The sequence below is a fragment of the Athene noctua genome, chromosome 7, assembly GCF_965140245.1.
Source record: "Athene noctua chromosome 7, bAthNoc1.hap1.1, whole genome shotgun sequence".
Lineage (NCBI taxonomy): Eukaryota > Metazoa > Chordata > Aves > Strigiformes > Strigidae > Athene > Athene noctua.
In genome coordinates this window covers 23,124,064-23,196,152 of record NC_134043.1, presented here as the reverse complement: position 1 = coordinate 23,196,152, position 72,089 = coordinate 23,124,064, and the positions used below count along the sequence as shown (strand labels likewise).

The window sequence follows — 72,089 nt, the reverse complement described above, 5'->3', positions numbered from 1 at the left end:
TTTTAACAATAGTGCTCAATCACTTAACAAACATCAGTCTCTGATTGGTGACTTAGATCCCAGTTTGGAGGAAGTAACACCACAGTTCCATTGATGAGACAGGCAAGGCATTAAATGCCATTGATCATGTTTATAATAGCAAAATTAAAAGTAGAATTCACAATTCTTATCTTAGCCATTAGAAAAAATGCTGATACTCAGTATAGTGGCAGCACAGATTTCCCTCAAATAAAGTCGTTATTAAGACAAGGAAAATCTTAACATTGATCCTTCCTATTCATTAGCTGTGGTTCAGCTATAAAGAAAATATTCAACAATGCTGCAATATGCTTTCTTTTTTTCTAAGTGTTAAAACCACTATTTCAGTACTTCTTGTACTGTATTCAGTACTTCTTGTACAGTATTTCCTGTACCTCCTAGCCTGAGCAGGGAAGGACAAAAGTCCAGAACCGAAATCCCTCAGCTGGGGATTTTTTTTGCTTGATCACCAGATAATTAAATCCTATTTTTTCTTTTTAGTGTTTTGTGAAAAAAAAATAAATCACAATTTGAAGGAATAAAATAACACAATATAGGAAATTCAGAATCTATATGCAGAATCATCACATCTGTATGTGTATGCTAAATGTCAGGGCATGCCTACTCTTCTATGCCAAATGCAAAACATACTACATTAGTTAATTTTAGATTATGATAACTCTTAATTCACTACCAATAGGAGCAGTTAAAAGCATGCACACGAACATTTATGAAAGTTTTGCTGATTCAGGAAAGCTGGTTAGCCAGTAGTAGCTCATTCATATGACAGAGCCTTTAGATCTACACTGCTCCCTGCTGCTCTTCTGCTGATAAACAAGTCTTGAGGCAAAGAAGTGACTACTTAAAGTTTTGATAGCTGGAAAAAAAAGGGAAACAATTACTTCATTTGAGACTTACATAATAAAAGCTCTAACTGTATTTAAATATGCTGCCAACAAACCAAATCACTTACTTTAACTTCAGCAGCTTATAGAGCTTGGAAACACACTACTGTGTAACTTAGCTAAGTAGTAAATAAACTGCCATTATCCCAGCAAATAAGCAAAATATGCTTTAAAATACATTTTTCTTTGAAGTCAAGGATGCAGTGTTTGCACATTTACATGCTAATTACTCAAATCACAGAATGTAAAGTGGGTACCCCATTTTACATTGAGTAATTTACTAATTACTATTACATTTTACTAATAAGAGTATATTAGTGAGGCCTATTGTGCCTGAATTAATCAACACATTCTTCAAATTTACAATCTGTTTATAAATAAAGTTAGATTCTGACCTGGAGAGAATAAAATATAACAGCAGTCAGCCCAATCCAGCTGTGCAGACTGTACATGTTAGGAATGTTCCTGGCATTGTGGTATTCAAACACGGCTACCATAGAAACAATTGCAAGAATCATAGCTATGGTATTTAATCCAGCATGTATGAACTTCATTAGGAGTTTGCTGCACTTCCAGGTCCAGGGCAACCTGTACACAATAATAGCTAAAGAAAGAACAGAAACAAGATTTTATGACTTACAAGATAACTTCTCTCCAATTTTAATAATCACATATCATTCACATAAATCCATTGTAAATCCAGCCTTTAATCCTCTAAAAAAGTCTAATAAAAGGCTTTTTCTCCTACACATAGCATGGCATATTCCAGATACACAATTGAGGCTTAAATACAACTTTTAGGGATATTTCTTTCTAATTTTAAAAACCCCCATAAATTAATTTCAAAAAAACAACACTAAACAACTTGGCGTAATTTTTTCCTCATTCCTTAAATTGATCTAACAGAGATTCTGTACAGGATTTTGATTTTTCTCCTGATAGTCAGATTGGAAGAATAGGGCCCAATTTTTATATCCAGAAGACCACCTACTGAGAAAGTGTGTAAGATTATTTTTTAATATTTATTCTCTCTGTCAACTTTGGATAATGCTATTCTCTAATTACACAGATATTTATATTACTATCTATTGCATTGATATTAATAAGACTACTTTAAACGGGAGAATACTACTCATCGTAAGGGAATAATAATCTGACTCTTAAGAGAAAAAGGATTTGTCAACTACAACTCTTCCAGCACTGTTAGATGAATGTAAGGGGGTTTTGTCTATATTTGCATTAATAACTCTAGCAGACAGTGTTTTGTCCATTCTGAACAAACCAAAAATCATCAAAAGTGATCTAACTCCAGATGGTACATAAGCAGGCTAGAGCTGCTTCTTGCCAAACTCTTTCCTCAAAGTCATCCCTGCTCCTTCCCTGCCACAACTGTCCCCTGGCTGTCGTATGACCCAGGTGCTTTCAACAGGGGACACACAGAGACCAGATTAGATCACTGAAGCCCCAGGTTCATCTGATTACAAACTAGGTAGTAATTCTGGATGTGTGACAGCACATAAGTGTATTCAGATAACAGGGGACAAATGTTTATGAGAACACCTAAACACCTGACCAATAAAGACTAATGCTCACATCCATGTTTTGCCCGAGCAGAAAGACTGAACTTCATTCATCTGATTCATCACATCCTCATGTAAGGTTTCTGCTTATGAAATTACATTCAAATCTTTATATATAATCAGGTATACTAAAACAAAAGAATAAGAATATATACAGGTTTTTTTAAAAGTTCCTGTTCTAAACATTAAGAAATAGATGTGCACCAGAAAAAAAAAGTATTACCCGATAAATGGAAAGATTAAGAATTTACTGAAGTGATTCTCATGTGCCTTACTCATTACTTCTCCATAACCCTAGCTTTTTACACAAAAATCATAGGTTATGGAAAATAAATAGGATATTCATTCTGTATGTTGTGATGAATAATAATAAATGACAAAATAATTTCAAGGTTCTGTTTACATATTTTTGTTTACTTGGATTCATGCCATGAAACAGTACTGCATTAAGTAATTCACAAATAAAACACTGTTCACAAGTGAAATTTCCAGACTACCATCAAATGTTACATCAATTTATGCTTTTACAAACTGTGTGAAAACATAATGCAGGAATGAAAGTGTCCCTTAGAATATTTAAATATATACAGCACTTAGGTAGCTCTCAGCTCACTGCTTTTAAAAAGTAACAATAGTAAATCCTACAAAATGAGGAATATAGAACCCTTGTTTTTAAGGCAGTAATCAATCTACATGACAGAGGTATGATTTGGCACACAAAGCTTGTGATCATCTCCAACAGTTCCCCAAAAATTATATGATAGTCTTATATCTTGTTAATATTGAAATAATTGTCTGTATCAGACTATTATTAATTTAGTACTAATGATTATGATTTCTAATTTTGTAATGCAGATATGCCAAAAGGCCCCAAACAAGCTTCAACATCCTATGAGGATATTTCCAGTAAATCCTCCTTGTTCCGTCTTACAATATGGCCCATAGTTATTGTCAGTAATTTATTCCAAGTGCAGCAGAGTACTGGACTCTATATGTCTTGAAGTAAACTTGATGGCCATAGGTCCTGATCTCAGTTTTCAGTCTTTATATGCAGGGGATGAAGTCCAGGCTAAAATTTTTGTATAACATCTTGCTTTGGTGCATAAGATGTCATTATCTAGTTGATTTAACTTCCAAAATCACTATCAAACTCCCTAGTCAATCGTCCACATGGTCTCAGATCTCTGTCTGGGCCATGAATTTTCTGGGCCAATTCCCATAAACAGTATGATAGAAAAGCAAGGAATACAGACTAATGGCTTGGACACTTGTTAACACCACCATGTATTAGCATGTTACATGCCACAGCCCAGGACATATGCATGATAGTACAATCTGGTTTAATCCTCTTTCTGTGAGGGCTATGTCTGAAGTTACACATGGCAACTTGAGCGGATCTGACTGTTCATCACTGTAAAAAGACACAGTCCCATTTCCCCACCACCAGTCTTGTTCCACTTCTGTGTGCTTCCCCCTGCCTTTGTTGTAACTAGTGCTTTTCTGACCAGCAGGAGGAAGCAAGACAATCTGGGGAACAAAGGGGAGAGGAGGAAGATTCTGCTTTCAGTGGTACAAACTCCTAAAAACTGACTCAGACATATGTAACTTCATCTCTGAATTAAAATAGCCTGGGTTAAAAGCACATACGCAATTACAGCATTTTTAGTGGTGAGATGCTAAAGGAACTGCTCTATGAAGAACTTTCTCTAGGTATACCAACTCTACTGCTGTTAAGAGATTTGACAATCTCGGCATCCTTAGACACAGCTTCCTCACTCAGATCTCGTTCCTATTTTGAGCTCTGATTTTAAAGCATGTCACATAAGTCAGAGTGATCTTGCAATATCTTGTATGTGGCATGGGACACCTGTTCTTTGCCAAATGTACAAAGGAAATTTCGAGAGTTAGCTCTCTGGTATTTCTGGCTGGCACATGCTGCACGTGCTGCCGTGGATGCTTGTGAGATGCCTTCCACCTTAGAAGGCACAAAGCATGCTTCTGTGCGTGCACTGGGGGGGCACTGCACAGCACCTCACAGCTGCCAGAAAGCAATGTTCCTCTTCACTCCTCCTGTTTCCTCTCCTGCTCTTTTTTGACTGATCCTGTTGCTCACCCTCAGCAGGATCTGAATGCCCACTAGATTTTCTGGGAATCACTTTAACACAGAATGGACAGATGCCCATCTATGACTCCAAAGGGACACAAACTAAACTCATCAAGAGAGCTGCCTCTTCACAAGATGCCTGGGATGAGACCCTTACAGCTCAGCAGTCACTTGCCCTTCCAATTCTTGAGAATTCTGCAGCCTGTTGGATGTTAGAAACTCCAGGAATTAGCTACTTTTCCTTTGAATAGATGCTTTGTTATTTGAGGCAAAGGTAATCATGTTTGTCAGATAACTCAGAACAAGCATTATCTTTAGATGTGATTTCAAGATGAAAGACTATGCTTACTTTAAAATAGATTTGCACTCCTCCTTGCTCTTGCACATTATCCTCCATCTCCCTTCTCCCATCTATGACACTTCTGAGACCCTTTGTGCAGAAAATTCAAGTCTCTACTCCGGCAAAAACTGTACTTGGGTGGTTGTGGTGGTGTGTGTGTTAGTTTTTGGCTAGTTAGGTTAGTTCAGTTTATGGATCTGACAGAGCTCACAGAAATAAACCAGTAGGAAGATGAAGTTTGAGTAAAGGAGAAAGCTGAAAGGGAGAAGTGGAGGAAAAAAGTAGGAATATTTCAGTATTTCAGCCACAGTGAGCTGTTAAGATTGTCTCACCCACCCAGGTAATTCATCCATACAGATGAAATTTAATTAACTCTGTAACACCACATGGTAATGTGGCAGACCAGAATTTTTCCTTCTCTTTTCTCTGTAAGAACTCTGAATTGTATTCCTTTATTAGTATACTGCTAACGTTAGGCTACATCCTCACGTTTTAAGCCTGTTTAAAATACAAGTTATATGATACCTGTAAATGATACACAATGAGAAATATTAACTGTGTAATCTTCCAAGATTTGTAGAGTCAACCCACAACTTTATTGCATAGAGTTTACATGTGACTCATAAGCAGTAGAAGACTGATCTGAGATGGGAGACAGACTACCCTACTGTCCTTGTTCTGACTCACTCTTCATCCAATCTTCCACAAATCCAAAACCCACCATGCCGCCCCTCAGTCTGCAATAGAGAATGTTACATCTCTGTAGAAAAAATACATTCTTTTATTAGGCGAGTAATGGAAATCCTCAAAAATAATTTATTTCACATTATATTTTGATGGGTTTCTTAATTAGTCCTTTAGGAGAGAATCAAGCATTATCATTTGCAGGCCAAACATGAACTAACATGCAAATACTCCTTTGGAGCATGCCCTGTGTCTACAGTCATTGTTCAACCTTTCCATATGTAAAATAAGACAGAATTCCCTATTTACTTATTTAACCCATTCTATAACACTAATATTCCTTCAAGCCCTTCTTAAAACTCACTTTTTCATCATTTTTTTTCCCTATCTTATTATTTTAAAATTGTTGCTGTACTAATATGCACACAGACTTTTATTGCCTATGTTTTTCCCACTTTAGGTCTAGAAAATCATCTGGACAATTACTGCACACTGACTGTTTTGTCAGGTATCATTTACCTACAGGCACTGATCTACAAATAGTAAATATTAGTATGCCTACAGCTTTTTAATTTGATTGATAAGATATACACAATGCTTTATAAGGGCATATCTACTTCCCAATATGTACATTATTATAGTCATTCCTTTTACCTCCTATAGACCAACAATACAACATTTCTATCCTTTGTATAGACTTTAATGAACTCAAGAAACAGCTGATTTGGTTATTATTTCAAATTCTCTACAAAAATTTAACCAAGATTATTTATTAGCTATTCCTTTTTACTTTTTAACTATTTAAAGATTTCTTTTTCCTGTATGTGTGCAAAGAGGAATCCTAATCCCGTCTCATCTAAATTACTTTGAATTCAATGGCAGACTTTTGTCAACTGTATTTGATTCAGATTCACAGCGGTATCTTATCTGTTGATATTTCATCTAATTTACTACAATACTCCTTCAGTGTCCAACTTTGCTTTTCTTGTTATACAATAGAATTTCCTCCCCAAATAATGCTTTATTATCAATTCCCTGTATGTGTTCCCTCTGTTCTTTTTGAGCTATTTTGTCTAGACAAACTTAGAATTTAATTTTTAATAACCTTACTTACATATGCTTCACCACTGCATGATATGTTACATTCATCTAGCCAGAAAACTTGTCCAGCACATCTTTGTTATCTCCAACACATAACAAAAGTAAACTTCTGTTTACTTTGCATATATCCTTACCTACACAAGTCTTGAGGCAACATCCTTACTCTGTGACACAGGGATAAACTGAGTTTCAGAGGAAAAAAAAAGAAAATACCTAAGAAAAAGCTGCAGAAAACCTCCCCCATTTTTTTCAGAAGGTCTATGCTTACATTAAATGCAGTAGTTTGATCACAGTAAGTGGTATGGATCTTAGTGTAAGTCAACAGGTGTTTCTCGTTGCTTATTTATAGCCTGAAATTATACTTTCCATGACCTATTGAGCAATATGTAAAACAACTTCAAGATACTGTTTATTGCTCAATAGCAATTTGTAACTTGAAGCCACAAAGCTGAGAACATGCCCTATTCCCACTAAAAAAAAAAGAATTTGCAGGATATGTTCAAATCACAACATTCCCTTCAACCACCCACTCCTCCTGCATCTTCCAACCTCTGACCAGCTGGGCTCCTGCCAAAGAGTGAGCGAGCGAGCGAGCACACATGTGATGCAAACATGTTCCACTGGAATGAATGTCCGGATGTGCTGGACAAGTTTGCTGGCTGGATGAATGCAACATATCATGCAGTGGTGAAGCAAATGTAAATAAGGTTATTAAAAATTAAATTCTAATTTTGTCTAGACAAAATTTTAGTTTGTCTTCTATTACAAAGAAAAATACTCCTGCTTACATTTACACTGTAAGTCTCCAGAGGTTCTTCATCACTCAAGAACAGTAAAATCTTCCGTGTCCTCTCCCGCCAAAAGTCAGTGGTAAAACTGTGGGAGAATTTCCACTGTTCTCTGCAGTTATTTATTTGCCATTCTTGGAGATGTTACTAATGTTTCATTTAGTTCGTGTTGAAACTAGCAAACATTTTGTCAATGACTTTATAAAATATCACTGTTGGAAGCTGTTACCTGTCAAATTTCCCCATTCGTTTTAATACCATTAGCATAAATTGACACTCTCAGCTGTCAGGATTTTTAAGGCACAGTCCAGCGGTCTTATTTTTGCAATATTTAGCTCTAGTGTAAATGTATTCATAGGCTAGATAAGCCCCTCTGTGTGCTCTATCATTATCTACTTCTAAAACTTTACTGAGAGCATTCTTTCCTAAATCGATACCATTTATCAACTACAGTGTGTCTAATGTAGTCGTTTTCTTGGAATTAGCCAATCACAGTAACAGAAAACCAGAGTTCAAACTCCAGTTTTCCTCTCGGCCCGAAGGAACAACCCCTTACGCTTAAGACCTAACGTACTAATCCTGTGGGATGGAAAAAAGATACTGTTCTTGTTGCAAGTGTAATGGGAAACATCGAAAAGTCTGTCCAAGGCTGAACCCTATGCAATCAAAAGTTCATACACCTATAAAAGCTGAAAAACCACCACTGCATCATAATCATTCTGTGTTACTTAGGCAACAGAATTAAGAATTAATTTGAAAGATATATTTTACAAAATATTTTATATTAAGTCTGGGCTGACAAATTGTATTTTAACCATGCTTATGGTGCAACATTTTGTCTGGCATAAACGCCGTTCCTGGATCTAACTTCAGTGGTATTGAACTTTCCTTTCTCCTATGGGACATGGGAGAATGCCAAAAGAGAGGGAGCCAGAGGAGAGAAACTTTCCTAGGGCAGCACTTCTGGCATTTCGATTCTCAACTTGCATGAATTCAGGCTGACTGGGAAAACACACCTCGCAAGCATTGCTCGGAGCGCACGGCAGTCCCAGGCCAGGGTAAACAAGTGCTCGCAGAAAAAAACACATATAGCAGTTTCGGCTTATTACAAGGGTCTCTTTGTGCCTGCTCGGGGAGCGCTGGTTTCCCTCAGCCGCTCCGGCCGAGCACCGCGGGCTGCAGCGCTCCCGCTCTCACCCGCTGCCGGCCCCGCCGCCCCGGCCCCGCCGCCCCGGCCCCGCCGCCCCGCGCCCCGGCCCCGGCCCCAGGCAGCCCCGGCTCTCCCGCCGCTCCCCGCCGCTCCGCCCCGGCCCCCGCCGGGCCCGGGCCCCCGACGCACCGATGCCCTGGATGAAGACGAAGCCGGTGATGACGAGGACGGGGTGCCAGTTGAACTCCCGCGCGCTGCCGTCCCAGCTCAGCCCCTCGCGGTAGTGGAAGACCCAGACGAGGGAGAAGACGACCGACACGAAGCCGACCAGCAGCGCCGAGACCAGCAGCGCCAGGAATCGCCCGTAGTCCTCCATCTTCCGAGCCCCGTGCACGGCCGGCAGCGAGCGCCGCGAAGGAGGGGCCGGCCGGGCGGGGCCGGCCCCGGGCCGGCGGTGGCGGTGGCGGAGCGGCGGGCGGTGGCGGTGGCGGAGCGGCGGGCGGTGCCGCCCCGCAGCCGGTTGCCCGCCCCGCAGCAGGCTGCTTGCCGCGCCGCAGGGCCCCCCCGCCCCTGGCCGGCGTCGGGCCAGCGTCCCTCGGCGGTCCCGGCACTGCTTTTTGACGAGGAGGGTGTAGCTTTTCCTTTTTCTAAAGCACTTTTTACAGGCTTGACGGTAGTTTCTTTCCCTCGCGTTCAGAACTCCGCCTTAGAAAAGCCGTTTCTGGGTCAGCCCGGCCCCGGCCAGCGCCCCGGCCCCACAGCGCTCCCCGCTCCCCCCGGCCCTGCAGCAAGGGAGTGGGTGGCTGAGCGGAGGCTGGTGAGTGCGGTGGGTGCGGGCACCCATGGGCGACAGGAATTTACAGACCTGCCATAAAGGTAAGCCAGCACAGCCATAAGCACTAACAGATAAAGCAGGAATGCTGCGGTGAGGAAGAGGCAGGCAGAGCGTCCAGAAAATGCGGAGTACTTGGAGCACACCTCCCGACATGATCATCCCTTCCCATCGGATTCACTGAGTGCTGTAAATGCAAAACAGATACTAACCAGTTTCATATATGGACTCTGGCCTAAGTACGCAGGAATATTTGAGCATTGTTCTGTTGGATAGCATCAAATGTCCACTAGCTAAGAAAGGGAGCATACAGACCTTCAGACAATTCCAACAGGTATGGAAAGGCCCACTGCAGGGAAGTTGGAGAAGAAAACAGAAAAAAACAAAACAGATTTGCAAAAGAGACAGCAGGCAGTGCTAGCAAAAAATACCACTTGATAGATAGACCAGTTTTGTCAAATCATGTATTCAGTCCCTTTTTCCTTTGCTGTAGAACATTCAGTTGGCTCTGAAGCCTGTCAGATGTAGTAGGAGGATGTGCCCAAACATATATTCAACACTGCTTTTCTGGTATTTGATTAGCTTACTTTTGAAATATATATAGTGTCAAAATACATATGAATTAGAAATTCATTATTCATTAACTGATTGAGAGAAAAAATACTATTCACTCTGGCTAGTCGTTGAGCTGTCTGATATGCTCAAACTGAGGCTGAAAAAATGAAACAGTTTTGTGGAACTTAAAATAGTTTCAGTAGAGTATCTGCCAATTCAAACCCAGTACTTACTAAAGTGTTGGAAACATCTACATAGAGACGTGAAGACCAAGCCAGATTGGCGTGGGATGCAAATACATTTCTTCATTATTCTCTCTAATCTCCTAAAAATAGACGTTGGGCTCTGACATTTTAAAGAAAAACGTGACTTGAGCATCACTTGTATAATGATGTTTAGCTTGAATTTGCATGGACTTGGTGTGAACTGCTCTCAGGATTTAAGTGTTTGCTCCTTCTAGTCACAATGGTAACTGGACCATTGATATTGTTGTTTCACAAGTCACAGCAGCTAAGAGAAGGAAAGATCTAAGACCTGAATCTTCCAGTGAATGAACTCATGCATAAACTTCCAAGGATGCCAGATTGTCATTAGCTCATGAGGCAAGCAGGTAGTCTCTGTATTATGTTAATAAAAATTGTATTGAGTTTCCTGAGGATTGCTTGAATGAAGTGAATCTTCCTGTTCTTTACTTGCAAACCAGCATGTAATAAAACCATAAATCTGCCTCCTTATGCACAAAAAATGTCATGTGGCTTAAACAGCATAGTATTTATACGTGATCAGTTTTAAGGATTTTTACCTGTTAATATCTTTTTATCTCCTTTGCTGGAATCCTTTACTCATTGTCTTTTAAACAATCAAATAATCTCTGTTATATTTTCAAAACTTTAGTGTTTAGTTAAAGAGTATTAGAAAATCTTCAGATTTATGTTGAAATGCTACAGATTGCAAAGCATCAGTTTCATAGTGCTTGTCAGTTCCATACAGGGAGTTGCAAAATTATTACATATAATTAAAAAAAAAGAAAAAATATTCATAGGCCCCAACATGTATCCATTCTTTTCAGTTATATGAAGTAGTCTAATAAAATGTCTTTTGTCTCCATAAAGCGTACAAACTAACATAAAATAGATATTTTAATCTACCTTCTATGAACATAAATATCCAAATGGTAAAATACTTCCAGTTCCCAATGATTTCAACAAGTTTTATTAATCCAGTCACCCTGACAGTCCCATATAGGAACCTTCTACCCAAGTAGATTTTACTTATGCCTAAAACAACATCTCTCAGACATCCTTCATGAATTCCTATAGCTCAAACTGCTGTACCCTGTTAAAGCAGCCAAAAGTAAGAGCAAACACAAAATTCTATTGAACTGAAAGATGAAGCCCAGTTTTCCCAGCTAACCATGACGAACTGTTTTTGAAATAAAGACACATGAAAGCTTACAGAGTGTTAAATAAACCAAACCTGAACAAAGTGCAAAACAGTTTGACAAAGTGAAATGGGCTTTATGGAACATTTGTAACGCAGAAGAGATTTCAAGCAGCACAATTAGTAACTCCTGCCTGTATTTCTTCTTGTTTCCTGTTCTTCCACCTCTTCTTGCCTGCTTGATGCAAACGTCGGGTTGGTATAGAATCAGAAGCAATCTTTAGCACAGCTACTATGTCTGAGGGGATTGCGTGTTTAGATGGGGGTGGGAACTCAACATCATACAGCTGACTGGTGAGGGCTGAATGACGCATTTGATAATCTGTTTGAAACATAAACTCCCACTGGCATAAAAATGAAACCAACCTGTATGGGGCTTTCAAGTCTCTTGGATCAATGAACACCTGCTTTTGTTAACAATTACTGCAGATAGATGCCACAGCAGTTCATAATCTCTATTCATTCCCAGAGCCTCTGTCTTCTAGAGCATGTTGATGTTTTTCCAGTACGGCACCAACTCTGTCAGTGTGGTGCTCCCTCTTAGCAGTTGTCAGGACATCACCTAATACGCACTTTTTTCTTTGGGTTGCTGCACTGTCAGATGTAGGAGTAGGATGACTGTGACTTCAGACCTGGAAGAACCTACGAAGTAGAGAAAATAAGACTTACAAACCAGACAAAGATTCACAGATTATTTTGAAGAGGCAGCAATGGACTCCTGCCTGTATCGTGCCTGTGGTACATGGCTACTTGGCAACTTCTGTTGTTGCTACACTCTTCATACATTTTGAGAACAGCAGCTTAGACATAAATGTACATGAATGTTTATCTAAGTAACACACCAAGTCACCATAGATCGTTATTTTGTGCTTTTGATGTAACTTTTTGAATACAGCAAGTGTTTAGGAAGCATTTATTTACTGAGCAAGTGGTCAAACAGTGGAACAGGCTTCCTAGAGAGATGGTTGATGCCCCAAGCCTGTCAGTGTTTAAGAGGCATTTGGACAATGCCCTCAACAACATGCTTTAACTTTTTCAGCCCTGAATTGGTCAGGCAGTTGGACTAGATGATCATTGTATGTCTCTTCCAATTGAAATAATTCTATTCTATTCTATTCTATTCTATTCTATTCTATTCTATTCTATTCTATTCTATTCTATTCTATTCCATTCCATTCCATTCCATTCCATTCCATTCCATTCCATTCCAGCAACTAGTGACTGACTTTTCAGAGCTGTAGTTAGAATAAGGCTAGAGAGTCTTTATCAGCTACAACTGTATCTCTGTTTTTCATGCCAGACAACTAACTGAAAATCCAAGCCTTTGAACAGGACATTCCAAATGAGTTACAGTGTAGCATTTGGATGAGTTTTTCAGAAACCTCATGGTTGTTCATCTTGTAAACAAACAAAACTGCTGAGATAGACCAGCCATGTTCTGGCAGCTAATTTAACTGTCTCTTGTGGAAGCTTTAGAAATATCCCCTCAGAAGTTACCAGGAGTAAGACTGACCAATGAGTTTAAGTAATTCAGTGTTTCAATGGCACTAACAAACCCGAATGATCCTTTTACTCTTTTTGGCACCACGTTCCACATCTAAGAAGCAGAACTATTTGACCTTTGCTATTGAGGATATCACTAATTTATCTTTGCAAAAACTGTGACTATTGAATGGGACCTTTCCTAGAAATAATCTTTACTTACTCTCTATCGTGGAGAGAGCTTCCACTGAGATACAGTAAGGTAGACAGTGCAGATTTTGTCCAAAATTCTGTACTGATTATAGGTCAGTCATTATTACCTGTGCAATGAAACTCTTCATTGTGCTTCAAACCGTAACATTTTCTTTCCGTGAGTTGCAAAATATTTTTCTAATCAAGTCTTTTGTAACAATTTTTGAAAATTGTGGAACCATGGGGCAATAGTTGGAACTGCCAAAGGAAGATTATAGAATATTTCTGCTTGTACTGTTCTAGATATTTGGCTTGTGCTTTCTCATTTTCTTCCCCATTGCTCAGCAGCCTTGTCAATAAGTATATATTCAATGACAAGAGAAAGACAGGATGTGTGCTCTTTTTATGCTCAAAGCAAATCTTATCAAGAGAAGCCTGTCCTTCCTATCTTTTCAGTCCCAGGCGTGCTGCAGCCATGCTGCAAGTTGCATGTTAGAGGCAGACAACACATGTACATACACAAAGTTGAGGCTAACTGCAGATCCAGAAGATAATCAGGAAAACTGCCAATGTATGAGTCTAATGTGGATCGTCCAAGTAAACATGTTAACAAAATAATTTTCCCATCTGGCTTCTGGCAAGCAGCTATTACTGGGGACTGGCTGGTGTGCTTGCAATCCTATGGATCATGCGGAGTGCATTGCTTTTCCTGCAGCATCTGAAATAAGCCAGAGCTGCTGAGCCACTTCTGGAGTAATTCCAGTGAATTTTAGCTTCCCCTTCCATGCTTCCTTTATCTTTTCCTGAGAAGAATGTGCACTTCTCTTTCCTAAAAATATAATATTCCTAACAACACAATATTCCTTCCCCACTCAAACAGGAATAAAGACATCTGTACTCCCAGTTTACTAAATGAGTTGTTAAGCTATACCAACCAAAGCAGTTCTTAACAGTTCTACCATTGTAACTCTTCACTCTACTAGGATACTGAATTCCTTTTATTTTTTAAAAATATATATATTTTTGCAGTTAATTTTAATCTCTTATTATCCAAAGCAAGAAGTTAGACTACTTCAAATTTATTTAATCTATAAATGTTAGAATGTGTCACAGAAGATTGCTTTGAAACTCCTGAAGGTTATTTTGGTCATCATTTTGTAACTTCAGTAAAGCAGAAATAAATACTAAAGTCACAGATGCATAAATTCCAAGTCTAGCAACCAGAAACCTTCAAGTGGTCCTCAATGAAAATCTAATATTGTGAAACAGCTCCAAAACAAAGATGCTCCCTTAAATATCTCTGACATTGATTTTAAATACTGGAATACTTGTTTCCTTTTTTAACCTTCATTACCTATTCAGTGAGAGACACCTGGAATTCATGTTGATACATAGAATTTTCATGAGTATGAACAGGGCTAGTTGACAATTACTATACTATTCATCCATTCTTCAAAAGTAACGTTTTTGCAGGAAGTGTCTGAATTCTCTGTTTTAGCAGGGACTAATTAAATTTCTCCAGTTCATGGAGATAAATAAAAGATTCAGAATAGGTTCAGATATGCAACGCAATTATTATTAATGAGGCATTGATACATACATATCAGATCAATTCACACACTTTCAAGAAAAAAAGCTCTTTAAAGGTTTTGTACTGGTGTCTGTGGCAATACTTGGCAGTTATGAAAGAACTCAGTTGCTGTTCTATAAATTCTTTTGTGGTTCAGCCTTAGAAAACCACATTTGGACTAATTCTTCCCCTTTTTCGCTCATATCATTTAGGTTTTGTATATTCTGGCAACAGCAGAAAGGTTGTATCAAACAGCCTTAAGTGAAACCCAGTGTGAATTCAGTAGTCCATGACCTTTTTACTTACTAGATCAACATTTTCCTTTCTGCAGGCAGAGTGCCCAGACTTTGCTTAAAGCAGCTAACAGTAGGTCCTCACAACTATTCTTTAAGAAGACAGCCAGTTTAGGTGCCACCCTATATGGGTGTTCTTTATAGCAGGTATTCCCAATAGCAATCTTTATCATAATTTGCTGGGAAGCAAATTAATTTGTTCATTAGCTGTTCCACTGTGTGGAATAGCTGTCAGTTCCATAAGGAAAAAAGCTTCTTGCTGGTGAGTTTTTGTCAGTCTTCAGTTACTGCTAAGTAATATAAATGGCATTTTTCTCAAAAACAAGACGGAAATAAAAGACAAAATGAGATTAAAATGAGCAAGAAACTCTGCTGTTAAAGTAACAGGACATATCCAGAAAAAAAGAATAAAGAAACATTTCTCTGCACTGAAAAGGCAGAAAGTTTGGTTGAAGCTACCTAACTGGGAATGTTGGCAAAAGTGGCTAAGATCCCTTCAATTCTGTGTTTGAAATACACATTCAAGAACCTTTACTCATGTTAACAGTTCATATATATAAATTTACATTTTTATATAGATATAAGTATATACATATATTCCTCTTTTCCTTGGGCATCTAGTGCTAGTGAAAATAACAGAAGCATGAACTTTTCAGCTTCATACTTTTAAAGTATGCACTTCTCAACTTGCAGTTGAGACTGCATTTGATCTAGTTACTTTGAGGCTTTATCTGCAGACTCCGGAGGCCATGGTGTGAGCAGTAAGCACCCCCCGAAATACACAGGAAGTGAGGGAACTCAGAATTTCACATTAATAGTTCCTTAGTCCAATTTTTGTAAAACAGAAAACTATTAGTGAATGGGTTTCCTGATCATAAAGCAGTTGGCTACTGCCTATGAAAACTGAAGAGTATTTTTGTCTTCTGTATTTCATTCATCCTAATTTTTGAATTTATAAATGGAAAATAAACTACATTTGAAGAAGTTACTTCTGTTTTTTCAAAGCAGTTTTGTTTCTCTTTTCTTGTACTAATGTCACACTTCGGTGCTTGCAGAGATAATTATGCTGGTCATGTGCACAACATATAATGGAAGCCACATGAGTATCCTCAGAATTTCTCCACTTTAGAAATACTGTTATTCTTCAGTATACTGAATTATTCAGATTGTGTAAGAGATTTCCAAGTACCTAATTTACATTATGAAAAAGAGAAAGATAAGTGCTCTAGAATTATCATAAATGGACATCAAACTGTAGGTCTACAGGTCAGATGTAATGCATTTATTCAAATTTCATATCAATTTGATACTGCACAATAGTACAGTCCTGTCAGCAGCAGTTACCAAAACCTGCTTACATTAAAAATCTCCTGGCAAAGTAAAAAACTACCTCTTTCTGATGGATGGGTTTTATTTGAAAATTTAACTTGAAATAAAAGCTGTTGATTCAGGTGGGCTGCCACCAAGCATGCAGGTATTTGTGTTTGGTTCAGATTCAGGGTTATTTTTAACAATGTAAAAAACTACTGGTTTGTGGTTAGGATTTCCTCTCCTTCTAACAGAAGTTTATTTTTAGCATTTTCTGGGGGTCTGCATAGTTACAGAAGCCAACACTGCTGTTCACAGCTGGGAAAGCGCAACCCATAAGCATTTAGTGATTCTGCTTCTCTGGTGTGTCTCAGCCCCTTTCTAAGTAGGGGTTGCAGATATACTCATAGAAGCGTTCAGGGCTAGTCCTTCTGGATTCTCTATTCTTACATAGATTTCTGGGTGTTTTAAACAGAAACATCTCTCCTGTTTCTGAATGAAAATGTTTATGTGTTTCCTTCCAGGATGGAACATCTGACATTATCTGTAGATCGTGTATTTAAAGTGACAGAATTTCTTACACGAAGCCCATAATCTTCTTCATCAAAGTCTGGGCTGCCTTTTGGTCATAACAAATTGTTGCATTTTTTCAAAAGATGGATACTGATGTAAAACTGTTGATTTAGCAGAGTATCACTGCAAAAGTATAGCAAACTCTTGATGAGCAGTACTTGCACTATTTAATAAACAATGAAGTTTAAATGTCTTGTTCTGGGAGGAACTGCTTTATTATAATAATTCAAACAGAAATGAGCATAAAATATCAGTATCTGCTTAAGAGTTGGATCTTCTGCCTAAGAATATAGATTCGTATTAGTTTTTACCCGCATATCTTACTTACCTAGCTACTTATATAAATAGTAACACATAAAGGACAGGTGATCTTTCCTGGACAGTAAGTGAAAGCCTATTGAAGCTAGGGTGGAAGTAGGGTGTTGCTGCTGCCCTTGATTTCTACTGTTGTTTCATTATCTTCTTAGACCTTCTTTTTGTGTTCTTTTTTTCTTTCCACAATTGTATTTCACTTTTTCTTTTGCATTACACTTTAAATGAAAACTCACAGTAGATAATTTTTATAATTCTTCTAGAGCTCTTCATTGTTACATCAGCTATAATGATCCACATCTCCTTAGAAAAGCTTGTGGTGAAAATAAATATCTGGGTTTAGAGTTACCACACTCACCATAATGGTGGTGGCAGTGAGAAATTGGGTGTTGGTCATCTCTCAGAGAGCTACTCTCCTGAGCTCAGCTTTGGCTTGCATGGGGAAACACTCTTTATCAGAATGAAGTCTAGAGACTGTGTTTTGTTGTTGTGTTTTTAATTGAAAATGAAAGCTTGCATTCTGCAGAATCTGAATATACCATATGGAACTCCCATGCATCAGACAGGCTGCACACAGGGATCAGGCTGAGCAGCTGGTAGCTTTGGCTCAGACTGAACAACTCCTCACCCTTGACACTGGGAAAATCAGCGAAGGGCTTAGTTTTATATATATGTGTATATATAAAAATATATTTTAAAAGTCTCTAGAAATATATAATTTATTAATATTTCTCTTTCAACCAAAACAAACACAACCAGAAAAGCCCAAGGATTTTATTTCTCACACAAAACCAACAGAAGGATTTTGTCTAAGTGGTTTAATGGTAATTCTGCCATTTTCATACTACTTATAAAATTTATCCTATACAGTTTTACATACTTTAATTAACAGTCTGTATTAAAGTTGCACAGGTAAAACTGCATAACACAGATTGCAGCAGATGGTAGATGATCAGTAAGTCCATGTCTTTCTCTGTGATGTCCAGTATTTCAATCCAATTGCTGAAGAGAGGCAATAAATGCTGCATCTAGCATTAATGGTAAACTGGTGAATACATAAGAAGCCATGATGGAGTACAGACAAATGTGCAATGTTACAGAAGAAAAAGAAACAAAACCTCATGTAGTATATGTAGTACAAAATGTTAAGATTAAATCCTACCTGAAAAACAGCAGTTGACCAATTTTTATGTATGAAATCCTTAAATAATATCCAGTTGAGTCTCTGTAGTTGTTGTTTATGGCTTAAATATATTCAAAAATTCTCCCTCCTTTCTTACAAAACACTCTTTCTGTCTTTTCATGGCTTGAACATTCATCATCTTTTGCAGTATCACAGACCATTTGGTAAACATAACAACTGAACCTCCTGTTAGGCTTCTGTTCTATATGTAATACAAGGTCTTTGTCAAAGTAAACTTCATGACTGTAAGTCTGAAATGAGAAAAAAACCCAAACAAACTGATTACAGTTTCTATTTCCACAACTTGCTAATATCTGTAACCATTTTCCTTGGGGAACAAAAAAATATTTAACAGGGGTGACCTCCATGATCAGACAGAAATTTTATGTGGATACACACAGACTGCTCTTGCAGATAAAGGACAGAATTTTAATACTCTGAGAGGTTTCCCACATGCCTATTTTAGGAATCTAAGTGCAATACAGAGCATCTGATTTAAGATCCTATGCAGTCAATGATATAAGAGGTGCCAAAGGTCCTGAATATTTCAGACCATCTAAGCTGGATGTCCACCTAAACTTGGGACTGTATAAACAGCCCATTCCATCTCTCCAAATATACACACAATGAGGTCCATGCTTAATTCTGTGCATGAGTAGTTCAAGTTAAGCTAGTGAGACTATTTACAAGTTGCAAAGTTAAGCTGATATAACTAGCCAGAAGGTGAGTATTGAAGTTGACAAATACTACAGAAATACCTAAGGACAACCACTCCCCCAAACAAAAATCCCCAAACAAATCAGACAACAACAAAATAATCTTAATTTCAATCATGGAGATTTTCAGATAGATTAATTACTGTCTGATGGAATACTTAAAATTTTTGAGTTACAATTATTATTTTGTACAAGTCTCATCCACAGCACTTGGCAACACTATTTATATATCTGCTTCAAATCTGAACAAAAAATGGTAGGTAAATGGCTCTGGGGAAGTGTTAGCATAAAAAAAAGACAGGAATTCTCCTCACCACATCCCAGGACTCCAGTAATGGAATGCTCTTAAGTAGAATCCCATGTTCATTACAATGAAAATCAAGGTGTGCTTTTCCATCAGCCCCTATCTGAGTAACTGCCACAGTGGATAACAAATCCAGTTCATCTTCATAGTCCACAATTTTGAATGTCTTAGGAAAAACAAAACCTCAAGTTTATACATCAAAGAAATTCACATTCTCCTCTACCTAAATTGCACAGCTCTCTTTCTTTCAGGTGAAAGCAGAAATGGAAAAATTCTAGTTCTTAAGTCTTTTGGTCTGATAAAGAAAACTTTGCCAGCCTGTCAGCCAACAGGCATCTTTCCCAACACAAGCTGTCCAATGTATTTTAGCAAAATTCCTGAAGATAGGAGAGAGGAAGTGATGTTCTGAACAACCCTAATCTTCAAGCAGATAGATGTATTTTATATCTATCATACAGGAAATACAAAAAAGTACTTTGAAAGTGGCAAAAGAAACATATTTAAACTTCATGCCCTCTCTTGAAGCAGACATTTTAGAGATAGTGTAGTTCAAAACCATTACTGGTTTTGAGAGGAGGGGTGTATGAGGGTAATTCTATTCACATGAATACCTGTGTGTTCTGTTCAGAGATCTCTCACACTCCACAGAGTATGTGACAGCTAAAAACTGAGACCAAAAGGTGAAGATTGTGAGCTGCCTTAATTGCCCCACTCTCTCACTGTCATGAACCTGGTAACATACTCTCTAAATTCAAACCATCTTTCTCTTCCATAATGGAAAAGTATCTACTGGAATTACAAATAAAGTGTAACAGTGGGAGAAAAAAATAGTGTGCAGACTCTAATTTTTCTTATGTTGGGTTTGTTTGTTTTTTTTTTTTTTTTTAAAGTGGATAGAAATGAACTGCAGACCTTAAGGGTTATATTGGACAGTCCTATATTCTTCCAGAGTAAAATCCATTTCCTCAGAAAAAAAGAATAGAAATGACCACCAGAAACTGCTAAATTTTAACTGTTGTGCTTATGTCAATTACAGCTACAGCTCTAGATAGACAGCTAAAAAATTATTCACAACCTCTTGAAGACTCAACACCAAGGCATGTGGTGTTTCTACTCTCAAGTAGTTACTTAAATGAAAAATATTAAACACCTTATCCTGCAATCTAATCAAAGTAACTGGGAGAGAAAAATATAGTTTAGAGGTACTATATCAAAGACTAGAGGAACATAAAGCAGAGAATAAAACAATGTTTCAGTTCATAAAATGCTTTATAAGAAATGTTTAAAAGGAGATGTTTGGAGAGAAGAGTAATGGTTTATCACACTGACATTTCATTTCTGTGCCACTGAAGTTGCATGGAGTTATGACAGTATCATGGGGTATTAAGATCAGTTCTTAAAAGAAAGATATCCAAAGCACACCATGGAGAGAAGACAACAGACAGAAAGGGGAAATGATGTAATTAAGAAGATAAAGACAGCCACATAAGAAGAATAAAGAACTCAAAGATTAACACAGCTAATGGTTATAGCCACCACACCTGAAACAAGAATGACTTCTGGCTAGCTAAATATCTTAAATAATTTACAAACTGCTCCTACTCAACTACATCAGTTACCTCTTGTTCTGGGTCATCATCCAGCAAGTTAAAACGTGTTTTTACCACTCGACCAGAAGCTGTTACAGTAACAGTGTTGTTCACCTTTGTAGAGAAAGAAAAAAGTGGCTGTAGACTTCAGAGCATTTCAGTTTCTTCCTATCTACTTGACCATTTATCTATTTCATGTATTTTGCTTTCTGACCTTGTTTTAATCTGGATCTTGTTTTTACTCATTAGCTATGCATGGCCCTAGTACTCCTATCTCTTCTGTATGAGGGCTCATGAACTTGGTAGCTTTAGTTGAGATATTACTGATGTTTGCTCATATTCAGAGGTTCTCAGTCCTGTAGAGATGGCAAAGGTTCTCAGCTACCATAATCTTTAGAACAGAAGTGACTGAAGCCAAGGTGCTGGAATGAGAATTAAGACAGCTCAGTCACCACCAATTTGTTTCTTAAACTCTTACTTCCAGAAAAGGGGAAAGTAGTATCTTAAACCACCACAGCTGCTTCCACTGGGCATCATTAACACCAGAAACATTCAAAACTGGGGTATCAGTGTCTTAATGAAAGTCAAAATGAAAAGGCACAGCACAGACAGGATTAGAACTCCAATTTATTTCTCTTATTGCAACAGAAGTTATCTAAACAAATCCTACCAAAAAAAAAAAAAGTATGGCAAGTCATTAGATGACAAAGCTTATCCTTTCTGAATTCAATGGAAGCTTTATTCCTGAGTTAGTGTAGACTTTTAATACACAAATTTTTCTTCTGCAAAAGCTTCAAAATTACTATCACTGATTTCCAGGGACTTTACAATACTCATAAACTATAAAAATTTGCTTTTATGTAAGACATAACTTCTCATGCTGAAGCAAAATGGAGTTGCAGGCACTGCCAAAAAACTGTCTTCACAAGTGTGTTCTTTGACCTTTTTGACATTTAGATTGTCTTTGTGATTTTCTATCACTAAAGATTTCATGAAACAGCTGAGGTGATTTAACAGTTAATTTCTACCAGGAGGTTCAGATCATCCCCTCACCACTTGGTTCTACCCTTCTGCACTCTTCTGACCCACTGACAATTCAGTTCTGTTCTGTTCCAGTTCAGCTCACCAAGCAAGCAGGAAAGTACTCACCTTTTCTTCTAGGTGATTGTTCTATTATTTTATTGCACTGACTTGGTTCACCAGGTGTTAGATGAATGTTAAACCTGTCACAAGCAAGTGACAGGTGTGCATGGCCAGGAAAACAAACAGCCTTTTGGAAGCAATGTATTATATTTGTTGTCTTACAAAGACTTACCCCTAAGTTACAAGAGACTTGAAACACTTCTAGCATTTGTATGGTCAACTTACCTGAGCACCAGAGATGCATACAATCATCACTTGGTGGCACCTTCTTTTGAAGGAAATCTGCCACCATCTTGTAAGTATGTTTTATATCAGTGATACATGGTTATACTGCACATCATAAAGAATGCTGAAAACTAAAGAAAAGACTGAAGGTTTTAGAAAGCTATCCTGAAAGTGTTACTGATTTCAAAATCTTTTTCATACAGCTTAAAGTCCAATGAAAACACAGAATGCCTTTCAATAAACTTTGAATTAAGCCCATAAACCACAGTGATTACTCATGTACACAAATGCCCCGTGTATTGCTCAAAATGATACATTGTGATCTCGGACACTAAACTCACACAGTTTTCTCTGTTGGCCACAATCGTAAAATCTTCTGCAATCTCCACTTGATCTGCATTATTTTTAACTTCCTTAAGCTTCAAGACTCTACAAAAGAAACAAGTTACAAAATAAGTCATGCATTCTAATCCATCTATTACAATACTTTTATATTTAGAGTTTTAAAAAATCAAGTATATTAAAACGTCAGCAATATCTGAAACAAATTATTTTTGTCATTTATATTTATCAGTGAAATTTTAGCACAGTGGTCCTTAAACATTTTTCATACCAAAATCTAGTTTTGCCTGCTGGTACCCACATTCATCATGTATAAATCTGCAGATGTTTCTACCAGAACTTCTGATTCTAACAGTTTCTAGGGCTTGATGACTATTTTGGCCCGCAAATTGTCAAACTATTTACGCAGCTATGCAACTTTTCCTCTAACAAAAGTAAGATTTGAGAAAAAAAGGCTCATACTTTATCAAATTTGGTCCCACGTGGATTATTCTACCTGACATATCTGGATGGAAATATATCCAATCAGGTTCCAGTGAACAGCATTTCATATCCTGTATGCCATTTTTTGCCTGCAGGAGGAAGGAAAAGCTTAGAATATTAGTATTTTGAAAATCTCACATATCTAATTAAAGAGAAAATACTGACCTACTCTCCACATACCCCTGAAGGTATTTAAATATTGCTCATAATCATGACCAGAAAGGATAGCAGTGAAACAATAGTAATAATAACAGTTTCAACTTTTAAAATATGCAATAAGCAATGACCTTGTACCATGGCTATACATGGAGCTACTTCTCCTGAAATTAAGCAAAATTAAGGTTTAGCTAACACTCTGCAAACACTTCAACAATTCCAGCAATTTGAGTGTCAAAGAGATATGAGATATATGTCAAGACACATGAAAAGCATTAGCACAAACTTCGACTTGAGTGTCAAACCTCAGGCTCAGCCTCTTTTGTGCAAATATTTGAAGAGCGTGTAAGTCTGGGACAGCTTGCAATTTCAGCTGCAAACTGGTCAAAATCTTGGTCTATTTGGCACTGTCATTTTGTTGTTAAATTTAGCTGACCCTGATCATTCAAATTTTTAAACATATGAACACACCTAGAAAAAACTAGGTGAGAGAGGACTGCACAATTCCCTTTGAATCAAAACTGATCTTCAACTATGGTTGTGAAAGATCTGTTTTGAAAATAAGAGATAGGAGGGGGATCACTGATTTGATCAGGCTAGTAAAAGAGATAACACTTACAGATGAGAAGTTTTTTAGTGAAGAACCCTGAACTAACAGGCCTAGAAGCTGCCTGTACTACACAAGTATCATCAGGTCAAGGTCAGATGCAAAATAAAAGCTGAGATGGAGAGCTCATGAAAAAGAATATACACCGAATAGTAATTAAACAAAACCAATTAGGAATGCTGGATTAATCTGAGTAATAAAATCTTTCTAAGGAGAGAGAGAAGATACAAATCAGGGATAAACTACAAACATTAAAGAAACTTATTCCGCAATTAGTTAAAACAAAATATTACTTCAGTCATGCTGTTTGGTAGGCTGACTAGTCAGAAGTGCATTAAGATGTTACCATGCAAGGGATCAGGTAATGAAATTCTGTCTGAGCCTTAATTTTTAAGCTGAGAATACAGTGCTATGTAGCACTGACAGTGCTATGATCATATTGGAATGAAGAAAGTATCAGATGCAGTACTAATTCAGAAGAAAACATTTTACACATGACTCCACTAGATTGCAGATGTAACACTGTGGAGTGATCCCTGTGAGAGGACCACACTAGAAACAAGGGTACTGTTACCTCGAGCACTACTCAGAAGAAATGAAAACAAACAAAATACACATTCATATCAGAGAAGCTGCTATCTGAATATATTACCAGAGCATGGTCTTTCAGAGAACAAATATGGAAGACTCCTTTGTGTTTTTTCTTGTTAGGTGTGATGATATAATGCCAAGGGTAACCTCCAATTTGAAATGCATTCTCCAGAGAAGATGCTTCAAATAACAAAGGTGGGGTATCTGCAAATATTCGGTAATGTTAACACCATTAGTAGCAGAACAATCATAATTCCACTGATCCTTACAATTCTAAATTCCAATAAAGCTATTAATTCTTCAGAACTTTTGAAGACTGGTGGAAATACACTGGCTGTGATCTTTTTTCTAGCACCATCTGTGATACCTCACCTAACATCCAGGCACACATATGCAATTCCCTGTGGAAGGTTACTGCCTTCTCAGATCTTCTTGCTGAATTAACTCTTCTGATAACTTTGACTTAACTTACTTCATTCCAAATGAACTGGATAAGCAAAGACATTGCAAACAATTAAAATTAATCCAGCTCATCTGAATAAGAGAGATGTACATGTGAACAAATAAAAGAGTGTATCAAAAGGGTCATTATTCTCTTGAGAAAAATAGTGATAAATAGCTGCAAACAGGCTAACAGCAGCAATCTCAAATAACAAAATAAAATGAAGAAAGATACCCAAATCTGAATATTCCTTCTCCCTTTTGCATAATACAACAAAATAGCGTGGGCCACAGTGAATGCAATCTGTAGCTGAGTTCATAAAAATCAGTTGAAGTCTAGGAATTGTTGTAATTTATGGCAAAAGGTATCTAGTCTTTCCTTCAGTTCAGCTGGGATAAATTATACAGATGTAATATGCCATTCTTACAAGTCTGTGTACTAAATGAGAAGCAGCATCTTTGAACATAATGGACTGCATGGAGCTTTACAGCTTCTACCAACTAGCTAAATAAAAGCAATTTCTACAGCTGCTATAGCTGAATCAACTTTAGACTGAAGATCAGCTCTTTCTAACAGTACAGAGGAGTGCTGGAAAAAATTTTTGACAAAATGTGGAGAAAATCTGCAATTACAAGGGGCATTTAAGCAGACAGAATATAAAAACACAAGCTGAATTACTGTGAGAACAAGGTTCTTATCTAGACTTCTGTGTCCCAAAGGTCTCATCCAATTTTGAATTGTTTTTGTCCTGCTTAGTCTAGATAATTATCCAGATCCTAGCCAATGGTGCTAAGATGCCACATGACATAAGAAATTATGTTTACATGCTGCTTCTCTCTTTTATCCCTCATTCATGTTGGAAACATGAATTAGTTCACTGCCCATGGAAATGAAGTCTTTCCTAAGCTGGAAAGTGGCTGTCTTCTAGTTGTCTTTTGGACCAACACAGATGAGGAAATGGGAGATTCTGTGCAAGATGTAACAGAGCATAGGTTATAAAAACTGAGGCATCTGCTGAAAATGTACAGAATGTTGAAGATGGAGGCATAAGCAGAGGACCTACTGATATCAAAATCTGTCAGAAAATTAAAAATGAGTCAAGAAAATTTAACATTTTACCCTGCTGACTTTTTAAATAAAGCATATATAGCAAGGCCCCTCAAAAATTTTGGTAGATGGACTAAATGATAGTTTTAAATGTGTTTCAATAATATAGCAATCCTAAGTAGTACAGGCTGCTGATAAAATATACCTTTCTTTTTATGTTAATTTGGCAAAGATTCACAAGATCATATCCATCTAAACCACTGTGATAGCGTGACTCTGCTGCCTCTTTCCTGCTGTGTGTCACTTGCTCTTGTGGCTCAACACCTCTTGTTCTCATTGTTTGGAAGTCCTTTCCCTAGCAGTGCCAGCTTTCAATCTCCAGCTGAGCTCCTTTGTTCACTTAAAACTTTCCAGCCTCATCTAAGCATAAAGTCATAGTTGTTCCTGGCAGCAGTAACAAGTATTTGTTCTAAACGTAAAAAAAACCCCAACTCAGCAAATGATCTTCCTTTCTGTTTTTTCATGAAATTACTGTATCCTCTAATAATAAATCAAACTACAGTTTTAAGTTCCAGACCTTTCAGAAAGTGACATAATGAACATTTATAGATACCTTTCCATTCCTTCCACTGTGACCAAAATCAAATTCCTTACTAGTCAATAGCTGTAAATGACGTGGGAGTACATGGTAGCCTGTAAGTTTTAATCTCTATACTCTTCCTCTTGGGTACCCAACACACCATAAAACCAGCACCCTAATAATTGCCATCCCTTTAGGCAATTTCTGTAGGGAGGCTAGGACTAAACAAGCAGGAAAATTACACATAGTTAAATTATAGTAAATACAGCTAAACTCTGAAACTGTTAAAATCTTACTCACTGAAGCATATTACATTGAACAGTTAGTTGGCCATCTCATTCTTAAAAGCAAACAGCTCAAAAACCACAGGAATGCAACTATCTGCAAAGAGCAGCCATGGCAAATGTCTGTCACGAGTTCAAAACATCCTAACCACAAATTCTTGAATATGATTCAAGATCAGAAATGTTTTCTCCAATACACTGGTTTTAAATCTCAAAACTAAAAGGTATAATGATCTAAGACATGAGAACAAATCCAGTATAGGGTTCCTATTAGAGCTCTCACAGCATGTTTTCCACAGGGCCCCTAACATTAAATTGTGGTTTTGCAGACTGAGACTAAGAGGAAAATGAGGAGAAACTTTCCTTTGCAGAATCCGAGACGTCAATTATAGCAGCCTATCACTTTGTTTTGATAAAACACTGCATTATAACTTCACTATGTATGTCTGTATTTGATCTTTGTTTATTTCCTCAGGTTTAGGTAAATCTGGTTTGGTTTGCCTGTTATTATCTGACACTGTTTGCGAACATAAAGATCAAAAGCACTTTTTATGTGGACAGTCACCTATAGAAACCATTTAATACTGAAACATTCAACATTAAAGAAATAAAGACATGCATTACTTGATATAGGTGAAATCTACTTTTTTTTTTTTTTGGAAGGGTGAACTTTTGAGAATCTATTTTTAAAGTAAAAAAAAATTTCAAAGAAAGTCTCAGGTTTTGGTCATTCATTCAGATTCTTAGCACCAAATTCTAATCTCAAATGCACCAACAGGAATGTTTGGTTTCAGAGAAATTAAAGTCATTACATAAAGCACAACATTCATAAATTAATGATTGGAGGCATAGGAATTGTTTTTAATAGATAATTTGTTCTCTCCTCAGGAATTAATTTTAATGAAACTGTCACATTTCTGACAACTTAGAATTATCAAAATGCAGCTCAGACAAATTGTGTTTGGTCTCCTTGAATTCCCTATGCAAGTTAGATTAAACGTTCTCAGATCTTTTGCTTACATACCATATACTGTTTCTGGGTGTCTACTAACAGCTGTCTTAGCCTTTCCTCTTTCCCAAGAGCAGCTGTGTCTCAGAAATAAGGAAGGGGTTTCCACTTCATGCATTGCTTATGAAGTTTTTCAAATAGCTTAGTTGCTGTACTAGTTTTCTAGGTAAGTTCTGTGTAATTTGAGTACTTAGAAGTAAAGCAAGGCACATTTTCACTATAATGTAAACCCAGAGCTACATCACAATATGAGTACATTGATTTTAATTATTTTTTCTTGGTGTGAAATAAATCATAATTAACCCACAAAAGCTACCAGCCAAGATAAGAAAGATGATAAATACCTGTTATTTTAATGTTATATGGAAGACCAAATGGATACTTTCCTACAACTCCTACTTGACCATTCCAGTTGAATTCATGTCCCAAATCAAATGGCTGTTCCATGAACTAAAATAACACAGAACAATTTAGCTTCATTGATGCACATTTACTTGCTGTTTTATTTTACTGCTCTGTTACTACTGCATTTATTTATCTTGTCAGATACTGCTTGAAGACATTTTTGAATTAATGTTTTTGATTGGAAGAATATAAACTCAAAAGCCCCACTACAGTTCTGTTTCAGATCAAACAATCTTTCATGCCCATCAGTTTCTAGCCTTAACAATCACCTATAACTACAGACTAGGTGTGTAAAGAAGAGCACACCCTGGTCTGTCATCTACATAGCTCCCCTCTCTAGTGCCTGTCTGACCCTGTATCTCATACATTTTGCCACCTGTAACTGGTGCAGGTAGAAATTCTCCACTTCCAACTGCAAATAGATTTAGGCAAGAACTCTATTCTTTGACACATTCCCCATGTGCCTATGTGGCCTTACATTAATATTTATGATTTGTTACCCCAAAATAGCATGGACTGTATGAAAAATTTCGTATTTCATTACCTGTTCCAAGATGGCCTGGAAGTTATAGAGCCTGACCAGACCCATGCTGTGCATTATAATCAGGATTCCATTAGAAACAGCAACATCTGTCACACTATTACCAAATATCTGGGAAAAAAGGAAGAGAAAAATATTCTATTAGGGAAAAAATAACTGAGAGACAATGCAAAATACTGACATTATGTCCTTAATTTTGCAGTCGCTTTGATTTTTTATTCTGACCAAACTCTATGATGAGTGTGAACTAAAGTTCATGCTGTTTTCTGTAACTCATCTGTTCTGCTGAGTTTCTTTAATACTTTGCACTGCAGTAACACCTGAGATTAGTCATATTCTGCAAGCAGATTCATTCTCTAATCAATTCTCAGTATATCTGCATATCATGTTACCCAGTTATTATCATACATGAATAGATTATATTACCCAACATCCCACAGGAACGTTAGCACAGCTAACAACTCAATCTAAAAGTACTGATTTCAGATCTTCTGTTCTTTCATCACCAGGATAAAATACTAGTCTAATCATGGCTCTATGACTGTGTACAGCTGTACTAAAACTACATTATCCAGCTGTCACAGAGTACAGGATCCTTTCTGAATCCAAATTAGACACAGAAGCTGACTTACCCCTTTTAATAATTATGCAGTATTCATTTGTGCCACTGCTTAACACGTCCACTGAGAAAACCCCAGCAAACTAATTTTTAATATTTAATGAATAACAGTGCGTTGTTTGTATTTTTTTAATAGAGATGCTTGGAAATGTAGTTTTCATTTCTTTAATTTGAATCACTATATTAAAATAAATAAAGCAATTAAAACAGGGTTAAAATAGTATTTAAAACAATTAAAAAAAAACCAAACCAAAACAAAAAACAAACCCCAAAGCTGTAGTACTCCTAAATCTTAACATTATCAATGATCTTGTGATCAGTTTGATCCTGAAAGATACATTCACTCCTGAGACCCTGCCTTTTATTTAGTCTTATGGCTCTTTCTCATTACATTTGTTAGTTTAGGTTCCAGTGTCTTGCAGCCACAAACTCTAATAATTTTCCAACCCTAAACATTTCTTTCTATCCTTCAGACCTTAGCTAGTCTGAATTTATTGTGGTGTACCATCTCAAAAAAATGCATTAGGCGCATTCTGCAATCTTGAACAGTAACCCTAATCCTAACTCTAACAATTATATTCCACTGATCTGCATCAGGTTTGGCATTGCATTCACTGGTTGCTTCCTCTGCCAGGTGTATTCTCAAATCCCAAATTCTGTCCTGATGTTATTCCTAGCTGTAACGATTACTCTGATGAGTACTCAGTACAGGCTCAACTGAAGAAGCACTCTTTTAGAAGTTTTGCATACTATTACTGTGATGAATCCGCCATGCCATTCCTAGCCAGATTCCTAACCTTTGATAATCAGTAATGTTTTTTCCAGTCCTAAATACTAATTTTGAACAGAACAATACACAGCACCTCTAAACTTTCATGGGCCCAAACGAAAACTGTTCAACCCCACTCCTTCAATTGCCAGCCCAATCTCAATTACAGCCTCAACCCAACACAGCACCAGCTAAAACCCGCTAATAGCTCTGGACCCGAAATGAGACTGTAGCTCACACAGCTTTGAAGACAGAGTTTGCGTGTTTGTACTGTTCCATTTATAAGTTGTACTAAGAGCTCTCTTGACTTAAAATAGACATGTTTTTTCACCAGAAGAATAAAACTTGCCATCTGGCTTGAAGTTTCCTAATATATATACTCATACTTACAGGTCACAAATGGACCTCAGAAAGGTTGTTTGCTCTTGACTGATAAGGCAAGACATACATTTACATTTTTGCCATTCAGTTTCAATGGTAATACGAGTTTGAAACATTTGCAACTGCATATACAATTCATAGACTATTACTAGGAGTTGTTCAGAGGCACATCTATCTTTCTTTAAAGAGGTGAAAAGAAATCTACAAACAATTTCGGATTTTCTAATTCTTATAATTGCTGTAAATAAAGGCTAAAGTCCTTCTACATGTCAAAGAGTAACCCAATAGCAGAATACATTTGTTACTTTCTCTTCTGCTCATTTGGATGAAGAATCTTCTTCACAACGCCCCTATCAGACACAAGAAGAATATTACTGCTAATTAATGTTTCAGGGCACTATAGTTTTACAAGCTGTAAGTATGACATCTGAAATTCTGGGACAATTGCCTAAACTGTTCTTCTCATACAACTACAGTACAGATCACTATTAATAGACGAATCAACATACCTTTTTGTTTATTTCTAGCATTCCAATGAATGAAAGAGGCAAAACTTGGAATACCGCAAGATAGAACAACACAGACTGTTGGATACCTGCCTGGGAAAGAACAACAATACTGAATATAGTTATCATACTTGAGGTATTTATTAACAGTAGGACACCTTCATCTTCTACCATAATAAAGCACAACGTCTCCATCTCTGTCACTGTAAAATTTTTTTGATCAATTTTGAAAAATTTAAGAATGACAGAATTTTTCAACAAACTTACCTGCCGTGCTGCTGCAGGGAGCTTATTCTGAGCTGACTTTACAACCATTATCTCCTGAGGAGTATCCCAGCTCAGATACCTATTTTTGACAAAAAAGGCCTATATTAATACATTTAATAATAAAAACATAATTTCACATAAAGTACAATCTCCTATAACTAGGCAGATCCCTGTGTCCAGGCAAACTGTTCAGTATCTGATGCAGGAGAGGTACCTAAGATATTTGCTGTCTGCAATAATGCAAAGCCCAGGGAACTAGGAATGGCTTCTTTCAATACAGAATTGTGAGAAAAATTCTGAAAGGATGAACATTCGCCATCTTAATTTTTCTCCTTCCCTTCTCAAATCACTGTTTTCTTACCCTTCAACCTGCAGGAAATAATTTCTTCTGAGAACTGAAAAAAAGATGCAGTTTACCAGAAGCAGTAACTGCTCTGCTTTTAAAGAGCAAAATGGCTGCTCCGTGGATAAGAATGCTTGCAAGTTAAAAATGTCTTAAACTTTAAATGTATTTTTCTTATGTTTTATGAAGTTTGTTTTACACCTCTTAAAGGTCCTCTCCCAGTATGTTGATATTGCAATATAAAAAGCTGTAAAATTGTCAGAGAAAATCCAACAGTAGCCTAGTTTTTGTGGCTTCTGTGGAACTTGATACCAAATTTGAGACCATAATACTTAAGCTGCTGAAATTCTTCTATAGAAAACAGCATGCAGGAACAGTACTCCACATAAAGTGCTAGACTAACAAACCTGAAGTCAGCCATAGGATAGCACTAAAACAAATATGATTCCCTTTCTCCAGTATAGTACTAGTGACTGTTAATTATATAAAGCCTAGTCAACGTTTAATACCTGAATTTACAACAGGCACCGGCAAGGTATATTTTTTCCAATATTTCTCCACTATCAGCAGAGAGACGTAGAAGCCAGTTCTGCACTGTCAAGACTATCAGGGAAGATTTATAGTCTGATGGACTTGGTAGCATTTCCCCCTACATAACAAAAGGTTATCAGAAAAAAATTTGTACCAGGAGGATACATAATATTTTTACACAGTAAGAAGAAAATAAAAGATAATACACATTCCTCAAAAACTAAAGGTGGAAAGCTGCCTGCTAATGACATCAGGATCTCTAAGCCCAAGTCTGGGCGAAATAGTCATCTGACTATCACATAAATAATCTGTTGTCACACTTTTTGCAAGGCAGTTACCTTTTCTAGAAGAGACACATTTTAAAACTTCCTTGCCTTGAAAAAATGAAGTATAACTGCTTATCGATCTAACTGATACCAGTCTTGAGGAGACTTAAGTATTGCAGAGCAAGACACTTAGTAGTAACTGAACAGTAACTGCTTAAGAATGGTATTCACACTGCTTTATTTTTAGGCACCTCAAGGATGGGGCTAATATTCCTGAGCTCTGTGGACACTGGATGAGAGAAAAACAAGGAGGGAAAACAAGGAGGGAAATTATATAATCTATTAGCTAGAAAGGGCAGAACAGCTTTTGGGCAGAGCTGCTTCAATGGATCTTCAGTTTATGTGGGGTTTTGTATGTCAAAAGATCTGGTAAAAACTAGAACTCCCACCTACTGCTCTTGTTCATTAAAAAATAAAGAAAAAAATTAAACTGAATTTATGTTGTAAAGAATTAGTTGCATAAGCATAAAGGCACTGTTTTAAAAATTTTCCGCGAAAGCTTACAAAAAAGCATTTGAATGCACTATTGAGAAATTCAGAAAAGTATACCTCTAAATGTTCAGTCAAAATAAATAAGCACACATTGCAAACCTTAAGTGACCTAACTCCATAGAAACATTGAGAAAATAGTTTGTGGGGAAAGATAGCTCTATTCTAAATATGTTTCACTGAAAGGTATTCATTGGGTTTTTTTGCACAAAAAAGCTCTAGTAAAAAGTAATCTTACCAGTGGGCATTCCAATAATAAAGCATCTTCTATTTTTTCTGACTTAGAACACTTTGGCTTTTGATAAAGTATTCTTGGCTCTTGTGCAATGCTGGAGGAAAATGATTGTGAATCATTAGTCTAGTTTATAAACTACTTTCTATTGACAAGTCATTTCATACAGTTGTATAAACCCTGCCTTCTTTTTAGGCAGGTCAGAAATCTAAACATTTTTACTTTGTAAATGTAACCTGAAATTGCTCACAAAATAAGGCCTAATAAACAATAGTTACTATAATATGATATTTAAAAGCTAACCTCTATATTTTGTGGTTTGGTGTTGTGAGGTTTTTTGGTTTGGGTTTTATTTTGTTGGATTTTTTTAAAACCAAATATAATAGTAACATTCTTACTTTAGTGATATACATTAAAAAAGAAAGCATATTCCAGAAATCAACGATTATCCTGGAACCTGCCCCTCAAGCTCTTCCAGTGTTGCCTTTCATAATACAAAGGCATGCATCACGTACATGTATTTTAAAAAACCCCAGTACTACAATAAAAGCTGTGCAGAGTTTTCCCCTCAGGAAGAGGATGAGACAAAGATAAACCTGAAAGATGTTAGACAGGTTAACCCAGTACTGGAAAGCATTCAGACAGTGTAGGAATAAAACCCAGCTAAGTAGATTTAGATCTCTGCTGTAAGTGATAGATTAATTTCATTAACTCTCAGTGGTTTACACTGACAGAGTAATTTCTTTTATGTACCACATGACACTGTCTCAAAACTGTTCTGACCACAACTTACTCAGCAACACAGTTCTCCAAGTCCCTACTACTTCCCTCACAAGAGGGATGGGCAAGGCCAAGGACTGGTGTACACAGGACTTTCCGTCCTCGTCCTCTACTCTGCCCTGTGCTGCCTCCCAAACTGTGCCTCTGCAGCTGATCATGGAACAGGAGAGTACCAGACCAGAGAACTGATCTGCAAATTACATTACCAAAAACCAGCAAGTACTCCACACACTGTACTTTTTTACCCGAACAATAATCAACTTTTTAAACACAGAATTTATAGACATAGTACCAAGCTTGTTACACAGGCTTATTTTGCGACACATTCTTTAGCACACTGCTAGTTTACCAGACACAAAGAACTACTGATCATTTAGCATTTTAGTGCAAAACTATAAAATGGTGATAATCTTCCACTCCTGTTAAAGTGCTCTGAAAGCTGAAGTTATACAGCACCAGTAAGATCAGACTTTTATTTCACCAAAGTAGGTGTCACATTAAGACACAAAGACTTATGCACCTGGCTATTTTTTGTTAATAATTCCACTCAATTCACAGGAGCTATTCGGATAAGTAAAGCTGGCAACATGTTTAAAACAGAATCAGAGTGTTAAAATTGTAAGTCAGGGTAACTTCTAATTGTAAATGTATTACCTGCTAATACAGCACTGGTAATTGTCTAAGTAAATTCTTCCTCTTTCATATGCAATAGGAGATGCAGAATGAGTTGTCCAAACGTTCTTGAATTTAGTACTTTCCTGAAACAGACAGTGTTGCAACAGTGATGGCTTTTGTAACAAACCTTGCTTTTGGAAAATGTTTTATTTGGCTCCTGCAGCTTAATAGCTTACTTTAATCGAACCTTTGTTGTTGAATACATGTTTTCTTAAACCAAATTCAAAGACCTTTTTGAGGGAAATTTTGTCTTTCTTAAAAACAAATTTTTTTTTATTAGCTATTATAGACTGCATGGGTAAGGAATATCTTGTTATTAACGTGCCTGCAACAAAATTAGAACTGGCAACTAAACTTTAATGGCAGTTTTAAAATCAAGGACAAAACTCCCGAGTGTAAATATGCACATTTCTTTTATATGCGATTATTGAATTTACTGAACATCTGATTCCATTCTGCTGGTGGTGTTTTGTGTAAAAGGTAGAAAAAAGTGTTTAGTTATTTGCAAAAAGTGCCTGAAATGTAACGGGATAAACTGCTCACAAAGTTTCTTGGGTGCATTAGAGACATCAGGAGCTCTATACTATTAACAAAGGTTCCAGTCTTACAACAACAAGAAGAAGCATTTGTGTAAGTAAGATGCACTAATTTTTATTTCAATAAACCTTGCATGCCCATTGATCTAGTTTCACAAGCAGACACTTCAGCTAACTTCCAATAAATATCTTCAATATAACACAATTGCCAGTTCTCTTCCACATGTTCACCATTAATGCATTTCTATCAGCTACTGCATGGGAGCAGTAATCACTTCGATAAAAAAAGTCAAGTTCACTTTAGTCCGCAAGTGGTTTAATTCTTATTTTTTCTGTAACAAATTTCACCGACACATTAGCAGTATGTTTACCTGAAGACCTCTGCTGATTATCTTATTTGGTTGTGAGAACTCCATTCAAATTTAACACTGATGCTTCCTAAAACACTATGAATTTAGTATTAAATATTATGCCATCTTAGGGGAAGAAGTAAGTGATATCAAAATCTCATAAAAGTCTATTTCTAACACTGTTAGTTTTACATGTTCTTCTGCAGTTTTTCCCCAACACAGCCCTCTACATTTCTAGGTCTGAGCCTCATGAAATAAAGCTAACGATTTTAACTCTCTTCAGCAGAAATGCAGCTTTTTTCTCCCCAAACTTGTTAGTCAGCGTGACCAGGGACTTTCTCAAGCACCTCGGTGGAAGACTGACGCTCGGATCACCCCGGCTGAAAGCCTGTACACGCCGTGGTACAGCAAGTGCCGGAAAGCATCGCTATTACCTGACATATTATCTTTCTGAGGAGTCCCAGGTTTTTTCTGTGGGCGACACCAGCATCTCTGGCATAAAAGCCGTGGGCCCTGCGGGTGAGGAGGCGGCAGATGTTGTGAGCCCCGGGCGCTCGTGAGGCGGCCCTCCGCCCGCCGGCGGGTGCCTGAGGGTACATTCCCGGGCCTCGGGGCAGGCTCGCCTTTCTCTCCCGCTTCTGGCTCGCTCTTGGTGGGGCGAGCAGCCTTACAGGGCCCGCGCCCGTCGCCGGACTTCCCTCACCCCCCGCCCTGCCCGGCGAGAGGTGAAGCGAAGCGGAAAAAAGCCCGAGCGGCCTCTCCAACCCCCAGGAAGCGCAAACCGAGGCCTTGGCACCGCGACTCCCCCGCCACAAACTCGAGCTGCCGCAGACCACAGGCGACGGCAACGCCGCCCCGCCGCCGCCTGCCCCGCCGGGTACTGTAGTTTCCGCGGCGAGCCCGGACTACATCTCCCGCCATGCCCCGCGGCAGCCCGCCCGCTCCCTCCGGCGCCGCTGAGGCGGCCGGGCGGGCGTTGGGGCCGCGTGGGTGCCCGCGGCCAGCGGCGGGGAGCGCGGCCGCTCCCCCGGTGCGGGGGTTGCAGCGGCGTTGCCGCTGGCGGGACGCCGCACGGAGGACGGGGGACAGGAGGAGGGTCGCTAGGCAGAGGTCGGTGAGAGCCGCCGGCAGTGGGCGCCCCCCGGTACCGGTGGCGCCGCCCCCGCGGAGGGAGCTCTGCCCCCAGCCGGACTCTGCTGCCCTACCCTGCCCTCAGGGACTGAAGTAAGCGCAGTGCGCGTCGGCATGCGGGCGTGTACATGGCATCATGGAATCATTTTATAGCCTTTTTTTTAAAAAAAAAAAAAAAAGTAAAGGCAGGAAAGTTTTGTCAGTGATGCTTCAGCGAAGGGAGAAGTGGGAACTTTGTATGTCAGTTCTTTCAATGTTTCCTGTTGGAGAGTGACGCCCCGCGGGGCTCTGCCGGGTGTGCTGGGTGGAGCGTACCCGGGCTTGTGGGGGCGGTTTTTGAAGGATTTATTTAAAAGTGTTTCGAACTCCAGGGTAAACAGCGGCTTCTTGAGATGTATGACACTTGATTTTTATATTTCTAGAGCTACGTCCCAAAGGTTGTGGCTATCATCAACAGCTGCTTGCCAGCAGAGCAACTGAAGTCTGTGGGAAAACTCGTTTCTCTTCCTCGACAGAGGCCAGGCACCCAAATGGGGTAATGTCAAGTTGCTGGTCTTACGTGTTTCTCTGTCTTTTCTGCAGGATCTCTGAGTGGAACCTTTACTTTTGCTGATACTGTAACAAAAACCAGATTCCTGTGTTTTTTCTGGTGCTTTGCTGTTATTTGGATGAAGCGAGCTAAACACACAAACGCGGTGATTGCAGTTGCGCCTCCAAAGCGTGGGTTAGGACAGTATGCGCCGTGTACTGTCTGGTGGTCTGCAACATTGCCACTGACTTCAGAGCTGGCAGGGCGCGTTGCACCTAAGCAAAGTCCTTGTTGTCATCCAGAATCTTGCAGGAATGTCAATGAGCGAGGTTCTTCAAAGTAAATTACATATAGTAGTAAAACTCACGTTGCTGTATCTCCATTCTTAGCATCTTTAATAAACAACATGGTTTGTGTTGAGACAGATCATCTTTTGATTGTTAGGCGATACAGTTACATGCTCAGTATTTTGTAGAAAATAGGGCTGAAAAACAATTTAAGTGATGAAAAGATAAGTACATAAATGCACGTTCACTGTGCATGTATATGTATGTATACATAAAGTCAACCCAGCTTTGTTTTGGTTTTTTCTTCCTACTTCAACACCAACCAGCAGAGGGTGCACAGGTTAACTAGGAAGCCTTATATCTCAACTATGTTTACCATTGATGGCTTCCTCTTGATGTTGAACTTGAGAACACATTAATTTAGTAAATCAGTTTCGTGTTGTATTCGCTGTATAAATAGCAGGAAAAGACGTGAATTACCTCATAGAAAAAGCAGAAAAATAGGGGGGAAAAGTAAAGGATTGCATAAGAATACTGACGTATTTAAATCCCATTCTACACTTACTGATATGTGGGTGGACAACTTGTCGCTAAAGTTAAACAAATGCAGGATAATAGCCTAAAGAATTACTTGCGAATTTGATTCTTTATGTTATGCAATATTTAAGAAATTTGTAGTAACTGTTATCTTCTTAATTTCTGTTTTTCAAATTATTTTAGTCAATAATATTTATAATGACACAGTTTCTGAGGGTGCCTTTAGTAGGTGTTACAAACATAGAACAGCAGAACAATTAACACTGAAAATGTTACTATAAATACATCTATATAAAAGTAGAAATTCCATTCCAAGAGTGATTCTAGGATATGAAAATATAATTCTAGCTTCAGTTGGAATGAAAGTATTTTTCACAAGTTGAAGTATTTTGAATTTAAATCAAATACTTTATTGAAGCTTCATTTTCAAGGCAAAATAGTATTTGATAGTGAAGTCAGAACATCACTATTATAAATGGAAGTAATGCAAAACACTTGTCCTGATCAAAACAAGATCTTTCAACATTCCAAAAAAATTATGAAAATGTTTGAATATGTTAGTCAACAAAATTGCTACATTTCTTTAAAATACTGTGATTTTCTTGAATCAGCATTTTTTCATGAGCTTCTGTCAGAATGTTTTATCGCCTGCCTTTACAAATGACAAAATAAATAAGAGCTCAGATTTAGTTTAGCATAGAAAAAATTGTTAGTCACCTATAGCAACTGAACTCCACATTTTATCCATACAATTAATTCAAATAAAATACTTCTGTTAGTTATTTAATGCTCACATTAATTGATTAAAGATTCAGTAAATAAAATGCATCTATATTTCTAAGGTACCTGTTTCTTTCTTCCTTGTTGGCCATTCATGTCTTTTTGATCTTGCAGTTGCCATTATTTAATCTGTAGTTGTATTTTTTCAAACTGTGTTCGTTAGCTTAAAAACATATTAACTAGTGTAGTTGATTACCACAGTACTGCAGAGAAAGCTTTCTTTGCTTCCACTGTCTTCTAAGATCAATAGAATCATATGCCAACAAGAATTAATGTTGCAGTTCATAGTCTCAATTGAAGAACATTTTCCCTTTTTTTATGGGAATTGTTTCTCAAAAATAAAAGAATAAAAATACAATTATAAGCTCTGTGGTTTTATAAGATATTGAAAAAATATAGCAGAGTAATTCCAACAGCAGTATCAAGATGGAGAAGAGGTTGAGAAACAATTCTCAATGAATACAAGATTAGGGAATTAAATAATATTTGTTTAAACTCGCAAAGATTTCTAGGTCTCTGCTTGTCCCTGATAACTGTCTGCTTTCTTACTTTTAGAAGTGATTACATAGTACCTACATATGTTATTTTATCCCAAATAATGTACCTTCATGTTCTGTTGCTGATCTCCTGGATGTATAGTGATTCAAGTAAATGTTTTCAGTAAATGAGTAGTTTTATTTCCCTCTCTCCTTCACTCTACCATTTCATAACCTATTTCCTCTTTGCTTGACTTTTTAACAGTCTACCTGGCATGTGGTGTAAGAACAGGCTCTTCTTACTCAACCTTTCTGTACATGGAGTTAAAAATCCTATCTGGTGGGATTTCTTTGCTTGTTTTTATTTGCTGTTACTTTTTAACCAATGTTAATTGTGTTGTCTCTACAGGAGTCAGAATAAATAGAAATAATTTTTTGTTTTGTTTTTATTTTCCCCTTGGTAGTCAGTGCTCTGCGGTAGTTTTACTGAAGTTGCTGTGTGCCAGCAGGGAGGCCTGCCTCATTGCTGGTGATGATGCATGAGAAGGAAAATCAGTTGAGAGTTTTAGATCTGCTGAGTTTGAAAAGTTGCGAAATATCCTATTGTTTCAAATGTGCACAGTTTTTTTTTTTTGAAGTATATTGTTGAAAGACTAATCACAAAGCCCCAAGAGGGCATGTTTAGTCACTTGGTAGAATACAATAGCATTAAGCATTCACTTAATGAATGAGTCTGGTAGACAGTAAAGTCCCCTCCTCCCCCCCCATTTTGAAATAGTAAGAAATATTAATATGTATATATTCTAAAAATAACCCATTGTAGTTCATAGTTAGACATTCTGTGTTGCCATTATCTTGAAGAATTTTCACTTTGTGTCCATGATTGCCACTTGCCACTTTGTGTAACGTGTTCTGGGTTTTGGTAGCGTTTAATAGTGGTAAAGCAGATGAGCTATACTTTACAGGAGAGCACTGTCAAATGTGTAGCTAAGCTTCTAGGTGCCAAGCAGAAAAAGTAATTGTGTTAAGTTCATTGTTTTCAGAACACTTTTCTGTCTAGAAATGTAACATAAGCTGCACATACTCTTCCTAATATAGACTTTTTTTTTTTTCTTTCTTTATAACGGGCACTCTACAAACCTCAAAGATGACAGGTAATTTCTGTTCTGTGTTGGTTGTTTGTTTTTTTTCTGACATCTCTTTCAGAACCGATGCTTCTGAAGGCTTTTACTTATCGATGACGTGGTTTACATATGTTTTGGTGTGTAATTCACTATTTAAAAAACAAGATTAGAACAGCTCTTTTCTCTTGTATCTCTAGTTTTTCCTCTGTGGATGTGACTGTTCAGAGGTTTTAATGCCAACATCAATTAGTAATGTATTATTTTAGGTCTAGCTGGTAGTTGATGCGTATACTTTCTTCCGCACGTCCACCTTCAAAAAGCTGTACTAAAGGTGCTGTGTTAGATTGCTTGGGGAGGAGAGTAGTTTTAAGGCTGTTAAAGTTTCTCAATGAAACTGAGGACCGGATCCATACTTGCAACAATGACAAAAGTCTGAATGCTAAAAGAGTGCTCCACTGGGCAAAAAAATTTTCCATATTGCTTTTGAGTGTGGTTACTAAGTACATTATTTCTTTAAAGTTTTTTCTGAAAAATAGGTATGCTGCCACAAAATATAGGCATTTTTAATGTAATTCAGTTTCATTATAATATCCTTAAAGGTGAAGGTTGAATTGCTTTGATTAATAATCAAACTTAAAGCCTTTCTAACCATGGCTCTGAACAAGGAAATAACTTAATTCTTTCAGATAACGTTTCTTGCTGTCATGGCTTTAGGGTATGATCATCTTATCTGACAAAGAGAAAGGGTGTTTGCCTCTTTCATTAACAAAATCAATTAGATAAACAATCGAGCAGTGACTTGCTTCTGAAAATGTAATTTAGGCTTCCAAGTAATTTAGATGCTTTTTGAACTCTTAGTAGCCAGATTGCCTATTAATCTCATGATCTATGGATAACTAACTCTAAGGGATATACATGCATGTCTCCAAGGAGTTCCTTCCCATTTAGCACTGGATGCAACTGTAAACTTAACTCCCCCACCTATCCCACTCTCCTTGCATTTTCTTGATGTTTCAGAATTTGTCAGCTAAAATTGTGCAATTATCACTCAAAGGATCACATTCTTATAAAAAGAGCTGCATCTCTGGATTCTACTGATGCAAGATCATTTTAGTCATCTGACTATAATTCCCATCTGTGCATCTTTTCATGTTCTTACTGAGATATTTAGAAAGCCAAGAAAAATTATGTGACTAGCCTAGCAGCTGAATCATTGTATTTTATGTTGAATATCAGTGCAGGAACAGGAAATGCAAGTTACTATCTCAGGTCTTTTTGAATGATTGAAGGAGGAAGAAGATTTGTAAACAGTTCGCGACGTAATCATGGAAACTTTATCGAGGCATTTCTATACTTTAATAATAATGATAATAATTTTAGATCAGATTGAGTTTTGGGTTTGGGGGAGATTTTCTATTTGCTTTTGTTTTCAAGAACATTGCCTTTATGTAAATTACACATTTTGCAGAAATTGTCATGGTGTGTTAATTTTAATGTCTCATAATTATTATTTCATAATATTCCACATATGTTAATAATTGTGCATTAAGTTATTAAAAATGCATACATGTTTTCAAAAACAAAGCATGAAAAGTTTGTGGTAATTAAAGTATAAACTGCAATTGTTTTAGTTGCTGAGAACATTTTAGAAAAAAAAAGAGCCATAATAAGCTCATTAACATTAGAAGAGGTTTTAATTTTTTAATAGGACTAAATGGTACATTTTCATTGTATGGTGATGCCCCATATTCTGGTAACATTGCAGTCACCACAGTTGGAATTAATCAGTGTTTTTAATTTGCATTGACCAGACAAAGGCAAACCTCATTTTATTTAATCTTTGACAAATAAATTTTTTATTTTCCTGTAGGCTTAAAATGAATAAACAATGCCCTTTTTAAAGCGTGACTCATTCAAAAGTACACCTTAAATGAGGAATTGTTCATTTCTTTGCCAAGCTTGTATTGATCTTTGCAAATTAATCTTTTTTTATTCACAGTACAAGACTTGTGATCAAATAGTACTATCTTCCTCAAGATAAAAATCTTCATTTTGTAACCAATTTGCACAGAATGTTTTCTGATAATGTCTGTATTTAAACTATGCCTGTTCTTTTATAACTATATTTTGTATTTCCAGTGCATTAAATTTGTGTGTGCGGTTTATACAGAAGAAGCACTCAAAAAAAAAAAGAAAAGAGTCAGGAAAAAATAGGACTAAGAATAATTTTTAAAGTCATATGCAGAACACTTGAAGGAAAAAAAGAACAAAGGCACATCAGGGTAAAAGTAGTAGGAGGGGTATTTCATTTTACTCATCTCCTAGAAAGCCTACTTTAACAAGAATATGCAAAAAAACCCAAAAGCCAACAAGAAAAAATGCTGGCACTAGCTACACACACTTGTTGTCTTTTGTTATTAATACTATATGAAAAGATTCCAAGTAAAGTAAAATACAGCAGTGTAACAGAGAATTAGACATGTCATAGAAAAATCTCAAGCACTTCATATATAATTTGCATGAATAGAAATTTAAAATGTCAACCCATTCATTTCAAAGAGGCATTAAACAGGGATCGGGAGAATACATGGCAGAAATTTTGAAAGGCTTTCTGTTGCATAATGTTTACACTTTAAAAAATCTTTCATTTTCTATCTAAAAGTGTAAAGTCACAGTTCTAGAATGAAGTCTTTTGAAGATGGTTACCTAGTGAGTGGGGTGAAAAATGTCAATCTCAATGACAGCAGGTACCTACTAGAACAAGTGGTTTCTTTACTGATCACTTCTAGCTTATCTTCTTAAAGGTACAATATCAAACTTGGTTTATTGTTTTTGTGTGTATGTCTTTTTTTTTTTTTTTTTTTAATCTTTCAACTGGTTTCATTCCAGTAGCCTACTTTGGGATTATTTGGGCTTTCAGCACACTGAAGGGATGTTGCTATTTTCTACAAAGTGTTTAAATTGATGCTATAGTAAAAGATTATTGCTAAAGTTGATATTGGTGCTTGATTATTTGATCAGTTTCTCATGTAAGTGACATAAACAATGAAGTTACAACAAAACTATAATTTGAGTTAATTGTGTTTTCAGGTCTCTGAACAAAATGAATTTCATTACAAGGCTTTCTGCTTTATGTTTGAGGAAAAGCAAGTTGCAACAGAGGCACCAAAGTGGTAGACGACCAGCTGTTCCACTTGGATCACGGATTTTAACTGATCCTTCTAAGGTTTTTGAGCACAACATGTGGTGAGATGTTTCTTCAAGGCTGATTTTCTTATATTTTTGTGTGTTGCTATGATAAATGAGTACATATGACAATGCATATGAGTCCATATAACAGTGAACTGCCAGAATAGATGTTGAAAGGTAGTCCTAGTGAGAACTTGAGACTATCACAAGTAACCTGACAGTTACGAGTTCTCAGTGACTTGTGTAAAAAGCTGCTGAGCAGGTAGTTAATCATGGCATAAAAGGCAAAATATCATTATAGATCAGTAATGAATTAGGAGACAGAAAGTGTAGAGGATAAGTAGTCCATGTTATAATGGCAGAAAGTTCCTAGTTTGGTACAATAATGCTGTATATTGGATTAGCACTGTATTCTAAAATTGACACCATTTCAAAAGGAACATGTTAATTACTTGTATTCTTCTGAAGGTGTACTGAAGATGTTACAGATAGCTCAGCAGAAATTTCCATACAGTACACAGTTGTCAGAAAAGGTACACTGAATCTTAAATAAATGATATGATAGCAGAGGAAACATTAACAAGTAATTGTTAACAAGCATAATAATTGCCTTGTTTTGCAGCAGTACATCTCCATCTCTAAAAGGTGTTTTTATGATTAATGGGGGCTCAGAAAAGTGTGAGAATGCTAGTCAACACAGTGGGAAAACTGAGATCGAAAAGTCTAGGATTTTTGACTGTGGAATGGAGATGAATACAAAACAGTAAGTGATACAGGAAGTGTTAGAAGGATTGAAGAATATCTAAATCTGTCTAGAAAGTAGGAGAATATCTACCTAAGATACTTAGAAGACCAGAAATTTCTATTCCTATAGTCCATAACTTAAGAACAAGGATGAAAAGGGAATTTAGAAGCTATACAAGAAATTATTTTCTACATAATTTTCAAATATATTTTTGAATTCTGCCACACACCATTTTTGAGAGCAAGGATTTAGCAGAATTAGAAAAGTGACTGGATGTGGCTAATGTTACTCCTATGTTATGTTACCCATTGGTCATCATGACAAGTTTCAGGGTTTAAGCTTACTTCATAAAAGTAATCTGCAGTTCTTATACCTTCCTCAGAGGTGTCCCCTGCTGGCAACTGGCAGAGAAGTTACTGAACAAGCTTTTGTTCTGAAATAAAGTTTCCAACTTGCTTTTTTTTTTTAATTTTTTTTATTATTCTTTTTAGTAGTCTTTTAAAATTGTTAATTGATCCACTTTTTAATCTAAATTTAATCTAAATTATTTAAAAGTTTCCCTAATAAAATTCTAATGAATAAAAAGGTTTTAAGAGAAGAACATGACACAGAAGATTGTCTTCATTACTCTTTTTAGTCTAAATTTGGTCTTAACTCATGAGGTAAGATATGCAAATAGATCTGTCACCTGTTACTGTTTTCTAAATTAGCTGTCCCCAAGCCATGGTTCCCAACACATACCACCTTAAGACCAAATCTGGAGTTATCTATACTTCTGTAAATTCCTTGGTTGGAGAAGCTGGTTATTGTGTTAAAAGAGTGTAAAGTTTATCTCTGTGGTTCATAAATCTATATGTAGTGTAGTTCTTAAGCATCTTCCAGTCTCAAGACCTCCTGCTAGATGGAAAAATCCTTTGCTTGTGTGAATGCTGACTCAAGATACAGGCTATATAGTCTAGGTAGGAAAAGATTTTAAGAAAAAGATCTCCCTTTTTCTGTAACATTGTGCCTTGATGAAACTCGGTGTTGATTAATTTTTTGTTTCCTTCCTAATAACTGATCACATGTAGCTTCAGTTTTTCTTGCTAGTATTTGGTGACAGTCTAATACAGAGTTATCAAACTATGATGCGGGTGCTTTGGATGGATTGTGAAGATGGGATTGGAAGGAACAGAGTTGTTCATAAAGTGGAGCTGCAGATGAATCCGTATAGCTTAGAAGGGAAAACAGGTGAAACTGAGTTGCAGCAGCGGCTGCGTGGAAGTTGCGAAGGTCTTGATAAATCAAGAACCTGGCTATGAAGTGTGTGGAGGTCCTTGGGTCTGAAGCTGGCTGAATCAGCAGGGTTCTCACTAGGGAGGTACAGGGGATCAGGATGAGTGGTGGTTGAGCTAGGTAAATCACGCAGGGTGTGCATAAGAGATACATCCTCCCTAGCGTTGATGTATGAGGATTTATATCCTTCTGTTTGCCACTCATCATCTTTGGTAATTCATGAAGTGGCATCCTTCTTTTTGCCTGTGTGTGAATTGGCAGGGAGCCAAGAGCTGCTACCATTGCTGCTAGGAATACTAAGCAAATTAAATTTGGGAACTAATGCTTTAGATATTGCTGTGGTGCTTTTCTGTCATTTGGAGAGAGAAATAATGAATGATGCTAAACATTGGAGCAAAAAATGTCTTTTGCTTCTGTTCACGTTAGTAATTGGCATAGTTTTCACATATTAGTTTTCAGAAATGATTAAGACCTATGTAAGCAGAAAAGTTAATGGAAAAGTGGTAAGTTGAGTAAGCTGAACTGAAAGTAGCATTGCTTGATCTCGTGTCAGGCCTACTCATGCTGGCAGTTCCTGGTGTGGTTAAAATGGATAGCTTGCTTTGCTGCTGTCAGTGTTCAACTTAAAACACTTCTGTACTTAAACACTTCTGTGCTTAGAATTTTTCTGTATCCTGTGTTCCTGCCAGCTTGTATTGGTGAAGGAGGGGCCTCATTTGAAGCATCCATACTATGTAAATAGTCTGCATAAGAACTGTGCTATGTCCTCTCTTTTGCAGATTTTGATCAAGAAGTACTACTGCAGTCCTGTTGTTTGGCGTCTTCCATATAGAAATTTGTAGGAAAGAGCCAAGAGATCTTTCTTCAGCTTTATGAATTTCCAAGGAGAGATAAAAGAGAAAAAATTGTTGATGAAGATAGAGGACTTTAGGCACCTGTAGTATTGCGTGTAGAGCCCTTAAGGGCTCTGACGGACACACAATGGTGGATTAAAATTGATCAGAAAAAGCTTATACCACAGGAAAATCATACCGTCAGCCCATCTGACAGATATTATTGCCGTGTGAATAGTCCTTGGTTTCAGCTTGCTAGAATAGGCAAGGTCAAAACCAGTGATAGCAGTGAGGGAAGCAAGTCTTTCCAAGAGGATGGCTGCTTAGTAATGCTTCAGTCATACAGTTTTATTCTATTACAACATGTCTGTCAGAGCCTTGACGCTGCACAGGAACATTTGATATACGAACAAATACAGGAAGGGGAGAGGCAACCTGCTGGGGACAATACTAAGAAATATTTCGGTAGAGATGCGGAAACCAAGTCTGAGGCAAGCAGACAAATACATACCAATTAGTCTCCCACAATTAACAAAAGAGGAACAGTGAAGGTCTAAGAATTAAATTACCTGTATATCACCAAGCATGGAACAGGAAGATGCTCATTAGCTTTTAGACACAGTTAACTTTTTTCAAGTTGGCACCTTGTTCCTTTTCCCATAGTAACCAATGGAATTTTAGTCATAGGCTTTCAGTTAATTGATTTCGGTAGGATTAGGATCTAACAGGTAACTTGAATTATGTTAATCTAATTTAATCTGTTTTCTAAAAATGTTCAGTCTGGGCAGTTTGGAGAGATGGCTGATTTGCTTTTAAAAGCTGCCAGCAGCATGTTTTTGGGCACTCTCCATTGTGGCCTGATGCAAACACAGAATCTTCAGGGAAGGCAGTTTAGTCATCAGGGTTAGATCTTGGCTTGGTTTTGTGGCCATTTAATGGATTAATACAACATTTAGTGAACCACTTTACAAAACAGTAGATAGCATAGACTTGAACCATTTCAACACTGCTTGTCTTGGGAATGTCTCATTCTTTTTTCTAAAACTTTCCTGTCTCTATTCCGCAAATAAGTAAAGTCCTGTTCATCAATTCCACCTGTTCCACTTGAATAGGTGGATTATGCTCACTGTTTCTGGATCAGCTGATTCCTTTGGTAAATGACCTTTGTACTTCATCATGAACATTACTAATATGAGAAGTTTCTTGCAACAGGGTATTTGTTGATAGGTCTATTACTATATCCAGATAAATGCAGTTCTAATGGAACACTCAAAATACATTCCTATAAGTGCATTCAATTTACAAGATACGTGTTAATCCTATTATTAAGAAAAAAAAAGCGTACTATTTCAGCCTCTTTGCAGTTGCAAGATTTTTCTTAATTGTTTCACTTGAGTTTGACCTAACTAGTAATTCATTTTTATCTGTTACACACTGAAACTTAATTTTTAAGTCAGTCTCCTTGTGGTCATTTGCTTGCATTAGAAAAAAAAATGTACTTGAGACAGTGTAGCTAATTTCTGACTTTTTTTCCTGGGAAAACCATTATGGAAAATCCTATTTAAAGGCTAATTCTTCAACTACCTTCTGCAGGGACCACATGCAGTGGTCACAAGAAGAAGAGGAGAATGCCAAGGAAAGAGCAGCAGAGAACTCACTTGTGAAAGTCCATTGGGAAGACCAAGGTAACAAATTCATAATGGCTTAAAAATTCCTATTGTATTGCTACTTATTAAAGCATTTAAAGATGCTTTAAAATTTAGGAGCACTCTTTTTATTTCTATGTTTTCATGTCTAAATTTGTTTGTTTTTTTCCTTTGTTGCATCAAAAGATTGTCTCAAAGTGTTTTTCTAGCAATTCAGTTACTTATTTTGCATGGGGTGGGGGCAATATGCTCTATATAAAACATCTGTATGGTGCAGTTGCAAGTTCTGGCTCTTTTGCAGTTTGTCAGAATAAAACTACAGGACTTCATCAAAGGGAATGAATTTGCAGCCAGCTAGGGTGCTGGGGATGAAAGTTCACATGTACAATATTCAAATGCTTTTATGATTTGTAGAGTGTTTATAGAGCTGGTGTTTGTACATTGCACCATATTTCAGTTAAGTGCCATGAAAGTTGCACTGGTCCAAGCTGGTCCCAGCTTGCTGCCTTGGCCAGGCTGAGCTGGGAGTGCTTCAGGAACTTTGTGTGGAAGGTGCTCCTATACATTATGCAGAGTCTGCTCTGTAAATGATGAAGGAATTTTATGTGTGTCTTTAGAGGGGAAACAATGTTTTCTGCATTTCTGAAGAATGATAGGTCTAGGTTCAGACTGGCAAACTAAACCCTGGACTGAACTCTACGATAATTATGTATGCTAAAGCTGGAGTATCAGCTTGATACTAGCACAGAAGACTGGATTCTTAGTTTGTCCCTTTATTGGAAAGATATTCCAAAAACAGTTACTTGGATGTTCTGGGCCTCAGTTTACTTGGCATGTCTGGAAACTGTCTAGATAGTGTCATTATGACTCAGTTTCATTGATGTAACTAGGGTACATGTTGGAGTTTATTTGAATTACCTGTGAATGTCTTTTGGATTGTGTGCCCTTTGTCACTTTGAATGCTCTGAGATTGTCATCCTGCCCTTTTCTGTTACTTCTCACATTCTTTATCTAAATACAGGAGTGCAATGTTTGTTTTTTAAAAATGACATCTAATAGTTTCATTTGTTTTGTATAAAAAGTTGAAAAAGAGCTCATGATTGAAAAGTAAGTTGTGTAACCATGTGGCTCATGGAACCTTTCATTCTCCATGTACAATCAATTAGAACTTAGTTTCTGCTGGTGAGAAATTAAATAATCAGGCATTTGTCTATTGCCAAGAAATACAAGAATCCAAGGACATTTCCTATCAATGACCCTCTGTTTAGAACTTGAATAGGTGAGCATTGCTGATAGTGTTCCTTCAGAAAGCTTCAGCTTCATTCTGCAAGTGGAAGTACATTTTGGCCTGGCCGTGTAAACAATGAACTAGACAGAAGCTAACGAGCAGGTTATTTTGGGGCCTCGGAAACTGCAGTAAGGGGAGAAAGACAAGACAGACTTCAGCAATACTATTATATCATTAAAATAGAATAATTCTAGTGAGCCTTGTCAAACCAAGAGAATGAACTCATGATACTACCTTTAGGAATTTCATTTACTTATTAGTATGTCCAATTAGTTTTCAGACATGCCTGCTAGTGTATGAAAGATTCTGTCAAGGAGAAAAATCAGTTGACTATGGGATTTTTTTGTCTCAAAAGGTTATATGTTTATTAGTTTTGTAATTTTTATATGCTTTGGAAAATTTAGTAGTCAGGCTACTTAAATATTTAAAATTAAACAAAAAGTTGATAATAATGCATGAGTGGTTATTATGCAGTGGTGCAGGAGTGGCCAGAGAAAGAATGGAAACTAAAGTGTTCTTTCACTTGAATTTATGTAATACCATACTAATACAATTTAAAAGGCTGACTTTAGCCATTGCTTTTCAATTCTGAAATCTGGAAAACTTAATGGGAATTTAAGTTCAAGGGTTCTGAGCAGACATAGAAAAGTAGTGACTAGAACAAGGGGTGATAATGATTTAGTAAGCATTTGAGTAGAAGGTTTGTTTTTTATACTGAATCTGAGTAATCTATGAATGTGCAACTTAAAACTGTTGAGATCTGGTATATATGACCTCAGTCAACTTTGCACTTACATTATAAAACAAGTCTGTACAATTACTCTACATGGCTGGATCTTGCCCTTTAATAATACAATTGGTTGTATTAAATGTTAAATTAAAAAAATTCTGCAGATTTCTAGGACAAGGCATTCTGCCACCTCCTTGCCACTTCCCACTGCCTGTCTGTGCCTCTAATGATAATTCTCAGCCTTGTTTATCTCAGAAAAGCTGTAGCGATTTAGGAAATAGTATGGTAAGATTTAAATGAGACTAGTAGGAGAAATGCACCATATATTTGCTCTGTGCATTTATATTAAAAGAATTAACAGGTCAGCGTAGGTGAGTAGCGACAAAATAAAAAGGCAACACATTATATGTTGTACACTTAGCAAGAGATGCCAAGGGTAACATGTAAATGCTTTGGGAATGAGGTGAAAAATCAAGAAAAAGATTTGGTTTGGTACTTGGGAGGGATGAGGAAGGGAAAATCATCAACAATGATTTTGAAGAGACATTGAAAAAGCTGTAATTCTTATCTTTTTATCAGTCTTCCTTTGAAAGGGTTAGCTGCAGTCCAGTGGCTAGCACAATTAGTGCTAGTGAGGAGGAGGAAAGATCTTGTTCTTGTACTGAGAAAAAACAGGTTACAGAGTACATTCATAGAGTACATGGATGACTGGGAAAGCAGAAAAGAGAATATCTAGGTTTTTTAAAAGGGAGGCAGGAAAAGAGAAGAGTCAGAGAATTAGTTTCAGTTCCTGGAAAAATACTGGAAGAGATAATCCAGAGCTTGCAGACACTGGGTTTGGAAGAACAAAGGAGATGAATACTGGCCAACAAATATTTTTCAAGAATAAATCATGTAAAATCAAGCTAATTTCCTTCTTGGAGAAGGTTACAAGCCCTGGGGATAAGGAAAAAACAGCAGACGTCCTGAAATTTATCCTTAGTCAGACTTCTGACATGCTTTACTTGACATTTTCATAAGCAAGTTAGGCAAGCGAGATCTAATGAAACTGCTTTTGGGTGAATGAATGCCTAGAGAGGTCCTTTCGGAATGGAAGGCTGTGCTGGGCGGAGAAGTGTTTTGTTCCATGTCCAGTTCTGCTTGGTATTTTCATTAGTGACCTCAGGACATGGGAGACTTGAAGATGATATTAAGTGAAGAGATGTTTCAAGTATGGTGAAGGACAGGATTATGTTTCAGAAAGGTCTTGGTAAAAGGTGGAAAAAAAGGATCTGAAAGATATACATTTGCTAATAATAAATGCAGAATACTTTGCCTAGGAATAATTCCTTGAAAAAAATACTGGGTTCTGGAACAATTGGTTAGGTAGTCATTTTGCAGAAGAAGATCTGAGGGTTGTGGTGAATCACTAGCTGAATCAGCAGTGTCATGCTGTTGCAAAATGGCAAGCTGGGAGTTATAAACAGGATTACAGCCTGTAAGCCTCATAAAATATTCCTTTTGCTCTGCGTTGATAATGCCTTTACCAGAATGCAGCACCAAAAAGTAGTAAATCAATTGAATAGAATCTGGAGAAGAAAAATTAAAAGTATCAGATGTCTAAAAAAGATTACTTCTGTGGAAAAAAGAGATCTAAGTTTATACAATCTAGAAAAGAGATTGTTTATGGGAGATATAGTAAAAGACTTCAAGTAAGTAAATAGGTGTTGCAAAGAGAAGTGAGTAATCTTGGCTTTATCTGCTTGGTTAATGGGGCAAGAATTACTGGACTTAACCTGAAATTTCATTATTGTAATTCAGGTAGTGGAAAAGGTTTCTAACTGTACAGATGGTGAAGGGCTGTAATAAATTACTGAAGAAAGTTGTCAAACCTATATGAAAGATGGTATTTTAAGAACAAGTTAAGACAAATTTCTGTGGAGAAGGAGTATGAATTCCCTGACTGGGTGAAATCCCTTCTAGTCCTATTCTTTGACATTCTAACATTCAGTTAAAATGTTTTGTGAATTAAAAGTTAGCACAAAGGTCTATTGTAAGTATCTCTGAAGTATTTTGAAAGTAAGAAAGCATATATGTTGCTTCTGACTGTATTGTTATTTTCTGTCAAAACTGCATTGTTAAGTGGTTAAGAGTGAATTACTGTCTATACTGTCTATAAATGCGGTAGCATTTATCGCTCCAGTTCACAGAACTGGATTTCTAATTGATGTTTTTCTTGAGAGATGACTAGCTACCAACAAATTTGCAATTGTTCATAGAGTTCCATAAATCATGAACTTAGTTTCAATTTAGTGTTTTTAAATATGAAAAACATGGAGAACATTTATTTAAAAGGATGCATTGCTTTTATAATTTGAGACATGAAAGCCTCTCTAAGAAGCTTATGATTGCATATTTTGGTGATGTTGTTCTATTATGTCACTGTAGTAAAAAAAAAAAAGATGATGCAGGAAGCCTGTCTGCCCTATCCTAAGTGACATAAAATCAATTAAACACTCCTGGAAATTATTTTGAGCGCAAATAAAAGTAAAACTCAAAATCTGTGTTTTTATTTAGATGTGTATAATGTGGGAAACTACAGAATTTTTAACTGAAAATTTGGGGTCCAAATTCCATGCTGCTTTACAGTATTTTGTAGCTAAGCTCATATTCACCATTTGTTTTGTTTTATTTTCAGATAAATATGAGAGAGAAGCCAATAAATATTGGAATGAATTTTACAAGACTCATAAAAATAACTTTTTCAAGGATCGTAATTGGCTGTTTCTGGAGTTTCCAGAAATTCTTCCAGAAAAAATGAGAGAAAAGTTGAAAACAGAAGAAAGATCTTCAGAACACACAAAAATAAATAGTATCGACAGTTTTTCATGCAAAAATGAAATGTTTGAGGAAGGAGAAAAATATTGGAAGAAAAATTATGGAGGTGGTTCTACTTCTGTACAAGGATGTGTATATAATAAAACACAAGCAAAATCTCTTACTGACAATCCTCAGGGTAAAAACTGTGGAGAAGAACTTGGCAGGCTAGACTCCTTCCCTGGTAGTGATGCCAGTTACAGAATATTAGAGGTAATGCACTGCCAATGTTCTATCCCTCACATACAAATCCACTTAATTTCTCAAAAGCCTGATAAAGACATTTAGTCAGCATCAAGAAAGTAAACATTTAGAATTTTACATACTACATTGATTTATAGCAGAAACTTTCAGAGAAGCCTATGATCGGGGCTTTGTTTTCCCTTTAAAGTTTCTCCCAAATCAGAATTTAGGGCTAGATTTTCAGATTCCATTTTCACTGGAAGTTGGGTTTCTAATTTCCTTAGGAAAGTTTTGTCTTGAAGTTCAGGTACTTGATGCATTCTTGCCAACTGTGAAATTGGACAAGAATACTGCATTTTCCTATGCAGTTTGAGAGATGGATTCTCTCTTAACTTTAGAAAGGTGTTGAGGAGAAATGCGATCATAGAAGTGATTTGAGGATTATAGTATGAGCTGTTTATACCTTCTATGTCCAACGTACCTTCAAGTCTAATGGGTCCTACCTACCAACTTATTCAAGACAAAAATTTTAAAATATGAGGTTTTATTTGCATGTTTATTTTAACTTTTTGTGTCTCTTCTGATTTTAGGTTGGTTGTGGTGCTGGAAACAGTGTCTTTCCAATTTTGAAAGTTCTATGGTATGTAGTGCTGGATTTTTAATTATGAAAGTTCTGTTCTCATCTTCATTTGGTAGACCCGTGTTGCAGGAAACGTTGAGTGGACTGTTTTAATAGCTCACAGACCACAGGTAATGTTAGTAGCATCAATATAAAATAATACTCAGCCCTAGTCTCAGGGGGACAGCATTTGCTGACAAGGTTTGTCTTCAGGTGCATTCAGACTGATTTCTTGTAGTTAGGCAGGTGAAATATTCTCTTGTCTTATATGTCACCATAAAGCTGCCAAATGTCTCCTGAAAAGACCAGAATCAGAGACAGTAGATAATGGCATGTGGTCTACTGATAAGAAGTTGTATTATTTCTGAATTTGGCTGGTACACTTGTCACACTGCTTCAGGTTTTAGTGTCAAGGAAGGCAGAAGTCCTGTATTGCATTAATTCCCTGAAACATCTTAGTCCACTTAGCTTCTGGTTTTAGAAGAAGCTGTTACAACAGCATGTCCTCCCTTCCATCTAGGCAGGAAGGTTTTATTGGAAAGACTGTGTATGTATCAAGGGTTGAAATAGATTTCTTTTTATTCATACTTCCAAGAGCTTGAGTACAGCAGAGTTTGTTATTCTGTAAATGAATTCTGATTGCTAGTATCACCACTATACAAGAATATTCCATTTTGCAGACACGGAAACAGAGAGCAGGGGCAACTGAGTGATGCATCAGGGTCATACATGGAACCTATTAGTGTTAGCAATGCCTCTTCATCCCAAAACAAATGCTTTGCCTTAGACAGCATATAATGAAAGGGGAGCCGTATTTCATATGAAAAGTTTGGAAAGTAACATTATATGGGTAAAAGATAGCATGTGGCTGCATTAAAAAAGATGAGACAAACTTTTGTGTTTTCCTCACAGGAGGCATTAGTCATAGGTTGGCACTTCTGATAATTAAGAATCCACTCATTAGGTATTTTTCCTGGAGGTCTGTATTATTATGCAAATCCTTCAGTCAATCACATTGGTTGGTACATTGAACAACTCACATGTTTGTCTTGTATATGACCTGATGGAAACATCTCTTATCTCTTAGCAGGCCTGGCTATATGGCACAGTTGGTTTTACTCTGAATTTAATAATATTAAAATTGCATTTTTTAGGCATATAAAAAGAAGCTGGTGTTGAGTATGAGTGTACGCTGGCTACAGAAAAATTTTCTACTTATGTTTGAAATGTAACTTGTAAACCACTTCTCCCCGTCCCCCTTAAAATTTAAGTTACTGCTTTTTAATATAGTGCATCATGAAATCACCATCCAGATCAATCTGTATCTTTGACTTTCTACATAGTTCCTGTTCTGCTCTAAAAAAAAAATTGAAATAACATCCTGTACCGGGTCTGTCTGAGCTGAAATTGGTTTTCCCCTATAGCAGCCCTCATGGTGCTGTGTTTTATGTTGGGAGCTGGCAGGGTGTCAGCAGCACACTGGTGTTTTGGCTACTGCTGAGTAGTGCTTACACAACATCAAGGCTCTTTCCAACATTTCCCCCCCCACAGTGGGAAGGGGTGGGCAAGTCAATGAGGTAATCAACCTTTCCAAAAGGAGTGGCTGGGTCCAAAGCCTGGCTCCATGGTCTCATCCATGATAAGTATCTGAACTCACCAACTCTCATGGTGGGCACAGAGCTGATAAAATTTTGCTCAGCAACAAGGATGGAATGTATTTTTGTCCACAAGGGTTCTTGTGTTGAGCCCTCAGAGAGAGGTCACTAAATTACCTGTGTATACTATGAGATCTTACAGGCACTGCCAGAGTTTATTGGTTCCCTTTCTAAAGAAACCACTAGTCCAAAATCTCAAATTTTTTAAAGAGAGATTAATTGATAGTGAGTTGACCGTGAGGTCATCCCAGTGGGTTTTGAGGGGCTTGCTCTGTTTCTCTTAAATGAATTCTTTGGAGATGAAAAAAATGTATCCCTAGAGTTCCTAGTATCTGATGAATGGTATGAGGAAATTTGTAGCTGGCATAGTCTTGGATGGGAAAGGAAGGGAAAACAGTACTACAGGAAATACTTATGCATCTTAGCTTACGAAACAAAGGGATGATGGAGGGAAACAACCCATATTACTTAATTTCATCAAAAGCTCAGCAAGATGGTACATGGGAACCCAAATCTCTACAGTACTGTGGATGACTTTTGCAACACCCCACCCCTGCCCAAATCGTATTGCTAATTAAGCTGCATAATGACAGAAACTTAACGCAGTGCTTCTGTAAAAAAATGTGACCTGTTAATGTGCATTTATGTAATACAACACCAGGACATTGTCATCAATCCTGACAGCCCTCTGTGACCTTTATTCTTTTCCTTTTCACTTCCTCTCTGACAAGGCTGTAATTCTCCTTTTTATACTAACTGCCTGTTGGTATTCTTATGAATTTGTCTGCCCTATTGGTTCATTACAACCTATGTGGCTTTCCATGTGCTAGACATCAGTAAGGCATGCTTGATCAAACCTGTGGAGAACCCCAAAGAGCCCTCTGTAGTCCATGAACACTGATGTAGACTTTCATCTTTTACAGTAATAATTTTTTAACTGATGTTGGTTTTGTTTTCTTAGCAATACACCTGGAACCTTTCTATACTGTTGTGATTTTTCTTCAGGAGCTGTGGAGCTGGTAAAGGTAATTCATATGCTCGCCTTAGAGTACCTTATAAGCCTGTAATTCAGGAGGCTGCCAGGAAGCCGTCTTCATGAAAAAGAATGTGATGGCTTTGACAACTTTTAACTGAAGTTTTCAATATTCCAAAGAACAAAGTCTTACTCTATGCAGAGAGGAATGAATACCATCAGTGAGCTTGCTTCTCAGCTTGAGTAAGATACCAGACAGAATAGGCTTTTATATGAGATGTTTTACAATGCTGAATAATTGAAGAAAAAAAGTTTCTTGAGTCACAGTAAACGTATTAACTACTACTGTTCTCTCTGTGCCACCTTTCATCTTTTTCCTGACAGTCACATTCGTCCTACAATTCAGCCTGGTGTTCTGCCTTTGTTCATGATGTGTGTGATGATGCTTTACCCTATCCTTTTCCAGATGAGATCCTGGATGTCATTCTCCTTGTCTTTGTGCTCTCTTCTATTCATCCTGACAGGTAAATGAAGACTAAAGGGCAAAGCAAATGGGTTAAATCTCTTTTATCACTGGAGATTTTCAAGAATAGCAAAATAAGATGATGAGTCTTTAATTTATTATTTAGTAAGCTATGATATGTATAAAACAAGGTATTTTAAATGCTGTTTCCCATATTCAGGCTTTGACTGGTCAGGCTAATTCATTAGTGGGCCTCCTGTCTCCATCAAAATACAAAGGATTTATTGTAACTAAATACATCCCTATTAAAAGTGATAGTGATTCAAGAAAATTAGAAATTTAAAAAAAGACCACTAGTCTTCTAGAAGGAAATTATTCTTAGTGATCAAAACCAAACATTCATGATTTAACACCTTACAATTTGTTGAAAAAAAATTAGGTTGCTGGTTTAGCCACACACAAATGCTTACATGCAGGCTTTTAAAACAAAATGCATTCAGAATTTTATAATTTGTTTGGATTAAGAAAACTTGATCTAGTTTTCATGCATAGTGTTATGTTGAGCACTGTTCACCTTGTTACTAATGCCATTCATTGTCTAATGAACCAAACTTTGACTGTTGAAGCTGGTTGATTGTGAAAATGCCCTTTATTTAATGGGAAAAATGCAAAAGAGGCCACATAACTCCTTGACTCTTCCTTTAACTAGATGATATGAAGAAAAATACATGCTGTATGTGTGGTAATACATTTATTACTTTAAGAGTGTCATTAAAATGGGCTTGGCAAACAGACCAGTACTTGCCTAAGTCTGACAACTATTTCCCTGCCTAAGTTATTAATGATTAGCTTTACAGAAAAATCTTTCCCATATAGGATATTGCTTTTTCCTGTTTGTTCAGAGATGAGCACATGAGTCATGCAAAGCCTGGGTCCAGATTACAGAAACAATTCAAGCAGTAGATTTCAGATCTCTGTAACTGTGGTGATGGTGCCAGGAAGAAATTGGACAATAGAGATGCATTCATTCAATCACTTTGCCTGTAGAAGCAGTAATCAGATGTTCTGTCAGAATTTCTGTGGATCTTTTCCTATTGGTCATTTGAGAATGTTTTTGTCTTTTTTTTTTTTTTTCTTCCCCCATGTCAGCATCTAAAGGCTCACATGGATGCTTTTGTGTGTGTCTGTATACACACATAAAGATTTCTGTGCAATTATCTGTGTTGTAAGACCCACTTTCCAAAGATTTGTTAGTCATTGCTGTCATCTCATAAAATTAAAATGACTGCAGAAAGGCAAATGTAATCCAGATCCATCTTGCTCAGTATACACTTTTTCTGGAAACTTGAAAGTGGGAAATGAAGAAGAAAGCCAAGAGAATGATGATGCAGAACTTACGTATTTTGGAGACCTGGAAAATATACATGAGAGGGGCACATTTAGGACAATTGTTACTTAGTGATTTCTCTTCAGGCTATTGTATTTAGTTTTTGATAATTGCTGCTTTTGTATCCCATTTTTAACACATTTCAATTCTGCTAGAAGGCCCCTCTAAAAGCTGGTTGCAGAATTTGAAAGGTATTTAACTTTCTTCAAGCTACGTAATTAACGTGCTCTAGTCCTACGGGATGAGATTTCTCAAAGCACTTGCACTTTTTATGCATGTACGTTTTTTCTGTGTGCACAAAACTTATGTTATGCAGGCAAAGTCTGTAATTCTGTGCACAACTACCCACCTTGAACAGTCTTTTATTCTTAGGTGGTCCTTGAACAGTCTTTTATTCTTAGGTGGTGCTGCATTTTCTGTCTGTGGCAGCACACTTGTTTACCTGTGTTGAGCATGAGCAAAGAGGACAACTTTTAAAGTACCTAGCTTCCTCTGAGGGAATTCCATGCTTAAAAAGTATATGCTGCTTTTTGTTCTTGTTTGTTTGTTTGGAGATATGATACTATTTTCTGATGAACTACCTCCTAATTCCATCCCTTAATCAAGGTAAGATGCCTGCACTGCTGTTGCATAAGGACCAGATAGCACTAGTGCTTGAGTTCTGGCATTCCTGGGGCAAGGTGGTAAGGCCACCTGAGAGACAGGGATGGTGTAAGGATGGTGTCTTGGTACACAGTAATGGTATGCTAATTTTGTATAGTTAAGACTTCTTTAGCGCTTTTCAGATACAGAACTCTGCCTTTCCTTTCTATTCATTTAGCATTCACTCTGGCTCCACATCTTCTACACAGTTAGTCTGCTTCCCTGTGGGAGGAATGCTTAAATTAGGCAAGTGGACTTTTCTACATTGCAGCCTGCCAGGTGCAGCCTGCCTTCCATAGTTTTTCATGAATGTGGAAAACCCGAGTCCTTCAGTTTATTCTGAAAGTGTGAGGCAAACACAAGTGATTTTTCATTAGTAACGTATTTTGTAGAGTAATGCAAATGTATTTATGAGAAGCTCCAAGATAAGGTTACAAAATGAGAATGAAGATGCTCTAGTCTAGTTACAGAGAAAGAGTACTGTGTATGGTACTTTTTCTATCATACATACAGCAGGCTTGTGTAATCTTGGTAAGAAGAGTTGATGTTAGATACCACCAATATTCACAAACTTGTCAGCATTTTGGAGGATGTAGACTTTCCTTCTCTAACTGGCAATATCTTTATATGGAGTTCTGCCAGATTCCTCTCCTGTGATACTATGCAGATTCTTCTTTCCATCCTCAACCATCAGGTGTGGAGATACCGATTTTGTGTGTATGATCAGTACCTCCATAAAGAAATCAAATAAGTTTTTGTCTGCCTTCCAGGCCCTTGATTTTACTGTGAGCAAGAAGGCTCAACCTACATTCACTGTTTGTCAGATATCTGCCTGACCCATATCACCCACATACTCAAAAGCTGTGTTTTAATCCATTCTTGAGATTCTGTTGAAGTGGACTCCTTTTCTCTTTCCAGTTTGTATTCTCTTACAGTTCCTTTTAAATTTTTGTTTTAGAGGCTTTTTCATAAAGAGTTCTTCCTGATTCAAGCATCTAGAAAGAAACAGTTATGTTTGCAAATTTCAACAATATCCCATCTATTTTCTAAGGATGCAAAGGGTTGTAAATAGGTTGGCTAAACTACTGAAACCTGGAGGAATGTTGTTATTTCGAGACTATGGAAGATACGATACAGCTCAACTTCGTTTTAAAAAAGGTAATTCCTGAATGCTATTATTGCAGTTCACTGTTCATTTTAATTCGTTTGGAAAAAAAGTGACATGTCCTTTTTCATTACTGCTCTAATTTCTTAGGTCATTGCTTGTCAGAAAATTTTTATGTACGAGGAGATGGAACCAGAGTATATTTCTTTACCAAAGGTATGAAATGGTATTGTTTTATAGAAGGGGTTAAGTGTCTCTCAAGATGATTTGGGCTATAAAAGCACATCTGAGAACAGAAATTTAAAGAAGGCTTTATTGGCTTTTTTTTTTAATTCTCTGCTTTTACAAAGCCCAAAGCTAACTGTTGTAAGAAAATAATTCCTTTTATGTGTACACTTGTTGCATCTGGGGTTCTGCAAGGTTGCTTACAAACATCACTGGAAATTTCTTGTTGTCTAAGCATTTCATGTCTAATGGTATGCTCAAATTCTGTTATTCAAAGATGTACTTGATTTATTTCTTAAAATTGAGATAAATGTGCTTGGAAGGACAGTTGGTAGCAGTGCTCTGACATTTTGTTCTGCAATTCCTGATTATGGATACCTTTGCTCTTTGCCCATCCATTCACTTGGTTCTGTTGGCAGTCAGCTTAGACTGATACATTTTAGCTATTGGAAATTGTGAAAGTGAGCATCACAATACTTTTTTCTTTTTACCTTCTGCAGCCTAGACTGTAAGCAATAGAGATGGCTCAGGATTTATCCCAGCCTGAGTAATTTTAGAAATGAGAAGGAGGATCTGGGACATATATAGGAAATCACTTGAATTCAAAGAGCCTTCTCAATTTTGAAATGTCTTGTTTTGTGCTTACCTATGACAAAGAAGCCTAAAGTTTTCCAGTGGTGTCTGATGAGGAGATAATGACCCTGGTATAAATGTGTGGATTGTCATTTGGCAGGTGAAATAGCATTAGTTCAATAATAGGCCAACAGTGACCAAATGGCATGCATTTGTTTTCCTTAACTGTGACATACTGAAATATCTGAAGAAAGGGCATCTGTGAATGCCATGAGTAATAACCGATGTGGTTTGGGCCTCAACATTTTTTTACTATAAGATAAATCAAGAGCTGTGAAAATTAATTTCTAACAAAAATACAAGCAGTTTCCTTCATTTTTAAAATCACAAAACAGATTTAGTTCCATGTTTGGTTGAACTGCTGGTTGTTAATTACTACATTCCACAAATGCCTTTTTTTTTTAATTCAAATAATTCTTTGTATGAGAAAATAGATGAGATATGGAACATGTTCAACTTGGCTGGATTAACCGAAGTACAGAATTTAGTTGATCGGCGATTACAAGTAAACAGGAAGAAAAAAGTGAAAATGCAGCGAGTTTGGATACAAAGCAAGTTCCAAAAACCATTGCTGCTATCTCAGAATAATCTTGAAGAAACTGCTGAAAGTCACCCTTATATATAATTGTACCATGAACTCCAGAAACCGAAGCAGATTTGAGTACGTATATTTCCTATAAATCTTGTGTTAGCCACTGAAAAGGAGAAATATATTGAACTGAAAATCCTTCCCTGTTTTTTTTGTAAATGTCTATGTGTGTGAAGATGATCTGGGAAAAAGCATTTCTGAATTCCAGGGTCTGGAACACATGTCCTATGAGGAGCGGCTGAGGGAACTGGGATTGTTTAGCCTGGAGAAGAGGAGGCTGAGGGGAGACCTTATCACCCTCTACAACTACCTGAAAGGAAGCTGCAGAGAGCTGGGTTTGAGCCTCTTTAGCCTAGTAGAAAGCAACAGGACAAGAGGGAATGGCCTCAAGTTACCCTGGGGAAAGTTTAGAGTAGATATTAGGAAGCATTTCTTTCCAGAAGGGGTTGTCAGGCATTGGCATGGGCTGCCCAGGGAGGTGGTGGAGTCCCCATCCCTGGAGGTGTTCAAGAGTAGGGTTGATTTAGAGTTTAAGGATATGCTGTAGGTGGGAACTGTGCTAGATGAACGGTTGGAATAGATCATCTCCAGGGCCCTTTCCGACCTAGATGATTCTGACTTCTGCTTTATATGCAATAAAGGGATGTGCATTAATCTATTCATAACTCTTACCAGCCAGTCTTTTACTTCCTTGAATGTGAATAGTCAGTAAGTATAAGCATGTATCTTGTTCCTGTTGAAATTCGCAATATCTGAAGTTTTAGACTGAAGCATAATTGTTTCAGAGATTTAGAGAAACAGAGTATCTGTTCTCACTATCACTACAAGCTGTGCTGTTAATTTCTGAGTCATGTCTCTTACCCACTGTTTGTCTTTCAACTGTATATCCTCTTTGGGGGGAAATTTCTTGGTGCATAAATAATGAAGACAAAAATCTCTTTCTGATTTGCATGTACGTTATTTTTTCATAGTAACTGCATGTGATATGCATAGGTATCTGATTAGTCAGTGATTGGCATCCTCCACTGCGACTGACTTATTCCTCTCAAGTCTCTACTTTTCATCTACATGCTGATCACAAACATGCCAAACTCAAGTTTCTGTAACAGCTTAGTGACACATACGTTATATTGAAAGTGCCATAGGTTGTGAACTGAACATCATTTAGAATAGAATTGCCAAAAGAGTGCTGAAACTAAATAGTTAACATTTGCCTGGATAAATACAGACATTATTTTTATGATATGTCAGATACACTAGAAGGAGGAACAAAAAGAGTAGTCCAGAGTATATTTTATTAATGTTGTTATGGGATATTGTAATCTCACTAAAATGGTGACCTATATGGCAGCTGAGGTATTTTTGTTGTTTACAGAGAGAGATTGCTTGCTTAGGGCTTGAGTCTTAGAAAAAAGATACAATGTTTTTGTATTGATCCTAGTATTTAAAGATGCTACTTCTGCTATTTAAATGTAGTTTTACAATCACTTAGCCACAAGAAGAGGACAAGAAACAGGTGAATGAATAAAATAAATTGCTTACTTCAACAGGGGTACAGAATGCGTGTAATCTGTAACATGCATGCAGTTTTGAGTGCTGTTAATATAGTGACACTCTCAAAGTCTCTTTTCTTGCTTTTGTTTTAGTCTGAAGGGTAAGCTGACAGCCCATTTTCTTGCAAGTTGTTTGCTGCTAAGCTAAGTAGAACTGATTGTCTTCTAGAAAAAAAGAAATTACCTAAATTTAGATGCTAAATATCTTTATTCCCTTTGACAAGATGAGGGACCTGCTTAATTTCCATAAATCCAGTCTGTTTCAAGAATGAGGTACAATAAGGGGTCTTTGAAGATAAGATCTGATCCTGCATTTCTAGTGTATTCTAAACTCCCATTAGAGTAAGATACTGTTTTGTTAATTAAGTGGCTTAGGAAGCTTTGGTTAGCAATGGCATTATTGTAACCTGCAATAAAAGCCTTGTGGTATAAATCAAAGGTTAAAACATAGCTGTGTTTCTTCAAGCCCTAAGTCTTAAGAGACTGTAGCATCTGCCTGGGAAATGTAAATAAATATCTGCTTATATTTTAATTAGGTTGCCACCCTGTGCTATTAATCATGCCTTCTGAGTATGCATAGCTCTTGGTCTAGTACAAAGCATTTTCAGTTGTAGAAGTTTCCAGAAGGGTGATGGTGATGATAAGCTCTTGAGCATCATGCAGTCTTATTCATGTGTGTGATGTAGATTTTCCATGTGTAGAGACTAATGAAATGTTTGCTTTGGCTTTCACAATGATATGTTGATTTTGGCAAGATTTTAATATGCTATGTTGCTAGTTTAACAAAAATGTAACATCGGAAGAAACCAGACCCTGAATTCTCGTATGGCCTTGAGTAGAATCGGTTGTTTCTCTTCCATACCCTGCAGCATTAGTATTGGCTGCCTCTTTTAGAGTAATGGTGCCTGTTTTAGAAGTAGTAAGATCAGCTACTGCTTCTAAGTGTAGAATATCCACTGTAAAGTGAACTGTAAGTAGTCTGAAAAGTTGTAAGATTGATAGAAGGGTAAATGGACAAAGACATAGTTCCCAATAAGAACTTTTGAATCTGAGTAGGACTTTCTGTATTTTGGCTTAGTTTTTAGTTTTCAAAAAGCTTAATCAAGGACATGTTTTTAAAATACTTTCAAATTATCTGTATTAGTTGGGAAAAATAATATTACGATACTGGTAAAAGAAAGGCAAGTAGAACCACTGAAATAAAGGAGAGACGCAGACAATTGTATGGGAAATGCAGTTTAAAGTGGCTTATTGATAATTATTTCTGGATGAAAAAAAAATTAGGGTATTGCAAACAAAGTGTGCCCAGTGTAGAAAAAGGCTGTAAGTTTAACTTCTGAAATTTTTTATTCTTTAGTCAGATATGTACCTGAAATCTCTAATTATATAAATTTATATAAATTATATAAATTTATAGAAGCACACATTAGATAAATACTAAACATTTTATTTGTTAATTGCTTTTTTTTTTTGGTTCAGCATGACTACCTTCACCTACTGGTGAAGACGACTTGTGAATGTATGCAAATGGCAATTAGAGAAAGATAATACCGTTAGAATTAAGCTTTGGCTTAATTGGCTTTGGCTTGCTTTATCAACACTGTGTACTTTTTGCCCATCTCCACTGGTATTACATTTCTGGACAGGGATACATAAGAATGGTATTTACTGGTTTAGACCTTGCTTACTTTTTGAGCAAGTACAAGACAGCTATAAAGAAAGTGGCCAACCTTTTTTCCTACATTAATTCTGAAGTATCAAGTCAATAACAATTAACTCATATTAAAAATGTTGGTTTTTTTCCAGCGAAACCAAGGCGGGTGCTTCTGCCATATCTGCAAATCCACTGAAGAGGACAACCAAAATGCAGGGCAGACAGGGAGACAGCAGGAATTCTAGTGACACTAAGGAAAAGTTTCTTATATTGGAAACTGCTGTTTCTGTTTTGTCTTTTGCTTTGTAACTTGGCTAATGTGCAGATTCTGCTGTTTAATAATGACTAAAAATTTGTAACAAACCATTCTGAAAATTTGTATTAAACACCAGTGGAAATCACTTAACATAAATTTTGCTACTTTATTTTCATTTGTGTAATCCTTATTCACTGCTCTGCTGTGCTCTTTGATCTGTTGACATATGTCTCATTTCCCCTTTTTCCTGTGCATACTAGACAATTAAGCAGTTTCCACAGGAGCTATATACACAAACATTTGCAGTAAGGTTTGCTGGCTGAGTTATTTCTAGGATCGAAGCAAGAGAGTTTTATTTCCTTCTGTACAGAACAGATTGCAATTTTTTGTGTGTGTGTGAATCCAATCAATTATATAGATGCTAAATTAATATAGTGGTATTGGCTATGTTTTTTAATTATTTTAAGCCAAATATACCTTAGAGTATGCTGTTTGTAATGGCAGTGATAATAGTAGACAGTTCATACATAAATAATTTCTTCTTCATAGAGTGTCTTCATAATGGGGGGTTGAACAACCTTGGAAATAAACCATTTATGCATATTATAAAAATATTAAACATTGCTATTGTTAGTAATACAGGTCACTTTGCCTTTCAATATCTTATGTAAACTTCCCTCCGTGTTTGGAACAGAGATTGGACATGAGGGGTTTTTTACATCAATTATGTGCCAATTGCCCTCCTCTTGAGAATCAGCCAGAAATTGGACACATCTAAGTCTGCTAAATACAATGACAGATAATATACAGTAAGAACTACGTGGGTTGCCATGGACATCTTATCAGGTTCTTTGTTGATTCTTTGTCAGCTTTGAGCTGAGAAGAGAACTTCTCTGTCCAATGACCATCCTCACGCTTTACTAGTACCAAGCAACTAAAAGAAGAACTTGCCTGATTTGAACGCAAGAGCCATACAGGCAAGAGGGGAGGAAGACAAAGATGCAGCTGAAAGGCAGACAAGAGGAGGAGTGAGTGTTTTCCTGTGGGAACTGGGGTAAGAAGGAAGCTTGGATGGACTGACAAAGCAAGAAGAATGAGATGCAGAACTCAACAGGGAACTGAGGAACAGAACACCATGGGCACCATATAGGGAGATGTATAGCAGGAGGGGATGTGGCAGGGTGAGGACATTGGGGCTAGAAATGAGTGAAATGAAATGGAGGAGGCAAGAAGAAAAAGGGAACTGATCTGTCATAGAAATAGGGTGAAATGTGGGTAAACAAAGAAATTGGAATAAGGATTGGAGGTGGAAAGACCTACCTTCAAAGTCTTTTTTCCCAAGTGGTACTGTGTTTTCACACCTTAGTGGAATATTATAGTCTGTCTTTCATCATATGTGCACAATGTATTTCAATTTATTACAAAGATGGAATGTTTTATTTGTTGTAGTTTATATGTGCTGTGCACATGTTTGCAACAGTGCAGGCAGGTTTATGATACACCTGCTTTTGCTTTTTCCTTGGGGAACAATGTTTTTACCTCCTTTCAAGTAGAACTCTATAGTGACAGAAGCTACGCTCCTAACCTCCTGGGAAGCAAATACAAAAGAACAGAAGTGCTTGCATCCTGATTGTGTTCAATCAAGGTAGGACAATTAAATTTACTCCATATGTTCTGATGTTGCCCCATTTAAATCAAGACTATATCTGCAGATTATCACCTTGAAGTGCCACCCAATCTCAGTTTCTGTTATACTTGCATCTGTTCAACAGAACTTAAAAGAATTTGAATAAACTAGAAATACGACTTAAAAGGAAAATAGCAAAATAATCTTTAGGCTTTATCTGAGATTACAACAGTTTAGAGAAGGAATATATTTGTTATTTTAAAACATTCTCATGATTGCAGAGAAGCACTCATCCAAGATGCTGAAAATTTAGGTTATTTGAGGTATAACATACATCATCAAGAATATTAAAGCTAATACTTGTGTTACCTTTGGCTAACATTAAGTATACAAAGTTTCGTATCTTGTCAATTGTTACTGGGAAAAAGGAGTTAGCAACAAGCTAGTCCCATTTTCAGAGGATGTTTTATTGATCAGGTTACTACAATTTTGAGGGGAACTTGAAAGATTAAGAAAGCCAGTGAATTAGCTTAATGATGGCTAAAACCCACTGATTACATACACGATTTAATAAATGCTCAAAGAATAATCTGAGGATTCCTGTGTATTGATACTAAATGAACTTTTACATTCATTAAAAACACAGACTTGGTGTATGCTGCTAGTTACAAAAGCAACCAAAATGTTAAAATTTGTAAATATGGTGTAAAAATAGAATGTTCTATAGCTACTGCATAAATCCAGTGTATATCTCTGTGTTGTGTCCAGCTAGAAAAAAGATGCAGTAGAAATACATGGTGAAAATTCCTAGAGACATGAAAAAACTTCCTATGAAGGCAGGTTAGGGAAATGAATGATCAACAATGTGAGGAGGGCATATAACTTGTATTTAGAAGGTCTGGTTTATCCCTTTACATGATACAAAAAGCAAGATGAATTAGTCAAGTTGTCAGGCAACAAACCTACATTGATAAACATATACAGTGTGCCCTATAAAAACAAGGAATCACAATGTTCACAAGGCTAAAAGACTAGTGGGTTACCAAAAATGAGTTACATTAGATTTTTCCATTTTTATTTTTGTGTGTTTGAAACGGAAAATCTGCATACTTATTAAGATTTTAAAATGCCTTCAATAAAAAAAAAAAACAAACAACACAACAATCCTACAACCTTTTTCATTATCTTTTGTGAGATCCTAATGTTGCTCAGCATTAGAGCTGGAGAATAAAGCTGAATACAGAATGGGTCTAGTAGGCACAGTTTACTGAATTAAGAAAAGATAGAGGGGGAAAAAGTAGAAAAAAAGAGAACATAGTAATTGGCATGACAACATGTAGTCCTGTAGCAATCATACAGCAGTTAGTATTTTATATAGAATGACAAATTCAGTGCAGTGCTTTAGAGAGAGGGAGGGAGACATCAGTCTTATCACACTTCCCTGTCACGACAATATCACTGTAAACTGGCATTTGGATGAGCCAAAAGCTAAAGAATAAAAGTAACTGGTTTGCTAAAAGAGCAGACGATTAATTATGCTTGGGTCGGACTGGCTGTATTGGAGGGTTTCAGTGCAGAGGCAACATTAATTTTTTCCTTGTTTAGTGTCAGGCACACTCTAGCCTCCATTTCCTCCCAAGTAACAAGTGCTCTTTAAATGGAGGAGCTGCGTCTTTGAACTTCAATAGAACGGTTGTTGTGCAGTGTAGGATTTAGCAGATGGACCTAGAGAATCCAAACCTACCACTAATCTTTTATTCTACACTAGGAAAAGCTTTGCCATTTTTAATGGCTCTGGTACATACCCTATTAAGCACAATAGTAAGATGTCGTTCTGAGGCATTGGGCAGCTTAGTTTCCAATGACATTGATTACACTCAACAGTGAGAGGATGAGAAAGAGTGGTGGGTGGAGAAGCGAAAAGGCAGTGTGAGGCACATCAAGGAGGAGGTTTGCACTCCAGCACTTGTATGTGGGTGACAATCCCTCTGAGAAACGGTTTTTACTCTGAAGCGGAGCAGAGTTGCATCTTCTGCGCTTACTTCAGGATTAATCTCCATCCTTGCAAACTACCAGTGCAGCCTGTAGTTAAATGTGCATTTACTTAAAATGAGAAAATAACAGTAGCAAGAAGCTGCATCTTTAGAATGGAGCTGTGATTTCACAGAGAGACCCCGGCATGTTTATCTCTGGTATAGATGGGTGTAATTCTTAACGACAACGCTAAGCCTATTTACACAGGGGCTGAGCTAAACCCAGAGATGGTACACAATGCTGTTCAAGATCAATCATTTAATCCTTTTTAAATTTTGTGATCTAACAACCAAAGATGTTTGTGTTAATAAAAGATGGTGTGATAAAGCTGTGATTGTCACTGAGCATGACTTGCTTTGAGATAAAAATTAGGACAAACATAATCTTATTTTAGATAAACATTTAATTTTATTTTTCAAGAGTGAATATTAGTGAGTTGAATATATACTCAGTGATAGTTACCAAACTCTGAAATAAGGTCTATTTTTTAATTTGGAAACAGTCTGAGCTAGCTTATACAAAGGGAGAAGAACAAAATCACACTGGCAATAAGTCTACATTCTATTTTACTGAAGTTTACAAGGAATCAATATAATCAACAAGAACCTTGAGTTTAGTTTCTTTTCATTTTGCATGTACTTATTTTAGAAACAAATGAAAGCAGATGAAAAAGGAAACTGCACGGCACACAGTCTGCAAAGCATGTAAGTATTATTGTATCACATGAGATATTTAAACGACTAGACCACACTTTTATTCTTGCATCAACTAGCTTGAGACAGAGTATTAGAAACAGTAAATATTTATTTTACTTTGAAACAATGTTAATAAAAGGCCTCAGGGTTAAATCTGAAAGAAAAATATCTTTGAATCTTTGACCCAGATTCCCAATGTCATTTATGTCAATGTAAGTGCAGAAGGAATGTTCATTTTTGCTGTTTCTCTCTCAAATACTTGAGAAAATACCTGTGAGAAAGTATGCCTATTCTTAAATTTAACAGCCCTTTGAAGTCCAAAATAACAAAATTAGTGAAGATTTTTTTTAAAAAAAAAAAAGGAAAAATGGATTTTTTAAGGCATTGTTGGGAAGTGAAAATGCATATTTTTGTTCCCTATCTTTTTAGAGTTCATAGAAATTGTGTTATTTCATTACCAAAACACTTTGCAGATTGGTGTGTGTGTTCCTAAGGAAATATCAGTAAAGCAGTATAATTTAAACTAACATTATGCTTTGAGCTTCCATTTTTTCCACAATTGTTTATTCTCCTTTGTCTAAAACAGTCTGTCATTTTGAAAAAGAAAACAAACACTCTTTGAAAGCCACAAATAGTTGATGGTAATGCAGGCAAATATTAATTGTGTGTTGTTTCCAGTGGATTTTCCTATCGGTGAGATCAAGAATGGGACCATTTTATCTGCTATGTTACTAGCATTTTTTTTTAGTAGAGGTATACTGTATGTGTGTATGTGATACTTCATATCATTTTCACGTTCGTGTTTACGGCTACCCTACCTTGTGATATACGTTAATAAAGCTTTTGGAGATTCCCAAGTGGAATGTAAGTATTACATATTACTTACATTATCTAAGTATTACTATTTGTATTCATAAAGTGAATAAATACAAAGTTTAACATAAATCTCCACATGTAACTACATGAACAGTGACAGCTTCAGGCCTCTTGGTTTTCATCCCCAGTTTAGTAGGCAAGATCAGCCATGAACATGCAAACTTTCCCCAGGGGAGCCTAGAGCGACCTTTTTTATCTCTGAGAGTGCTGCCAAGTATTTCAGTGCTCCCTGATTTTATTTTTTTTTTAAAAAACACAATAAAACAGTTATTGCCAAAGAGAAGCCTAAAGGGCTTAGATTACATACATACATATGTGTGTGTGTGTGTATGTGTATGTATAAAAATAAAATGGGAGCATAGCTATCAGTGGACTGGGAGGTGGAGAAATGGAAACTGGCCAGCATCCAATTAAAGAAAAGTTCAGGCATGAGAAAAAAGAGATTCTTTAAAGAGGCATATAACAAAAGGTAAAAGGGAAAGGTTGTATGCTTAGAAGTTCTTCCTAAAACCAGTGGTAGTATGGGACGAGAAGTAAAAGAAAAGTTATTAATAGACTTTCAGGTTTTGGTCTGGAAAAGTGTATAAGCCATAACTCTCACGTTTGGACTTTCTAAGCACTTTTATAAAAGGGGCCTGCTGGGGATCCGCATTCTTCTGCAGTCAGTATGGATGCTGAGTCATCAGGAAAGTTGGCCATTTGGTTTTAGGTTTCTAAATATAGAGGTGAACATTTAAAGCCCTAATCTGGGACCAGCGGACACTCATATACAGCTTTGGTGACCTGAATGATTTAATTCTTAACAGTGCTTGTATCAGAACCAAAGCTGTGCCTGTATTACACGTACTCCTGAAAACTGTAGCTCCTATGACAAACAAAAAATAATTAAAACTAGAAAATTATGAAAAGAAATATAGAAGAGTTGTAAGTTTCAGTCTCTACTAAGCATCAAAATTCTCTCAGGATACCTCGTGTGTTCTCTCTCTGTGCAGAGGAGGTTGAACAAGTAGGCTTTGTGGGAGGGAGCAGAAGAGCAACCTAACTTAAGGAAGAAAGCTTAGGTTAAGCCTTAGAAGGGGCGAATTTTGACTCTTGGGTTTTAGCTGTTGTGCTCAGGGGGTGAGGACTGTGAATTCGTGAGAGTCTGCCTGGAAATTGTCGGTTCTCTGAATATATCAGAGAAGATTTTTACTAATTTTACCTTTGCAGCTGGAATATTATACCAACATTCAGTACATGGGTTGATTTTTTTATTATTATTATTATTATTATTTCTGATGAACTTCTGCATACTTTGGTTTGTTTGCTTGAGAACTTTGCTAAAATATAGGACCTTTGACATTCAAAATGCTGTGACAGAGAATCAGAATTACAAAAAGGTGTTTTCACTTTCACTGTAGACAAATTTTTATAATCCGCTATTATATAGTAAGGAGCTCCTTCTTAAAAAAACCAAGGTTTTATAGTGGTGATTCAGTGTTTTATTTTGACAGCATTCTGTGCCTTCTGCATAGATCCTAGCTGAAGAAGTGCTTGCTGAGCACTTCGCCACCTGAAAATGTGGGACAAGGAGGTTTGAGAAATCTGGTCGGGTCAACAGTTATGTCAGTTTGGCTAAACGTGTCCGTTGCTGCCAGCGGCGACGTGTTTCTGCGAGGGCAGGCGTGCTGGGCCTGCCATGGTGCCTGCTGGGTGCCACTGAGCTGCGGTGACACTCCGGGTTCTCTCTGCACCAGTCTGCTGCTGCAGAGCATGTGCAACATAGGTGCTGTCTCCCCACCCAATTACCAAGGTCTTCCAGGAAAGTGAGTTCTTG

The 72,089-nt window shown here is 37.0% G+C and overlaps 3 protein-coding genes across 7 annotated transcripts in view; 1 reads left to right on the top strand and 2 right to left on the bottom strand.

Moving 5' to 3' along the window:
• The window catches only part of CYBRD1 (cytochrome b reductase 1), a 16,657-nt gene extending 7,340 nt beyond the window's left edge, over positions 1-9,317 (bottom strand). The window contains exons 1-2 of the mRNA XM_074910840.1: positions 8,860-9,317; positions 1,319-1,527 (exon numbers count right to left, since the gene is read on the bottom strand). Coding sequence (XP_074766941.1) covers positions 1,319-1,527; positions 8,860-9,046 — 396 coding nt within the window. The 5' untranslated portion in view covers positions 9,047-9,317. The remainder of the gene's footprint in view (positions 1-1,318; positions 1,528-8,859) is intronic.
• Positions 9,318-12,048: 2,731 nt separating this feature from the next.
• On the bottom strand, positions 12,049-36,528 carry DCAF17 (DDB1 and CUL4 associated factor 17). 3 transcript variants are annotated; one of them, XR_012633938.1, is made up of 15 exons: positions 36,113-36,528; positions 34,772-34,875; positions 33,344-33,434; positions 32,269-32,408; positions 31,417-31,495; positions 31,153-31,242; positions 28,878-28,985; positions 28,273-28,378; positions 24,628-24,770; positions 23,192-23,301; positions 22,729-22,816; positions 21,050-21,133; positions 19,441-19,596; positions 18,390-18,661; positions 12,049-12,139 (listed from the first exon to the last, which is right to left on the bottom strand). XR_012633938.1 is itself a non-coding variant. In XM_074910472.1 (14 exons), the coding sequence occupies exons 1-14, from the start codon at positions 36,275-36,277 to the stop codon at positions 18,473-18,475; spliced, it is 1,653 nt and encodes a 550-aa protein (XP_074766573.1). In that variant the 5' UTR covers positions 36,278-36,528; the 3' UTR covers positions 17,997-18,472. The 3 variants fall into 3 exon arrangements, 2 of the variants coding, with proteins under 2 accessions (XP_074766573.1, XP_074766574.1); XM_074910472.1 differs by lacking the exon at positions 12,049-12,139 and having other exon boundaries at positions 17,997-18,661; XM_074910473.1 differs by lacking the exons at positions 12,049-12,139; positions 22,729-22,816; positions 23,192-23,301 and having other exon boundaries at positions 17,997-18,661.
• On the top strand, positions 31,192-66,734 carry METTL8 (methyltransferase 8, tRNA N3-cytidine). Of its 3 annotated transcripts, none has more exons than XM_074910475.1 (12): positions 31,192-31,285; positions 37,232-37,344; positions 43,633-43,788; positions 48,178-48,269; positions 52,926-53,317; positions 53,878-53,927; positions 56,523-56,586; positions 56,919-57,058; positions 60,078-60,184; positions 60,282-60,347; positions 61,424-61,650; positions 64,938-66,734. In XM_074910475.1, the coding sequence occupies exons 2-11, from the start codon at positions 37,340-37,342 to the stop codon at positions 61,612-61,614; spliced, it is 1,263 nt and encodes a 420-aa protein (XP_074766576.1). In that variant the 5' UTR covers positions 31,192-31,285; positions 37,232-37,339; the 3' UTR covers positions 61,615-61,650; positions 64,938-66,734. The 3 variants fall into 3 exon arrangements, with proteins under 3 accessions (XP_074766576.1, XP_074766577.1, XP_074766575.1); XM_074910474.1 differs by lacking the exon at positions 31,192-31,285 and adding an exon at positions 36,552-36,902; XM_074910476.1 differs by lacking the exons at positions 31,192-31,285; positions 61,424-61,650 and adding an exon at positions 36,543-36,902.
• The last annotated feature ends 5,355 nt before the right edge of the window (positions 66,735-72,089 follow it).

Bases quoted from the DNA above. Each gene is read 5' to 3' on its own strand.
- DCAF17 (XM_074910472.1), bottom strand. From the start codon at position 36,277: ATGTACCCTCAGGCACCCGCCGGCGGGCGGAGGGCCGCCTCACGAGCG. The intron at 23,302-24,627 runs GTAATATATTCA...TTCCTCCTGCAG, and splicing joins CTCTGAAAGACCATGCTCTG to GCAAAAAATGGCATACAGGA. The intron at 19,597-21,049 runs GTAACTGATGTA...GTTTTTCCTAAG, and splicing joins ATGATGACCCAGAACAAGAG to ACATTCAAAATTGTGGACTA.
- METTL8 (XM_074910475.1), top strand. The intron at 48,270-52,925 runs GTAACAAATTCA...TTTTATTTTCAG, and splicing joins AGTCCATTGGGAAGACCAAG to ATAAATATGAGAGAGAAGCC. The intron at 53,928-56,522 runs GTATGTAGTGCT...TTGTTTTCTTAG, and splicing joins CCAATTTTGAAAGTTCTATG to CAATACACCTGGAACCTTTC.